This window comes from Asparagus officinalis, chromosome 10, assembly GCF_001876935.1.
Source record: "Asparagus officinalis chromosome 10, Aspof.V1, whole genome shotgun sequence".
Classification (NCBI taxonomy): domain Eukaryota; kingdom Viridiplantae; phylum Streptophyta; class Magnoliopsida; order Asparagales; family Asparagaceae; genus Asparagus; species Asparagus officinalis.
The window spans coordinates 67562854-67629207 of NC_033803.1; the positions used below are offsets into that span (position 1 = coordinate 67562854).

The window sequence follows — 66354 nt, forward strand, 5'->3', positions numbered from 1 at the left end:
AGCTCACCTCTGCGTCCCAGATTCAAAACGTAGAGCTCGTGGCCGCGTTCTAAACTCCCAAAAGCAAAACGCAGAACCCGTAGCTGTGTTCCAGAATGAGACGCAAAGCTCAAGAGCTGCGTTCCAACTTTAAAATGCAAGGATCAGCCTTACAGTCCAGATTAAAAATGCAGCGTGACCTGTGCGTTCTCAGCCACCAATGCAGGTCCCAACTCTGCGTTTCAATCCCAGAACGTAGTGTTCGTGCCTAGAACGTAGATTTTGCGTTTGACTCGTTCAAATACGAGTTAAACGATTCTAAAACCATTCTCCCATGATTTTAGTGGGGGATTACACCCCTTAAACCACTTGAAAGGTTTCAAAACTGTTTTCCATGAAATATGATCGGTTACACCCTATTAAAGAGAGATTTAGGAGGTGGTTACACCCCTAAAACCCCTATAAATGGCGAAAAAACTCAGCTGAGTTGGGGGATCTTCGATCTGAAATTTTGGAGATCAAAAAACTGCACAAAGGAGAAGTCGGCATTCTTGGACCAAGAGCATCCTCGGCAACAGAGAGTTCTTGGAGCTTTCATCATTGGCTTATTAATCAATTTTCGGTTCAAATCAACTCTTTTTCAAGAGTTTAAACTCGCTCTGAGTTATCAACTCGTCAAGAGTTTCAAACTTGCTACGCAAGTTCTCCTCAACATCAATCAAGAGGAATCAACCACGTTCTACAAAGCGAGGTGGTCAGATCGTCAACGATAATCAAACTCGATACGAACGTCAAGGGAGGCATCTCATCGCTACCGTGAAGAAGCCAGTTTTAAACAAAGGGGAGGATCTCCGTCGATCTTCTTCTCTTTTGTAAATCGGAATTCCGATATAAGAAGATTGTAATTTCTTTTTCTAAGTTAGTTAGAGAGAAATTATATTGAGAGAATTGTAAACTATTCTTTATCTAAATCAGTTAGAGAGAATAAAATCAAATACATTTCTCATAATTATTCTTCCAATTTTTCTACCAAACAAAAGATGGCGACTCCGCTGGGGACTAGCTTTTTCACCGATGAATAAGTGGTAGCGTAATCTGACACTAAGCTCGCTGGAACGACCGTTAAAACTCTAATCATTGAGTTCGATCAAGACAAGTATGAGGAGATACTCTCCTCCAAATCCCTTAGCCCCAAGGCTATGCGTAAGATCCGCAAAATCTCTAAGGAGACTAAAGCTCCAGTTGTGGCCGACTCATCAAAGAACTATCTCTCCTAGGGATTGCACTGTTCAAACAGTCCCCTCTTTGAAGGAGAAGACTTAGCTTCGACCAAACTCATCCACCGAGTTGAAGGTTCTGCACCCGTACCAAAGCGACGGGTATTGGGTGACAAAAGGCCCATCGTGGTGACCAACTCTATCAACACCGATGACATCGTTACAAAGGCCTTAAAGCAGACCAAGAAGAACGTCGCTCGACGAAGAAGAAGATCCTGACGACGGGCACAACTCCGAGAAAGCCGATCTATTGATCAACGCGAGCTTCACATTTGTGAGCTAAAATGCAACTCTGAGCTATGCGTTTCTACTATAAAATGTGAGGCACACATTCATGAGCCCAAACAAGATCGCATGAACCAAATTAAACGCAGCTCTCAAGAGCGCGTTATCCAAACAAAACACAGCTCTCAGGAGTGCGTTATTCAAGCAGAACGCAACACTCAGGGGGGCGTTATTCAGCCAAAACGCAGCTCTCAGTAGTGCATTCCAGAACCAAAACACAACTCTCAGGAGTACGTTCCAGAATTAAAACGCAACTCTCAAAAGTGCGTTCCACAAACTGAACGCAACTCTCAAGCATGCATTTTAGAACCAAAACGTAAACTTCAAGACCGTATTTCACCGGCAAAAAGTATATTTCAAGATTGCGTTCCACTAGCAAAATACAAATCTCAGGACTGCGTTTCACCAGCAAAACCTGTCCAATCATAGGCCCCCGAATACTCTGTGTAGCGCGACTAGATTGAGGGGAGGATATAAGAAGTCCATGGATTCAAGACATCTCAACTAGATCCATGTTCACCAATAGCCAATCATGTCCAATCATAGGCAGAGGGTCCCAATTCAAACTTCACGATCAGTGAGTAATTCTTCTCGAGTCTTTGCAACAGATTTGAGAGTGTTCACTACAAGAAATTACATCTTTAACGAAGGGATTTTCCTTCGTTAAAGAGCTAAAAACCTTCGTTATTGTATGCTAACGACGGGGAAAAATCCCTTCGTCACCCGTCGTTGAAGCCCTCTTCGCTAAAGGGTCACGAAGGGATATACTACCCATCATTATAGAGTCTATAACGACGGAACATATTACCGTCGTTAATATTTACGACAGTAATTATCACCATCGTTACTATCAGTAACGGGGATATTTTACCGTCGTTACCATCAGTGACGGGATATTTTTCCGTCGTTACCATTAGTTACGGGAATATTTTCCCGTTGTTACCATTAGTTACGGGGATATTTTCCTGTCATTGAAGACTAATTAATGACGGTTGGATACCGTCATAAAAGTCCTCATAATGGGTAATTAGTAACCCATTAACGACGGTGACTTCCCTTCGTTGATGAACAAAATATGGTTTATAAAACCGTCATTGTATAGACTACAAATTTCTAATATACATTAATAATAATTTTTCCATTCATAAACAACTATCATATTATTCTCAACCTGATACTAAGATTCACAACACAAATATATTAAAAATACCCATTAATGAATAAAAGGAAAAATAAAAATTTCATTCATTAATAACATCAATAAATAAAATTCCACCATCCTCAAATATTCAATACTAATAACAAGAGTTAATATCCTATTTATTCCAAAGAAAAATACATGAAACTATCTATAACAAATTAAAATAAAAGTTTGGGGAAGACACATTCTTTCATCCTCTAATCATCGTCAAAAGAAGACTCGAGCTACCCCCTCCTAATCTTGCATGGATAGCCTAATTTTTTTTTAAAAATCACATAATTAAGAAATATCAATTAAGCAAATATTATCTTATTAAGTAAAATTCACATTTTTTTAGTGTAAGTAGTCAATCATAAAAGTATATAAGAGAAAAGGAATAGTTATAGTGAGATACAACATATGTCTAAATAACACAATAGGAAGAAAAGAAACATCATATGTCTAAAAAAAGGAATAGTTATAATGAGATACAACTTAAAATTTATCTCAATAACACAATATCATTTGAGTTCCATTCTTTAATGAAAGCATTTTAATCCTCTACTTGAGTCTTTTTCCTCTTTTTTGAAGTTAATACCGAATTTACAATAATTGGATCAATATCGTTCCTTATCAAATTGATATCATCATCTACCAATGATGTTGATGCAATAACCTGAGCATCAAATGATTCATATATAGGGTCATTCAACATATAAAAGCAAAGATGTTTACCTATATATGACTGTAACTTTTTAAATTTTGACTGTAACTTTGGGATTTACTAGAGGGTGCAGTTAAAAGGAGGTACATAATCTAACTTAAAAAGAATCAGATCATTCTGACTATTTAAAGTTGAACAATAGTCAATAGCTGATCACATATGCACCCAATACCTCTAATGATTAGGCCTATTTTATAGAAAAACAGACTTAAAAAAAAACCAGCTACAGAAAAACTCAAATCACCCTAGGATAGCTAGACATTTACTTCAGCTGAACTACTAAATATAGTGTGAAAGACTCTAGGTGCTCTAAAATAATTATTATATTTTCCTGCTATCTATCAACATATAAATATAGTGTGAAAGACTCTAGGTGCTCTAAAATAATTATTATATTTTCCTGCTATCTATCAACATACTTTTTTCTCATATCCAAAGTAGCATACTTCTTGGAATAAAAGTATGATTTAGGTGTAAAAAAAGAAGAAAATCCACCTGCATTTTTATATGACGCCAATGAAAAAAATTAGAAGATACTCTGTGTTTATCTACTAACAGTATACTTATGGCGCATGTTCTAGCAATTCCAAGAATGGACGTAATCTCAATTCATATAGTATCTTTGTGAAAACATCCATGCACAATAAAAGCTGAGTGCTCTCTATTATCAGATAATTAAAAGGAAATTTCACAACAAAATCAAACAGCAATATACATGACCGAACCAAATATAAAAAGCTACAGCACACAAGTAGGAGATATTCAGAAAATTGAAGCTTGTATTAATCTGAAAAAATAGAATGGTGCAGTAAAGCTGACATAGGCTGTATACAGAGTTTATATAGCTTTCACCTGGAGATCATACTGGAACACTGTATAAAATGAAAAATCATGAATGGAGGAGTTGTAATCAAACTGGTCAATAACATGAATACAATGTAACAAAGTTGACTGCCCTACCTGAATATTATTGCATTTGACTCTTGGAAGTGTATATTGGAAGTGTTAATAGATAGTCACTGTTTAGTGCATATGTCAACATCAAATCCTGGGCTGATAATTCTTCAAATTGAGCATCGGACAGCAGTTTCATAAATGATTGTTGAAAATCAGGGGCCATAACAGCTCTACATATGATAGCTCATTGTTAGATGTCAGTAATAACACACAAGTTTACAAACCTAAATGATAACAGAAACCTTGTATGTTCATATATAATGACTCATTGCCCAAGAGTATTAAGAAAATAAATGCAATGACGAAAAGATATCAATATTAGAATGCATTCCATTGTTTACTCTGACAATCTTTAAAAGATTAGATTGAATAAAGAAATAAAGTGGCAACCAGTGGCATAAAAGGAAGAAAATGACTGATCTTTATTCATATCTGGAGGCTGGAGATTTTAGAGGATTATGAGTTAGAGTTAAAGATGAAAATCATTCAACATGAGGTCAATTTTGTTACATAAAGTAACTCATCGTTTGAGGCAACATGTGAGTAATACAATCACATTAACCACTCTCAAATATCACTTACAAGCCACATGATCTCGAGAGAGAAGTCTTGAATAAGGATATAGTTTCAAAAGTAGGGCTCATTAAAGTACATATCATTTCAGTAAACATTAGTGCCAAACCTGGTAGGATCTCCAAGAGTGCCATTAGTGCCAAACCTGGGTTTTCTTTGGAACCCTAAATCAAAAAACAATAGAAATTTTCTCTTAACAATGATAATAGCACAAACAGCTGTATGATTGAAAAAACCTTAAGGGACCTTGAAGTCACCTGAACTAATTGTGTCTTCCCACTTCCTTGAGCACCATAAACAATCACACAACCATTACCTCCTTTGAGAATTCCCTCAAGGAGAGGTTTAATCTCTCGGGAGAAAATATCACCAGTGGTCTCTTCTTGCCCGTAGCACAAATCTAGTTTGTAGCTATCCTTCCGTCTGTAAACAACCCAGATTCCAAATCCATATAAAACGATATCCTCTAAAACACAGATTATTTTTCAAAATTATCATCACAAAACATTGTCTTAAACAAAAAGATATCATTAGAAAATAAACTAAAATCCACGAAAATCTCTACAACAATAAAAAAGAGTCAGAATAATATATGACAGATTCCTTTAGCCTATGGTTAAATAGTACTTTAGAGCAGTAATTTCGAGCAGCGAATAATGGCTTAGCAAAAATTACGGCTTCTGATTCGATTCAAGGCAAGAACCTCTCCTTCAAAATAATTAATTCGATTCTGTCTAAAAATGTTTTTTGCAAAAATCGAACTAATTATCAGATCCATGGCAACTGTTTCCCTTACCAAGGACAATCGGCTACCAAGCAGTACAAATCTCCTCAACTCGAATAAACGGAAGCCCCACCAGAAATCTCCGGTCAAATTACAAAATCCATCCAAAGTCAGGCCACAACTAAATCCAGAGCGTCGGCAACAAGCGCATCAACGAAAACCCTAGGCCCATCGAGGGGGAGAAGGCGCACAGGATTGGGGTTTTTTGAAGAGAGAGAGAGAGAGAGAACGAGGGTTAATTTGGGGGATTTTGATTTGTTTTTTTTTTTTTTAATTTTCGTGAAAATTATTGGGGGGGAATTTCCCTCTCCTCCTGTCCATCAGTCCATGTAGGCGAAATATGTGGGTTTGTAAAATTCAGTTTTAGGTTTTAGCTGGGGCTTCATGTTTGGTTATGGGATTTTTTTTTAATAGAAATAGGTTAATTTCTGTGCAATTATGATTAGGAGTCTCATCAATGAAGGTAATGGATCCCTTCATTTTTAAGGAGACCCAATAACGACGGTAGTAGGATCAAATCAACGAAGGGATTAGAAAATCGTTATCTCATATCATAATATTTCTCTATTATTTGTAATCACTCGACAAAGGGTTTAAAACCCGTCGTTATTATATGCACATTAATGACGGGCAACTGGTCCCTTCACTAATTTTGGTCGTTAAATAGCAGATTTCTTGTAGTGGTTCATATCGAGAGAAAGACTGATGCAACAAGTCATTCGTTCATTCCAATATGAACGACTGATTCCTACGGTCCTCTCGGGATGTCAATGCTGCTCATATGCAGCCAAACCATTGGTGTTCGACCAATTAACGAATATTGCTTTGCCAAACCAACGACGATGTTTGCATAGGAAGAAGAATTTAGAGGATGAATACCTTGGAGTTACTTCCAACATGATCGATAGAGTAAAGTCATCAATTCCTAGTTCTGATGAGTCAGAGACGAACCAGTCTCCAAACTTCAAAGAGATCCTGAATGAGTTTGAGGGAATCTACCAACATACCCGAACTTGAAGCGGAGTCATACCTCCTATCGATTATCAAAGATTGGCTAGAGGAACTACATACGATGGTGAGCATTCAGCTACCGCAGAATCTCAATCCTCTAGTTCTTTTATAGAACATGAGAGCTCTGCTCTTATGACGGGAAACCCCAAAGATCTGGCGAGGATAATTGATGAGTAGCAAGCCATGATCAAAGCACGACAAGAGGTCATTAATGAACTCCGGATCCTGATGACTCAATATGTCGTAGATAGGGCCAAATCTCAGAAGATAAATTCGCTGCCAAGGCAAGAATCTTCCCGAAAAGAAAGCACGTCTTCATCCCGACCTCACACAAGCAAAGGGAAGAAAAAAGTGGTTGATGGTGCTGCTTCTGACCAAGAAGCCTATAACCTAGAATCTTCCTCTGAGGAAGGAAGAGAGACTGAGAATGAGCAGAATCTTCAGTCTGCCAAAATGGAAGAATTGGAAGCCCGCCTCAATACCATTACTAACAGAAGCGACCTCCAAGACGAGGGAGTTGATAGGTCCTATCCTGTCGAATGGGATGCAGCCACTTATCCTCCAAAGTTTGAGATCCCGACGCTACAAACTTTTAATGGAACGGGATCACCGAATCAATATATCTATCATTTCAAGTCATAAACTGGGAATATGATATCAAATGATGTCATACTGGCTCGATTGTTCATTGGCACCCTCAAGAGAGTTGCCTTTGAATGGTTCAGGAAATTGTCTGCCGGATGTATCCAAAAATAGGCGGATCTAGAGAGACTCTTCCTGTCAAGATTCTTTGAAAAGGATATAGAAGTCTTCATCTATACCCTTTTCGCCACTAAGCAGAAGAAGAGGGAGTCCGTCAAAGCCTTTGTCAAGAGGTTCTGAAGCATGACTCTTTGATGTTCGTCAAGTATGACACAGTCTATCTTAATGAAGACCTGTCGACACAACTTTCATACCGACCTTCTAGCACAAATGAGGGTTACAGAATACTGTTCCTGGAGATGACTAATCTCTCAAGGTGAACACGCTTAAAAAATTATTACCAGGATCAAAGCCAAAGAACAAAGTAAGCAGGATCAACCTGAACAATGGGACCAAGTCCAATCTTCCCAATCAGAAGGGGAAGATACTACAACCACTGAAACCAATCCTCTTCAATAGAATGGCAGGTCTACAAAACTATCACGTTAATAGTTATCTCTGATAATCTATCAACTTGTTAATCCTCTTTAATAGGATAACAGGTCTACAAAACTATCACGTTAATATTTACCTCTGATAGTCCATCAACTTGCCAATCCTCTTCAATTGGATGGTAGGTCTATAAAACTATCACGTTAATATTTATCTCTGATAGTCCATCAATCTACCAATCTTCTTCAATAGGATGGCGGGTCCACAAAGCTATCATGTTAATAATTACCTCTGGTAGCCAAACTCTTCAGATAGCGTCCTGCCGTGTGACGTGCATGTATTCTAATCATCGTCGTTACACTCCAGTAGACTCCAATGTCTACCCCTTTCCCCTGCACTTGTTCAAGACTGGGGGTTGGTTTATTTGTAGTCTACTGGATTATGAGTAATAAAATTTCTGAGTTGTCATAGAATACCTTTGTCAACCACAAAATTCACAAAAAGTCGTCGAGTTAACATTACACTTTTGAAGATTAACATCCCCACGGAGTATGAATTTAGCTTGCATCACTCCCCATTTGTCACGTTAACAATACACCTCTGACAATCAATTTATCAATCATTATCAATAGGATGATAGGTCCTCAAAATAACTCAAATCGTAATATTCCCCAGTGAGACACTAAGTCTTCAAAATCTTGTTCAAATCACAAGTACAAATTCCTATCACATTAATACCACACCTCTGACAATCATTCATGTCACGTTAATATCACACCTCTGACAATCCACTTATCAATCATCTTCAATAGGATGATAAATCCACAAAGTTGCTCTGGTCGCGACAAACTCCTGTCATGTTAATATCACACCTCTGACAATCCACTTATCAATCCCTCTCAATAGGATAATAAGTCCACAAAGTTACTCTGATCGTAACAAATTCCTGTCATGTTAATATCACACCTCTGACAATTCACTTATCAACCCTCTTCAATAAGATTATAAGTCCCCAAAGTTGCTCCGATCGCAACAAATTCTATCACGTTAATACACCTCTAATAATCCACTTATCAAACCTCGTCAATAGGATCATAAGTCCTCAAAGTTGCCCCGATGGTAACAAATCCTGTCACGTTAACATCATACATCTGACAACCAATCCATTCATCACGTTAATATTATACCTCTGATGACATCATGTTAACATTATACCTCTGACAATCAACTTATCAACTCTCTTCAATAGAGCGATAGGTCCATAATCTTGTCACCTCTGACAATCAACTTATTGACTCTCTTCAATAGAGCGATAGGTCCACAAACCCGTCAAGTTAACATCATACCTCTGACGACCAAATCAACTTATCGACTCTCTTCAATAGAGCGATAGGCTCATAAAATGTTGTTAGGTTAACATCACACCTCTAACAGTCAAACCCCCCAATGAACTTGTTAATCTTTTTTTAATAAGAATAGTAATTTTTCATTATAAAATCCCCAGTGGATTAAATATTTTCTAGAATTATCCAAGTGATAATGAAGAAAATCTCTGAATTTTACTCTAAGTAAAAATTCATACCAAGTTAATACTACACATCTGGCACTTCCAACTTTATTTCAGTGTTTCAAGTGAAAACATAACACAAGAAGAAACAGCAATAAAGCTTACGTATTCAATATCATAGCAGGGTGTTATTAATAATAGCAGAATTCATGTCTTACACGCATGAGGGACTTTATCTCGATCCCTAATTAGAGATAAGTCTACGCCTAATACGCGTTGCCGGTTAGTCTTTTCCCGTGAAAAGGAAAAAAACATACATATTCAATTTCGTAGCAGGTTGTTATTAACAACACCAGAATCTATGCCTTACACACATGAGAGACTTTATCTCGATCCCTAAATAGAGATAAGTCTGCATCTAACACATGCTGCCGGGCAGCACATTCCTGTGAAAATGGCAAGGCCCACGTATTCAACATCATGGTAGGTTATTATTAATAACACTAAAATCTATGCTTTACACGTATGAGGGACTTTATCTCGATCCCTAATTAGAGATAAGTCTACGCCTAACACGCGTTGCCGGTTAGTCTTTTCCCGTGAAAATGACAAAGTCTATGTATTCAAAATCATAGCATCAAGTCTAAGAGGGTTCATTCTCTTAGCACAATGTTACATGTGAAATGTATTCAAATAATTCACATGCTAGCCCGACTCAAACGGTAGTCGGTAAAGGTTTATCAAATCCGTTGATGGCTGAGGGTTTGCCAAAAATCCTATACATGTTTGCAGGCCCATCAGCTTAATGGATGTGAGCCGAGACTTGAAATGGATGAGCTAAAGACAAGTCTCAAAGATTTAGTCAAAAATGCATGAAAGTTGCATCCGCATCTCAAGTCAAAACGCTAATGTCAGACCCGCATTGCAAAAACCACAACGCCAAGGTCACACCCGAGTTCCAAATTTAAAACGTAAGGGTGAGACCTACGTCTCAAGTTCAAAATGTAAGGGTCCACCCCCGTATTCTAGAAACAAGATTATGACGCATACCTTCATACGGGTCCTGCGTGGCGAATCCCTTCAACCAAGATGCCTTCGAAGCGGGTGCAGAGAACAACTCCTTTATGACAAGGAATCAACAGCTCCATGATCAGAGTTGAGATCCAAAATAGTCTGAAAATTCGTCCCAGTCAACCGTGAACTTTCGAAAACTTTGAAGGGGGTTATGTAGATTGTCTAAAAATTACTGCAGATAGCTGATCCCCATCAAACAACGATGATAAAAGTTATAATTTGACGGCTTCCAGAAGGTTACAATTTAAAAACTTTCACGTAGATTGATGAATGTTATAATATGATGACCTTCATAATAGCTGATGAAAGCTCTAATCAACAGCCTTCACAATCAACATCGGGAGTTACAATCTGACGACTCTCATATTTTCAAAAAGCCAAGATGAAGATTACAAGATAATGGTCTTTACAACGCTCTAGCAAAAGAGAAGCAAACTCGATACGAACGTTGAGGGAGGCATCTCATCGCTACCGTGAAGAACTCAGTTTTAAACAAAGGGGAGGATCTCCGTCGATCTTCTTCTCTTTTGTAAATCGAGATTCTGATATAAAAAGATTGTAATTTCTTTTTCTAAAATAGTTAGAGAGAAATTATATTGAGAGAATTGTAAACCATTCTTTATCTAAATCAGTTAGAGATAATAAAATCAAATACATTTCTCACGATTATTCTTCCAATTTTGCCACCAAACAAGTGGTCGATGAAATACTCCCTCCAGCTTTTCTCGCAAAACAGAGGACAAACTTAGCAGAAGACTTAAAGGGGATTCAAGTGTTAAAGAGAGCAGAAAAAGGATATTTATCAGCTCCCCTCCATGCTGAGATTCTACTGATAAAATGGGGAGGAAGCAAGAGCACTACAGTGGATGACGTAAAAGATAACATTAACAACCTTCTGATTGAGTAATTGCAAGTGGAGACAAGTGTAGGCGTCAAAAAATGCTCATAGATATCCAAACACTACTCAAGGATGAGAAAAGAGCAGTGTGGACACAATGATAAATACACAAACAAGCGAGCCAGGGTGACATGCCTTAAGCGTTGCAGTTCAGAGTGTCGCGCCTTAGGCGCTGCAGTTCAGAGTGTCACGCCTTAGGCGCGGCAGCTCATGGTACCACGGCTATTATGAGGGGTGCTGCGGTAATTATAAGGCAGTTATACGATGATTTTTTGAAGCCCACGTGGCAGCATATCAGAAATAGAACGTGTGCTGACGTGTACAAGCAGTTAAACCATAAAAAAGGTGGTTAAAGGTCGTGGGAGAACGGTTTCAAGCATGATGAAACATGCTGGTAACTGCCTCTTTGGCCGCGGCAGTCCACACTGCCGCGCCAATAGCCGTGACAGTGTCGACTGCATCGGCCAAAGAACAGGCACCCGGTCAGTTATTTCGCCCCTGTTTTAACTGTTGTACACTCATACCCCTATAAATACCTCCCTAGACACGAAATAAAGGGGGGCTGATTAGGGAGCATTTTGGAGCAGAAGAGGCTTGAGCTTTTGTTGATTTTGAGGAAGAGAGAGAGAATTTTCACTCTTTGACAAGCATCATTTGGTGATTCCTAGAGATCTAAGCTCAGACTTGATCTTTGGAAGAGTGAATATCTTACATCGATAAGATACTCGCTTTCAAATCCCTACTTCGATAAACGAAGAAAGGATCCTTAAACACCCTCATGATCTGTGAATCGGTGGTCCACGAGCCAAAGCACTCACGGCATAGGCAAAGATCCCACGCAAGCAGCGATCCAAACAACGATCTTGCGTTTATTTCTAAAAAGTTGTAATTTTCCTTTTGTTGTGTAAAAGAAGTCTTATAAAAAGGCTATTTCTTTTGAATTTGTTGTAATCGACTGAAGATATAATAAATTCCACAGCAAAACCAACTTTCCCTGAAAACAAACTGGCGACCACAGTAGGAGCCAACGGTCTCGCTACCGAGACCATCGTGTCGCAGCCGATCAAGATTCCAGTTGAATTCACGGTCGAATACGAGTTCGACCAAACCAAGTTTGAGGAATATCTCTCATCATCCTCTTCAAGATCTTCATTGTCTCGCGGGTACAAGAGGATCTCACCATTGAAGAAGACTTACATGCCAAAGAAGGCACAAAGTGAAGACTATAGCCCAATCGTTGTTGAGGCCTTACCTCACAACATTATCCTGGCAACCCCCAAAGTCGGAAGCTCTGCTCATAATGATTCCACCCTAATTAAGGAGTCGTTCGATCGAAGTCCACCGACACTGACGAAAAGGGCTCGTCAGAGACAACGTCAGCGCCGCGCTCGTCAAATAGCTAAGGCCTTGGAACAAACCGACGGGGTTCATTATCACGCGGACCTAGAGTCGAGGAGGCATTGAGTGGTTTAGTTGTCTCAACAACCAATTACTCATATCTCTGCTAAACTAACGACGGATGAATGGACTTTAGTCAAGAGGGCTCGCTCAACCCTCAAAGAACGTATACAAAAGCGTCGCGCAAACGCTGCTTATGCTCGTGCTCTCTTACAACAAAAACGAGAAAGAAACAAGAAAACGGTGGCCAAAGAACCACCAAAATTTTACAAAATTTGGATCCTGAAGTCTGAACTTAAGTAAAATCAGCATTCGGAGCCCGTTAAGACTCAATACCCGTAAGGGGGTGGTTCTAAACGTGCGACTCCCGACATAACCTTGGATCGCTCAAAGACAGTAATAAATTGTCCTGAGAATGCCAACAAGGTTTTACACCCCCAGAAGAAGACGCATTCACTAAAAGACATCGTCATACCCGGGAGGTCATGCCAACAGACGATACGATTTTTTGACAATCATACCGATGAATCGTATTATCAAGTTGGGGGTGTGAATAAATTTCGAAAGAGAATTATTCGAGAAATAAGCTCTCATTGTTCCTGTGCACGACTCATTAGAGCAGTATAAACCATCCCACGAAGAGCCTCGGTATTCCACAGTCTTTTCACCAAAATGTCGAAGCCTAAGCCGAGACATTTTCGCAAGAGAAGATCAGCTGTCCAAGATGACGAATTACCTAAAATCACCATCAACATGGCTGATAAAGGGAAGTCTAAGCAGCATTCAGGTGACTCAAATCCTGACTTTTCCCCGAGAGGAAAAGTCAATTCAAGAATTGCCACAGGGATGTTCTGACTCCAGTTAGGAGCCATCAGACATAGGGACTACAAGAGAATGCATGAAGGGATGTCATCAGAGGATGAGCTCTCAGACACATGTTCTGCGATCGCTTCGGATAATACAGTATCTAGCACAGGACAAACCAGAGAAGTACTCACAATCACCTATGATCAGTTTGCTCAAATACTTCAAGAAGCTCTAGCCAAACAACGTGAAGAAATTAGAGCTGAAATGAAGACAGAGATAGAATTGGCTATCCAACAAATGAAAGAATTGCTAGCTCAACGGTCTCAACGTCCTGAATCCAGCCACACTCAAAATATTGCAGATGACAGTGATCCGGAAGTGGAGGAAGTCATCTTTGCTGATGCACCTCCCAATCGCAATAACGCTGGGGGTGGTTTAACGCATCCTCCCAATAACGATATTGGGGGTGGTTCCATGACACCTCTTACAGGGGGTGGTCTAACTCATTCTCCTCAACGTCCTTCGAATGAAGTCATAGACGAAGACGAGAAAATGAAAGAGCTTGAAAACAAAATCAATGCTTTGATGACAGCTCAGGAAGCAAAGAAGACGGGTTTTCCGTGTCCCTATCCAAGATAATAGGATTCAATATCGTACCCGTCAAAATTCAATCTGATTAACTTCACACCGTTTGATGGGAAGAGCTCGCCTATTCAGCACTTGATTTATTTCAAGTCTCATTTGGGCATGATCTCTGGAAATGAGGCTTTAATGGTCCGGTCATTCGTTGGCACCCTTCGTGGGCCCGCCTTCGATTGGTACCGACGTCTCAAGCCAGGAAGCATTAATTGCTGGGATGACATGGAAAGTTTGTTCCTCAACAATTTCTTCGATGATGACACTGAAGTGTCAATCAGATCCCTTTTAGATGAGAAGCAACAAGACGGAGAGTCAGTCGACAATTTTGTCAAGCGCTTCCGTAACAAGGCAATGAATTGCAGAGATCCTGTTACAGAGGAGTTCATCCTGCAAACATGCCATAATAATCTCTCTCTCGATGTCCTGGAAGCCATGGGGGTTGTACCGTCCAAAACTTGGAAAGATTTGAAAATGCGCGGTGAACAAGCTGAACATTTTCTTAAAAGAAAGAAAGCTGAGAGAAGCCGACCGACGACATCTGCAATCACTGGGAACGCGACTCCCGATCCGAGATTTCAAAAGGAGTATTCTTTCGAAGATGATGAAGCTCCATCCATCTTGAAATACCTCCTCGCCAATGACAAAATCGAGCTACCACCTATTAAAGATTAGGAGGGAGCTAAGAGAGTTATGGATCCAAACTACTGTGCGTACCACAGAAGGGTTCTTCATCCCACCGAGATTTGCTTCGGACTCAAAAATAAAATCCAAGCCTTAATTGACTCTAGCGTCATAACGGCGAAACAAGCCAAGTAAAGACGCCATACTCCATTGGATACACGAGTATAAACTGTTCTCCTTTACTCCATTGGATACACGAGTATAAACTGTTCTCTTTAACTCCATTGGATACACGAGTATAAACTGTTCTTCTTAACTCCATTGGGTGCACGAGTATAAACTGTTTCCCCTCACTCCAAAGAGTATACGAGTATAAACTGCTCATCGATACTCCAATAGGTACATGAGTCTAAATTGTTTCCTTTCTTTCACGGGAAGTTCCTAGAGAATTTTTACACGTAATATTCTTAAGGATAACCCGGTCATGTAGCTGAATATAATGTTAGACCTAGTTTCGTAAAGAAAGCTGGGGGTGGATGGTTCATGTAACGGGAAGTTCTCGGAAGAATGCTATATGTAATTTTCTTAGGGATAACCCGATCATTACAAACAAAGTGATAAACACTACATCCCCACGGTGATTTCCGAATACTTTTTTTTGCTGAGATGAGATTCGATCACTTCGTTGGATCAATCTTCCCTCACAAAACCCCACTTGGTCAAACCTTTAAACAGTTAGGCCCAAAGCCAAAATCCTCTCTCGATTCATTCCATGAACGAGAGAACCACATATTGAACGATCAAACATTTAAACAGTTAGGATCGTCTCGAATTCCCATTTGGTCAAACCTTTAAACAGTTAGGACCAAAGCCAAAATCGAACGATCAAACATTCCTACAGTTAGGGTCGTCTGAAAACTTCCATCTGGTCAAACCTTTAAACAGTTAGGACCAAAATCAAAATCCCCTCTCGATTCCTCCCATGAACGAGAGGTCCACAAATTGAACGATCAAACCTTTAAACAGTTAGGATCGTCTCAAATTCCCATCTTGGTCAAACCTTTAAACAGTTAGGACCAAAGCCAAAATCCCCTCTCGATTCCTCCCATGAACGAGAGGTCCACAAATTGAACGATCAAACCTTTAAACAGTTAGGATCATCTCAAGTCCCCATTTGGTCAAACCTTTAAACAGTTAGGACCAAAGCCAAAATCCTCTCTCGATTCGTTCTATGAACGAGAGGTCCACAAATTGAACGATCAAACCTTTAAACAGTTAGGATCGTCTCAAATTCCTATTTGGTCAAACCTTTAAACAGTTAGGACCAAAGCCAAAATCCCCTCTCGATTCCTTCCATGAACGAGAGGTCCACAAGTTGAACGATCAAACCTTTAAACAGTTAGGATCGTACCAAACTCCCACTTGGTCAAACCTTACTACAGTTAGGACCACAACCAAAATCTCCTTTCGATTCATTTTGCGAACGAAAGGTCCAACTTTGAATTGAATAATCAAACCTTATGACAGTTAGGACAAACCTTTAAACAGTTAGGATCGACTCAAAACCAAAATCCCCTCTCGATTCCTTCAATGAACGAGAGGTCCATAAATCGAGTGATCAAACCTTCCTACAGTTAAGATCACCTCGAAACTCCCACTTGGTCAAACCTTACTACAGTTAGGACCACAGCCAAAATCTCCTTTCGATTCATTTTGCGAACGAAAGGTCCAACTTTGAATTGAATAATCAAACCTTATGGCAGTTAAGATTATTCAAACCAATCCAGATTCTCTAAGTGGAGATCTCACTTCGAGTTTCCTTTATATCAGGAGATAGAATATAAAATTATTCCTCTCCGATTTTGGGTTTATCTCTACCAACAAACAAGAGACCAGGAGATAGAATATAAAATTCTTCCTCTCTGATTTCGGGTTTATCTCTACCAACAAACAAGAGACCAGGAGATAGAATATAAAATTCTTCCTCTCCATCATTGGGTTCGTCTCTACCAACAAAAAAAGAGACCATGTTACTCCAATAGGTACACGAGTCTAAACTGTTTCCCTATCCTCAACAGAAAGTTTCTGGAGAATATTACTCAGAATATTCTTAAGAATAACCTGATTACCTCCCAACGGGTATATGAGGTTCTTAAGAATAACCTGATTACCTCCCAACGGGTATATGAGGTTAAACTATTTCCCGAATACTCCGATGAGTATATGAGTATAAACTGCATCTCCTTGAACCTCCCAACGGGTATATGAGGTTAAACTATTTCCCGAACACTCCAATAGAGTATATGAGTATAAACTATTTCTCTATTCTTCGACAGCAGTTCAAATTCAAGACTTCGACAACGGACACGCGATAAACGCAGCATCAGAGGAATTTTAGCTATTCTACAAAGTACTGAATAGACTAAAAGATGAAGAAGTCAAGAATTGAACCCATTCACAGACCATTCTACGCAATTTCTTTAACAAAGCACTGGAGAAAATTGCAAGGAAAGCTTATCATATCCAAAGTGTCCCAGACTCCTCTCTAAAAAAGTGATGAGTCTGAGATACTTTGGAGGGGGTATCTGTAGGCATCAAAAAATGCTCATAGATATCCAAACACTACTCAATGATGAGAAAAGAGCAGTGTGGACACAATGATAAATACACCAACAAGCGAGCCAGGGTGACATGCCTTAAGCGCTGCAGTTCAGAGTGTCGCGCCTTAGGCGCTGCAGTTCAGAGGCTTGTAACTATGTTAAGGATCTCAAAGTTCCTTTCTTTCACCATGACATAGTGAAGCGAACACTGATTTTAGCTATGGAAAGACAATCAACTGAGGGACTAATCTTGGATTTGCTTAAGGCGGCTTATGAAGAAGGGATAATCAATGCCAGTCAAATATCTAAAGGATTCAACCGTCTCATTGATATGAATGATGACTTGTGCCTTCACATTCCAAGTGCGAGAAGTCTCTTGCAGTCTTTGATATTTGACTGGAACTAACACGTGGTGGGTTAGAACTAACATACGGTTAGGACCAACACAAGAGCCTAAAGACCATGAATTAGAACTAGAACTAACACGCGGTGAGCTAGAACTAACACACGGTGGGTTAGGACTAACACAAGAACTCAAGAGCCATGAATTAGAACTAGAACTAACACATTGTGAGTTAGAACTAACACGCAGTGGGTTAGGACTAACATAAGAGCCCAAGGGCCATGAATTAGAACTAAAACTAACTTAGTTCTAACTCACCGCATTCCTAAAAGCTGCCAAAGGCACTTCAAACATCAACGGAAAATACGTATCAGATCAAACCAGCAGACACGCTGGAGTTAGAACGTGATGGATAACCCAAGCAATCTTCATAAAAGAAGCAAGAAAACACCAGATTTGTTTATAGAAATAAAAGATAACTAAAAAAGACCACCATCGTCATCATCACCCCCGAGACTGCTATTCAACCAATCGGCAACTTGTTCTCCTCCAAGAAGCTATAAGTCGACACCTCCAAATTAAACGGAGCGGGCCATGTCCTAATCCTTCCAAAAGTATCATAATGTGATCCATGGCACGGACAAAACCAACCCCCAAAATCTCCAGCATTTGGTAAGGGAATACAACCCAAGTGTGTACAAACACCCACAACAACAAGCTGCTCTGGGTTCTTTACCCTAGCCGAATCCTACTATGGATCACGGAGCGAGCCCACATCAACACTATTTGTCGACTTAATATCACCTTCGGTTCTCCTCCGAATGAACACTGGCTTCTCCCTCCACTTGACTGTTGTAGGCGTTGAAAATTACCTATAGGTCTCCACGAACAGCTCGAGGCTAAGAGAAGACGATGAACGTCACTATCCAAGTCACAGGAGCTTGATTGATGTCAACAAACACATGAAGTGGGTTGACGAACTACGTAAACCAACGGAATTTCGGAATAACAAAGACACGAACTGGTCGGGAACCTCGTATTGTTCACAAATAGCAAAATACCCTTCGTGTCTCATTTGTTCAACTTATGATATAATCATTGGAGCTTATATAACTCCTCGTCGGATTTCCAACGCACTTTGAATCGCTCAAATCCGGGTTCGGGTGAAGAAGTTACGGCGGAAACGGACGAATGTGCAAAAAACAACGTCTCAGCCCAAACGAGACACCCCAAGGTGTCTCGGCCCAAGTTGAGACACCCAAGGGTGTCTCCAACCTGATTTCGTCCCGTGCCTATAAATACAAGCCTCAGAGCCTTATTTTTTTAGATCTGGAATTTTAGAGATTAGGCGAAGCCCTGCCGGACTGAAGATTGAAGGTGCACGAATTTCAGAGAGGAGGAGGAGAGATCAGATCGAGTTCGTCGACATAAAGAAGAGGAGCTCGTCAGATCTGCAGTTTCCCGGATCTGTTCCTTAAGATTATCCCGTTGCGATAATCTTAAGAAGAGCAATTATCTCGCCGTTGCCGAGATAAGCACTACAATTTCTTGATTCCTTCACGAATCAACGAAGCTCTGCCCAATTTTTCAGCAATCAGATCTGATCGATGGTGGTCCACGGATAAACCGCGGCACAGGCAAAGATCCCATGCAAGCAGAAGACCGATAAACGATCTCTGCGTTTGTTTGATAAAGTTGTAAATTTTTCATTGTGTAAGAAGATCTTATAAAAAGATCAACTTTTTATTTTATTCGAGTTTATTGTAATGACTAAAGTTGTAATAGATTCGATAGCAATAAAAAAATCAACTTTCACCGCAAACAAACTGGCGACCACAGTGGGAGCCAACAGCTTCGAGGCCGAGGCTGTCATGCTGCAGCCGACGATCAAGATCTTCGTGGCTGAAGAGGTCGAGTACGAATTCGACCAGCAGAAATTTGAAGAGTACATCTCCTCCTCCTCCTTTAGATCTGCTCCTCCTCATAAGCGCAGGAAGATCTCCTCCCCCCAGAAGACCCGCCGGTCTCCAGATCTGAAGACCCAAGAAGTCGATCTCCCCGTAGTCGATACTACAGTCATACCTTGCAGCAGTCCGCCGGCATCCAATGAGATCAGATCTGCAGATCTGAACTCCTTCGCAATCCAAGAGTTGACTGCTGAAGGCGCACTAACTCTATCAAAGAGAGCACGTCAAAGGCAATACCAACGCCTCGCGCGCCAATTCGCCAAGGCCTTAGGTCAAGTGGACGGACTCTGTTACCAAGCGGATCTGGAGTTCAGAAAGCGCCAAGTGGCTAATCTATCGCCACGACCAGCATTGGGATCCTCCTCCCGACCTCCGATTAACGAATGGGTTCGTGTCAAACGAACCCGCTCTACTCTCGAGGAGTGAATCCAGAAGCGCTGTGCCTTACTTGCGCATGCCCGGATCCTTGTGCGAAAAGCACATGAAATGCAAAAGGAAGAGACAGTTAAGAAATCACCAAGATCTAAGCAGGTTTGGGTGCCGAAGACTAAGTCAGTGCCCTTACCCGTTAAAAGACATCAGTCGTGTCTCTCGGTCGATTCCAGATCTAAAGCTGGTTCCCAGCTTTCGTCAAGTTCAGATCTCGCTCCTTTTAATCCCGCACCTCCGGTGAAGCTCCGCGACAATATAGACATATCCAGAGGCAGGAAAGTGATAGCGGAATGCCTGGGTCTTTTGCACGAGTATCAAGGCAAAACTCCAATCAAAGAACGCTTGGGCATGATGAATGAACCCCGAGCAACTCATCGAGTTGGGGGTCGCACTCGCCCTTCCAACGAATCAGAGCCTTCCTATAATGGGAAAGCTCCTATAACTGACCACCTCGGACTGCGAGTCATTGTCCAAGAGCCCGTTGAGGTCTCACGCTCACGAAAGCGTGACTCAAAACGTGCGACTCTTGAGAGCACCGACAAGACGACGAATCCTCAGAAGGAAACATGTTCGTCAGACGACGATGTTATACCTGAGGAGTCGTGCCAGCACACGATACGTTGCTCCGGCAATCATGCCGATGAGTTGTACTATCGGTCTGGGGGTACGAACAAATCTCGAAAGAAAAGTACCTGAGAAACGGACTCTCATTGTCCGTGTACTAAAATTATCAGGACAGTATTATCAACGTGTAGCTACCCCAAGACCGCTCCACAGAGAGTCTCGGTATTTGAAAGGATCTCCCCCAGAACACCCAAGACCAAGCTAATGCGTTTCTGTAGAAAAATTCCAACTGCGCAAGATGACGAACTTCCAGAAGTCACAGTTAATATGGTTGATAAGGGGAAGTCAACGCGAAACTTCAATCCTCATCATCTTTCGGACATATCCCAACGTATAACTCGGTTACGGTCGAGAACCGTTAGACAAAGGGACTATCAGAGGATGAATCAAGGATTATCCTCGGATGACGAAGTGTCAGATGCTAACTCTACAGTCGCTTCTGACAAAACGGTATCCAGCCTAGGTCAATCCCGCGAAGTGTTGATGATTAGCACAGAAGAGGTCACTAAAATGGTTGAGGATGCCTTGGCCAAACAAAAAGAGAACTTCAAGTTTGAAATGGAAATGGCCATGATGCGAATGAGGGAAGAGCATGATCAACAAATTCGGGCTCTGTCCAATCAATTCGGTGAATCCAGCCATCGCAACAATGCTAATCAAACAGATAGCGATTCAGATACGGATGAACACCTTAAGGCTGATGACTCTCCCATTGACCAGAACGCTGGGGGTGGTCCCACTAAGGATAACAATACTGGGGGTGGTCCCACCAAAGATGACAATGCTGGGGGTGGCCCCGTTATTCCTCTCAGGAATCGTCCAAGATCTGATACAGACAAGGACGATAAAATAAAGGACCTCAAGAGCAAGATCAACGTGTTGATGTCTGTTCAGGGGATAAAAAGGATCGGAATTTCGTGTCCTTACCCAAGAGAATGGGAATCGATCCCGTATCCGACGAAGTTCAACCTGATCAACTTCACGCCGTTCGACGGGAGGAGTTCCCCCACTCAGTATCTAATCTACTTCAAGTCCCATTTGGGCACGATTTCTGGCAATAAGCCCTTGATGGTGCGGTCATTCGTTGGCACCCTTCGCGGGCCTGCCTTCGATTAGTACCGCCGTCTCAAGCCCGGAAGCATTAACAGCTGGGAGGACCTGGAGAGCATGTTCCTCGCTCATTTCTTTGATAATGACGCCGAAGTGTCGATCAGGACACTCTTCGATGAGAAACAAAAGGACGGAGAGTCGGTGGATACCTTCATCAAACGCTTCCACAATCAGGCAATGAACTGCAAGGATCCCGTCACGGAGGAATTCGTCTTGCAAACCTGTCATAACAACTTGTCCATTAACATCTTGAACGTTATGGGAGTAGAGTCGCTCAATACCTGGAAAGAGTTGAATGTGCGGAGAGCAGGCCGAACGCTTCCTCAGAAGGAAGAAGGTCGAAGGAAGGCAACTGATGGCTACCCCTCTGAACCCGAGTCTCATTTCCCATGATGAAGGGAAGGCACCTACACCAGTTGTTGATGTTAATCAGACATCGCAACAGCAACCTCGAAGACAGCAAAAGACTTCGGATTCGAGACTCCAAAAAGAGTACTCGTTCAAGGACGAAGACGTTCCAGCCATCTTCGAGACCCTTCTTGAAAACAACAAGATTAAGTTGCCACCCATCACGAATCAGGAGGAAGCTGACAATACTACGGATCCAAAGTACTGCGCGTACCACAGGAGGGTCCTTCATCCTACCAAGACTTGCTTTACTTTAAAGAATAGCATTCAGACCTTGGTTGAAGCCGGCGTCATAACGCTGGGATAAGCCAAACGAGAACGGCAACACTCCGACAAGTATACGAGTATAAACTGCTTCTTAACACTCCGACAAGTATACGAGTATAAACTGCTTCTTAACACTCAGACAAGTATACGAGTATAAACTGCTTCTTAACACTCCGACAAGTATACGAGTATAAACTGCTTCTTAACACTCCGATAAGTATACGAGTATAAACTGCTTCTTCACACTCCGACAAGTATATGAGTATAAACTACTTCTTAATACTCCAACAAGTATACGAGTATAAACTGCTTCTTAACACTCCGACAAGTATACGAGTATAAACTGCTTCTTAATACTCCAATAGGTATATGAGTCTAAACTATTCCCACTCTTGACGGGAAGTTCCTGGAGAATTTTTACATGTAATATTCTTAAGGATAACCCGATCATGCAACTGAATACAATGGTAAACCCAGCTTCACAAAGGAAGCTGGGGGTGGATAATTTATGTAACAGGAAGTTTCCAGAAGAATGTTAAATGTAATATTCTTAGGGATAACCTGATCATTATGAATAAAGTGATAAACACTAAACTCTTACTGTGATTTCCGAACACTCTTTTGCTGAGACGAGATTCGATCACTTCATTGGATCAATCTTCCCTCACAAAACTCCCATTGGTGTTCGACGACTCATAGTCTTCCACTATAAAATCCCTCACTGATCAAATTTATTGACAGTGGGTCCACTAAAATTCTTTCTGGTTTAATCCATTCAAACTTCTGTTATGTTCGTGCACTTAACACTTTCATGGTTAGAGTCCGGATATAATGCTTGGAATTTTAATCTGTCCATCCTTAACAAATTCCTTATCACTTAACACCAGGAACCTCATTTGAGTGATTTCTACAAGTCAACACCCCCACTATAATTTGTACTCCCACTCCTATTTGGTCAAACCTTCTTACAGTTAGGACCACAACCAAAATCTCCTCTCAATTCCTCCAATGAACGAGAGATCCATAAATCGAGCGATCAAACCTTCCTACAGTTAGGATCGTCTCAAACATCCCACTCGGTCAAACCTTCCTATAGTTAGGGCCAAAACCAAAATCTCCTCTCGATTCCTCCAATGAACAAGATATCCACTTTCAAATCGAGTGATCAAACCTTCCTGCAGTTAGGGTCATCTCAAACTCCCGCTTGGTCAAACCTTTCTACAGTTAGGACCAAAACCACAATTCACTCTCGATAAACGAGAAATTTATCTTTAGTTCGGTAATCAAACCTTCCGACAGTTAGGGTTATCCGAATCTTTTCGATTCTCGAAGTGGAGATCTCACTCCTAGTTTCACCTTTCCGGATTCTGGGGGTGGAGATCTCATCTCAAGTCTCCTTTCCAACTGGAGATAGAATATAAAATTCTCCCTCTTCAGTGTTAGGAGATAGAATATAAAATTCTTCCTCTCTCATTTCGGGTTCGTCTTTGCCCCAAGAGAAGACACCACTTTTTCAACTCCCAAAATCCGTGCCTCACAGGTACGGGGAATTTTATCCCGAATCCTAAGTAGGGATAAGTCAACGCCTAACACGCGTTATCGATTTAGTCTTTCACCGATTGAAAAAGACACCAGAATCCAGTCTGGGGTATTTTATCCTGAAGCCTAAGTAAGGATAAATTAGCGTTTAACCTGCGTTGCTGGGTGGTTCGTTCCCGTAAAAACGACCGAGTCTACGTATTCAGCATCGTAGCAACAAAAATCTATGTCTTTCGTGTATGGGGAATTTTATCCCGAATCCTAAGCAGGGATAGGTCAACGCCTAACACGCATTGCCGGTTAGTCTTTGACCGTAAAAAGGACAAAAGACCACATATTTAACATTGTGGCAGGTTGTTATTAATAACACCAAAATCCATCCCGAAGCCTAAGCAGGGATAAGCCAACGCCTAATACGTGTTGCCGGTTTAGTCTTTTACCGATTGAAGAAGATACCAGAATCCGAGTCTGGGGATTTTTATCCTGAATCCTAAGTAAGGATAAGTCAGCGCCTAACACGCGTTGCCGGGTAGCCTGTTCCCGTAACAATGGCGAAGTCTACATATTCGAAGTCATAGCATCAAGTCTGAGAGGGTTAACTTTCTTAGCATGACGTTACATGCGGAACGGACTTAAACAATCCGCATGCTAGCCCGATTCAAACGGTAATCGGTAAAGGCACGTCAAATCTGTTGAGGGCTGGGGATTTGCCAAAAATCCTAAGTCTACGTCTAACACACGTTGCCGGGTAGTCTATTCCCGTGAGAAAGACGAAGTCTACATATTTAATGTCATAGCACTAAAAGCGTTAACTCTTTTATCACAACGTTATGTGCAGAACGGATCTAAACAATCTGCATGCTAGCCCGACTCAAACGGTAGTCGGTAAAGGCTCATCAAACCCGTTGATGGCTGAGAATTTGCCAAAAATTCTATAAATGCGAGTCATTGACGCACCAGCTCTATTAGTTGGTCTCGTGACTTGAGCATCCAACAACTTCAGGATAAGATCTATACATGCAGATGAATCAGCTTTAACAGTTGGTCCTGTAGCCCGATATTTGGGACCGCCATGCTCCAATACCTTAAGAGCTTAAACTGTGTAGACTCCAGCAAACGTACAAGTATAAACTGTGTTAACGCTGGTCAACGCGTAACCCTAGGTCAACACCGGTCAACGCGTAACCCTAGGTCAACGCCAGTCAACGCGTTGTAATGAAAAAGTCAACGTTGGGCAATCCGAAACCCTAGGTCAACGTCGGTCAACGAGTAAACCTAGGTCAACGCAGTCAACGCGTTGCGATGAAAAGTCAACGCCGAGCGATCTAAAACCCTAGGTCAACGCTGGTCAACGCGCAACCCTAGGTCAACGCCAATCAATGCGTTGCGACAAAAAGTCAACATACAGTGATCTGAAACCCTAAGTCAGCACAATGTGACGGAGATAGTCAGTTCTAAGTTAACTCAACGACACGAGCCAAACTCAACTCATCAGTTTTAGATTCGAGACTTCGACGACGGCAAGACGATAAACGTAGCGCCGGAAGGACTTCAGCTATTCGTCAAAACATCGAATAGACTGAAAATCGAAGGAGTCAAGAATTAAAGCTAACTACAGGTCCATTACGCTGACCGAAGGCTGGACCAATCATATCCAAAGTATTTCAGTCTTTTCTATAAAAGAAACGAGACTGGAACGCTTTGGAGGGGGTATCTGTAGGCGTTAAAAATTGCCTATAGGTCTCCACGAACAGCTTGAGGCTAAGAGAAGACGATGAACGTCACTATCCAAGTCACAGGAGCTTGATTTATGTCGACAAACACATGAAGTGGGTTGACGAACTACGTAAACCAACGGAATTTCAGAATAACAAAGACACTAACTGATCGGGAACCTCGTATTGTTCACAAACGGCGAAATACCCTTCTTGTCTCATTTGTTAAACTGATGATATAATCATTGGAGCTTATATAACTCCTCGTCGGCTTTCCAACGCACTTTGAATCGCTCAAATCCGGGTTCGGGTGAAGAAGTTACGGCGGAAACGGACGAATGTGCAAAAAACAGCGTCTCAGCCCAAACGAGACATCCCAAGGTGTCTCGGCCAAGGCCGAGACACCCAAGGGTGTCTCGGCCCAAGTTGAGACACCCAAGGGTGTCTCCAACCTGATTTCGTCTCGTGCCTATAAATACAAGCCTCAGAGCCTCATTTTTTCAGATCTGTAATTTTGGAGATTAGGCGAAGCCCTGCCGGACTGAAGACTGAAGGTGCACGAATTTCAGAGAGGAGGAGGAGAGATCAGATCGAGTTCGTCAGCATAAAGAAGAGGAGCTCGTCAGATCTGCAGTTTCCCGGATCTGTTCCTTAAGATTATCCTGTTGGCATTCTTGTTTTGATGATGTTTAACAAACAATTTACCACTAATGTTGTTTGTCTAGTATTTGTGTTTTCGTATTTATTGTAGACAAACAACGTAGTTGGAGGTTGGATGGATTGAGCCTACACGATCATATCAAGAGGAGGTTGGCGGAACTGTGGAGTGAAGCAACATGCAATTCATAGTTAAAGATCAAGTTCAAGCTTCATCCGCATGTGTACCAAGTTGAGCTACAATGAAGATAAAGATCAAGCTTGGGTAATCTAGTTTAGATTTTATATTATGTGTGTTTTTGTATATATATAGTTATATATATACATATATGTTTTGGTTTGATAGTTTTCAAGTTTTACTATGAAACAAATGAATAGAATTGGAAAATACTATTTTGTTTCATGTTTATATACCTATATATGATTTCCCCTTTAACAAGCTTATATTTAATGAAATCATATTTAGTGTTTTGTATATATTGCATAGAATATGCAATTTTGTGAAAATATGGTTTTCTTAGTTTTTGGACTTAACAATAATCATATCCATATTTTATTAAGTCTATATAATCATTGTGCAAAGTTTCAAAACATGGTTTAGCTAAAATATCAAATTTCACATGTTTACATTTTCGTGTTTTGAACTATTTTGCAAAATGATGATTTTTCACAAATGGGAAATGCAATTTGGAAAATTCTTTTTGTAACATGTTCACTTACATGTTTATATACTTTTCCCAAAGTTTCATAATTTTTGGACTTCATTTATTATTTTTTTAACATGTTTTCAAAAGTCTTAAAAATAGCTTTATAAACCAGTTTTTGAGTGTATCAGATTTCGGTCGACCGCACCGTGGTGACGCTCGTTTGTTTTTCGTCAGACATGGTAGAGAGTTGGTTCGGTGTGAGGTCTACCGGTCGACGAAAAAGCTCCATCGGGTAGACGGTGAGGATAAGTGTCTTGCGTTTGATTTCTGTTTTGGGAACTGGATACACCGTCGAACCGAAATTTCATCGGTCGAGACATTTTTATGGTATGACGAGAATTTTTGGTCGACGACAATACTAGCGTTCGCTTTTTACCGGCTCTTTCTTGAGTGTTTGTGGGGTTTTTTTTATTTCGTTTTCGGGGTTTTTGGCTGAGTTGTGAGAGGGTATAAATACCCCATTGTCTTCAACTCTCAAGCTAACCATGAGAGTTTTAAAACAAGTTTAAGAAAGTTTTAATCAAGGGTTTAAGTTTGTTTAAAGTGTGTTTATAAGCTTTTAAGCATTTGAGTGTTTCGATTTTGTGAATCAAATTCCACAAGAGCTTGAGGAGATTATCTATTGAAGTTTGAGCTTCCAACTATCATCCCTCCATCTCTTGTTATCAAATTGAGAAGTTTTCTAAACTCAAACTCTAGCTTTACATTTATATACTTGTTTGATTATCATTGTTCTTAAGCTAGATTTTATATTTGAGTTTAGTTTGATTTTGATTTTACTCATTGTTACACACACCCACATTGAGCTTTTAGTATTTACATACATAGTATAGTTGGGTGGTGAGAGATTGTAACTTTGAGTTGTGCTTTAATTGTGTTCTCATCCATATTAGAGAACAAATTATATTTGTTACATTGTGAGATTGTTAGGTTTTCGGTGAGCTAGAAACCGAGTGTGTTGTGAGGTTTTCGGTGAGCTAGAAACCGAGTGTGGGGTGAAAGTTTTCGGTGAACTAGAAAACCGATTGTGAGGAGTGACGTTGTTCGGTGAGCGTTGAAAACCGACACTGTGTGGTTGTAAACGTTATTCGGGTGAGCGTAGAAAACCCGGTCGTGATAGTGGATTTCTCCCCGGGAGTGGGGAGCGGAGACGTAGGACGGAAGGTCCGAACTCCGTGATCATATTGCTTGTTTGAGTGTGCTTTGGCGTTCATTCATATTTATGTTCATATCTTATATCGCCATTGTCATTAGCTCATTATCTATATCATCCACTATCTTGTTTAGATTATTTACCCTTGTGTTGTTTATATATCCTTGCATATATTTTATCATATAGGATATATCTCATTGTTTACATTGCTTATCCTAGCTCATATATCTTGTGATATTTCATACTTGCTAGGATAACTTGTTAATTAGTTTTTAATTGACATTTAATCGGATTAGATTAGCATAAGACCCTAATCACCCCCCCTCTAGGGTCTAACATATCCCGTTGCGATAATCTTAAGAAGAGTAATTATCTCGCCGTTGCCGAGATAAGCGCTACGATTTCTTGATTCCTTCGCAAATCAACAAAGCTCTGCCCAATTTTTCAGCAATCCGATCTGATCGACGGTGGTCCACGGATAAACTCCGGCACATGCAAAGATCCCACGCAAGCAGAAGACCGATAAACGATCTCTGCGTTTGTTTGATAAAGTTATAAATTTTTTATTTTCATTGTGTAAGGAGATCTTATAAAAAGATCAACTTTTTATTTTATTCGGGTTTATTGTAACGACTAAAGTTGTAATAGATTCGATAGCAATGAAGAAATCAACTTTCACCGCAAACAACTGTCACAGTTGAACCTGGTTCGATACTAGAGAGATCGACTTCAAGAGAGGCTAGAACGAGAACATCTTTGCTTGCTGACATGCTGAGGACTAGCTTGAGGACAATGAGAAGGAGGAGTGAAGCGTAGACAAGGAGGCGACGAACTCCGGCGTAGTCGAGGGCGAGGCGGGGAGCGGCGGCGAGCTACGGTGACGAGGTCGGGCGGAGGAGAGGAGGGGAGGCGGCGGCAAACGGTCGGGTAGAGGAGAGGAGGGGAGGCGGCGGCAAACTCGAGGGCTGAACTCGCGGGGCGCAGATTTGAAGCCCGACATCATGGTGAAGGGTGTAGTCACAGGCAGGAGCGGGGTTTGAGAGCTTGAGAGAGGAGAAAGGAGATGAGAGAGAGAGAGAGAGAGGAGAGATGAGATGAGAAAGCGTTGGGTTTGAGGGATTGAGGAGATGAGATAAGGATATTTTGAGGATTTTAACTTAGGTGACATGTAATAAGTACTAAAAAAGGGTTGCAGCATAAAATATCACATTTTAAGGGGCTGAATCACATGGAGAAAAGTTAAAGGGGCTACAGCACATAAAGTTTGTACTTTTGGAGCCGACACAATTTTCTCTAGAATCAAACCCAAAAAAAACGCACGAGGCCGTCAAATAAATAAAAGCAAATCAGTCAAAATATGGAGCTGTTTGCACCGCCCACTCTCATTACGTCTCCTTTTTCTAAAGAAACCTCATAATCTTCCACTAAACGACAATAAACAAATATACTTTCAGTATTCCCTGGTCTCTAATGCGCACGTTTGACATAATTAAACTATCATATAATTTGTAGCAGAACGTGGCTCTTTCTAGAAGTTAAATGGTTGTTAAATAGAGCCTAAGCATCCAACCAATCAAAAAATAGTTAATTACTAGATAGTGATCCTAACTTTCTGTTCATTTTCGCTAATTAAGGGCACTTCTTTCTATGGATTAACCTGACTTTGGTCTAAACCGTAATCCCAACCGAAGCACCACTATTAACAACTTTCTTAGGATCTCCACGATTTATAAACTAATCAAGACTTCAGAACTTAAGAACTGTTCGAAAACTCTCGCTACAATAAAAATTGTATGTGTCCACACTTATTTTATGATACATATAAAAGTATCATTTTATTTGTAAAATATTAAACAATAGTGACACAAATAAAAAATGTATCGCATCATGACACATATTTGTGTCATTGGATATACAGTTAAATATTATTGAAAAATGCTAATAACTCAATATGGATTGTGGAGAGATCTATTGATGGGCTTAAATAATAACTCTTAGATTTTAATTGTAATGATGATTACACATTTATGATAACTTATAAGCTAAAAACTTTATAGTTAAGTGTGTTCTTATGAGAGTAATCCTAGGATGAGTGACAAATGATGATATTCTTTATGTTTTTATGGTCTAGACACAACTATGTTACCAATCTTGACACATGTATGTGTCATGAGTTTTGTGACACATGTATGGGTCACCACTCTCGACATATATATGTGTCGTAAGCTTTACGATACATTCTCACATGTATAGAAGGACGCTCTCCACGCATGCTGTAACCACACTTTTGATATGTGTCACACTCTATTTATGTGATACAAAAATATGTCGCGTAGAGACAAAAAATATATCACAATTTATAACTTTTGTTGTAGTGTCATTAAAATCAAACCGAGTTTGAACATAATTTCTTGATTGGCAAATTTTAGACCAGAAATGGTCCAGTTTACTTCAATTTATTTTTGGATCTTTAAACTAGTATAGTTGGGAACCAATGGGGAGTTAGTCCACAACTAAACTACTTCTTGGCAAAATTAATTCAAGGATCAAATTTAGCCCATTTTTAGTGAGGTGTCAAACACGCCCTGGCCCTTTAGTCTATCTGACTTCAATATGCCATCAAATTTAACCGTTCTACCCTTCGAAACACATTTTTCGAGAAGTAACATGTAATAGCTGAATGGATATTAAAAAAGAATAGTAACCAAACTAAACTAAAATTTCAACCTATCAAATATTGGTCTATATTTTTACCCACCGCGGGTGATCCAAATGGTTGGAAGATTCCAATACGCCTCTCTCGCTGTTAGGTCCGATTCCAGACCGAGTTATCAAAGAAAATATTTGCCTAAATTTTTTTTAGGTCCGCCTTATTAAACGATCAACACAAGATAGGACCATACTCAAGTAGAAAATCCCACAAATTAACATCCTAATCATACTCCTACATCGATCCTATTTAAAAGAATATGTGATCAAATTAGAGGGAGCTAGAATTGGAACAAAGACTACAGTTATCCTCCTCTCCAGCTGGAGCTGAGGAGATGACATCGCTGTCGAAGTTGAGGTCTCTGGCTCCATTTCTGTCGAAGACGTACGATTTGGTCGAGGAATCGAGGGATTCTAACGACGTCGTATCGTGGAACGAGGAGGGATCGGGGTTCGTTGTTTGGTCGCCGGAGGAGTTTTCTCGGTTCGTGTTGCCTCGGTATTTCAAGCACTGCAACTTCTCTAGCTTCATTCGGCAGCTTAATACTTACGTATGTGGCTCTCAATATATATTTTGATGTTATTTCATGTAGATCGAATCTCTAAGTTTCAAGCATCCTGTTTGTTTCTAGTGTTTATCTTTCGAATTCATCAGCAAGGTTGGAGTCATGATTCATGAGTATATCATCTAGTTTTCTGGGAATTTTACTTTTTTTTTTGTCAAATTCATATTAATTAGACATTTGGAGAGACTATATTAATTCTTTGACGATAAATATATATAGCGGTTGTTTGCAGGCTAAATGGCACTCAAATACCATATACATTTCCTCAGCACTTTATAGCCTTAGTTGTTGTTTTTTTTTTTTATTACATGCCTTAACTTGTTTAAAATTGGCGCGTTATATCCTCTATCATGCAAACATGAAAATTTTCACCCGAAAATTCACTATAATGTTCACATGTTAATTTTAGAGTTTTTTTTAATCATTAGGATTTGTTAAATTTATTTATAACGCTTCCAAAATTCTAATTTTAATATATCTCAATTCTGTTTTAAAATTATAATTTGGATATATAGTGACGATAAATTCAACGGATTTAACCGTTAGAAATCTATTAAATTAGCATATGAACGTTATATGAAAACTTTTGGATGAAAATTTCCACGTTTGGATGGCGTAGGGTACCGCATCTTTTAAACTACTCATGGTGGGTGAGGTGGGTCCCCCCCTGTGTGGGTGTGTCGGTGGTGTGGTTGTTTGGGGTAGGACTGTTGCTCGTAAATGACCCTATAAATATAATTATTTACACCATGATTACATTTTGGATAACTTTTTATTTGTTAAGCAGAAGTTGCATGCTTCTTATATATAATAATGACCGGCTATATCAGGGATTCAAGAAGGCATCTCCCGATCGCTGGGAATTCCGACACGAGAAGTTTCAGAAAGGGAAAAGATGCTTGCTGTCAGATATTACCAGGAGAAGATGCAAACCCAGTGTTTTCCCCAGTTTTCTCAGAGCCAGGGAGAAGAAAAGCTCAGCAGCTGAGATTAATGAAAATGAGATGCTGGAGCAAAACAAGATGTTACAGAAGGAGAATGAAGAGTTACGGTCACAGATCGCATATTACGGAGAACTCGAGACAAGTTTGCAGAAACTGTTGTCACAATACGTTTGCTCTAGATGATGATGCTGATGAAAACGAAATGTTTTTATATTATTGAAAAAGGGGGGAAGATTTTTCCTCAAAGTTTAACACAACAATGGCATTCAAATTTTAAAGAGAAACATAATTTTTCAGGTTAATTTCACATGACACCCCCTGAACGTTGGGGCTTTTGTCCCCATGAATTTTGTTTGTCTCACATAACCGTATGACCTTCGAGATATCTCACAAAACGCCCCTTGAATTTTAACCTTCTCTCACTCAATCAACCCCGTTGCATATAATTTGCGAATAACTAAAATGTTTTTCAAAGAAAAATTTAAAACTTTGTCATTTGTCATTTACAAGCAACGTACCACTTCCCCTAAATTTTGGTTCTTTCTTCTCTATAGAAAACTTTGGGTCATTGCAAACTACACGTAGGGGGTTCCGATAAGAAAAGCTCAAAGTTCAGAAGGGCTTATGTGAGAGACCCAAAAATCAAGGGGGTTATGTGACATAATAAAGTTTTAGAAAGGTAAAGCGACGCCCTCCAAAGTACAGACGGCTTACGTGAAGCCAACCCTAATTTTTCTCTGGTCTGTGCAATGAAAACCACTAGTTTCCTGTTGCAGACAGCCCCATGTTTTTTTTGAAGATATAAAATTTCTCGCTGCAGTACTAATTTCAGAGCAAAAATTCAAAATTCTATAACTTTAAAAAGCTCTGTCGGAGGAAAAAGATGAGGCTGCATGTGAACGGAAGGAAAAACTACTGCAGAGGTCAAACTTTAGGGAGTGTTCAGCGAGCACCAAAAAACTGGGTCAAAATTAATCCTAACAATCAGTTCAGAATTGAATCAAGGGATAGTTTTATGGTATACATTAATCCTAACAACTGTGATAGTCATTTCTATTTACTAAAAAAAAAAGAGACAAATGGTATAATACTTAAATTGACGTAGAAACAAATAGTGAAACTTTCCCCGCCTTTTGATATGAATAAAAGATGCCAATTCGTTGTAATATATCTACAAACCTTTTTCTTAACAAATAGTGAAACACTTCCCCCTGCCTTTTGATATATCAACAAATCTTTTTCTTAACAACAAAAAATAAAAATAGAGAACATATTATGAAGTTATAAATCCAAATTTCAAAGAATCCCAAGAACTAAATCTGTTATTTTAACTTCACAACAATATTAACTCCTAATAGTAATATAAAGCACCAAAAAAAACTCCCAACAAGTGTAGATATTATCAACATATCAACATATAAACACTAGCATTACTTGTCAAAGCTTCACCAAATCAGTAATCTCCATAAAAAAAAATTATCAAAGAAGATTTAGACTTTAAGGAGAAACTTCTCGCATTACTTTCCTGCCAAGTATTTCAGACCATTGCGATCTGCACCCACAGTCCACCCAAACTTGACTGACCCAGAAACTTGTCCCCAATGCTAATACAGAAATCCAGATGGTTATCAATCTTCAAATTATATTTAGATGTTTCAAAGTTGGAGAAAGAAAATCTAAAATGGAATTTTAAAAAAAAGAGAGACAAAGAGGTGACACCCGCAAATTTATGAATAGCCGTCACAAAAAAGAATGTGAATGGCTTTATATAACGTTTAAATTGGCAAGAGATCTGTCCTTTCAAAGCTCAGCAAATCACTCCCTCTTCTTAATTCAAGTCCTTTCGAATCCCAGCAACTCCCTGGCTCTTAAATCAAGCATCTTCATATCCTCTATGTCTTTAACTCCCAAACCCCATTCCAAATATAAAAACTACTTAACCTTAGCTCCCCATCACCAATCTCCTCCTCCTCTTCCACTGATGCCATGGGTCGAGCACAACCCGAGCCCATATCAAAGAAGTAGGCTCTGTCTCAATGCCCACACTCATCACCGCAAAGAGTACCCAGAATTGCTTCCGCAGCCTCGAATTTGATGAGTGCAAAGGCTACTTCCAGGCCAAGGAGCGTCGCTCTGACGCGCGTGTGACTTTTCACCAATCACGCATTTCAATACAAGCATCAGAATGAGCTATTTAATCTCATGGTTTGATTTTTGTTTTATTTTGTTTTGTTAGATGCGATGTTAGTCGAGCGGTATTAGTAATAAACACTAATTTTGTTGGTAGTTCTTGTACAAAAGAATATATTATATGTTTCTTGTCCACTTTGAAAAAGTGTTGTCTAATGAAGCATTTTGCTTATTGCATTTCACCACAAGGAAAATAAAGAAAAGAAGAGGGAAAAAAACTACTCTTTTAATTAAATTATACCCTTCTATTACACAAAAATTCTTGATTATAAGTTTAAACCTTAAACATTTTTGTACAGCTCATCAATCCGTTTTATATATGGATTAGAACTATGACAAAATTTATTTTAATCTGTTTCTTAATGTGTATAAGATCCTTTTCATATGGACCGAAACCATATTCACTTCTTATCTGCTTTTAAAGGCGTATAGGATCCTTTTTATATGGAGCAAACTCAGCAAAGCCTCTAAGAATACACTATAAGGAATAGTATTCCTACCAAAACAAAGTCCTACACGGGTAAATCTAGATCGTACATGCTTTAGGATAATTACAAAAATGTCATTCACATGAGTCCTAGGATTTGTAGTTTACTATTAGGGTGTTTTTCTATCAATACCCCTAATATTCTATTTCTCCAACATCCCCACTATAACTTTTTCCACCTAACCCTAAAAATTTTAAGCGTATCATATAAACCCCCAATATTTTTTAAATTATTCCACTTGACTCCTAAGATTCCTAAAGTGTTTCAAATAATCCTAAAAAGGTTTTTAGGGAAACATTAGAAGGTTAAAGGGTTATTTAAGACACTTTGGAGTTTGGGGTCTTAAGTGGAAAAAGTTAAAGTATAGGGATTATGTGGTCATGTCATGCATTTTTATCGGGCCTTCCCTACAATATCTAAACTAAGAAATCCGGTTAGGCAATACCCATGCTCGTAGGAAGTCGGATCTACCCAATTTCATCAGTATTATTATAATTTTTGAATTTCCATGTGAATCAAGATTAAAGAAAGGAAGTTTCGAATCATTGATTTAGGACCATTGTTGACTCCTACTCAACAAAATATGGAGATGACAATTTGGAGTTTTAGGGGTTAAGTGGAAAAACAAAATAGTGAGGGTATTATGCGAAGCACCTAAAATTGTTAGGGGATTTTCTGAAATTTACCCTACTTTTTGTCTATTCTTAGATGTGTAACAATTAAGATTGCTCTTATCTTGTAATGTGCATTCCACTACCCAAATTTGCTTAATTCTACCAATTACTTGGTTCTTTGGGAAAAAAATCATTGAAATTTTATTTTTAGTTTCTATATGTTTCTATTTTTAATGTTTTCTCTATTTTCTACTTTCATGATATTACTTATTCATTTTAACTACTTGAATATTTTCTATTCATTCTGATTGAAATTAGAAAATAAATTCTTTATTTTCTTCAAATTTCAGCAAATAAAATTAGATCCGACCAACCTAACATAATGAGGTTGCTAACAAATACATAATATCAACATGTGGATGTTAATAATCGTTACAATGAATACTTAATATTAGTTCTAATAAAAAACATTCTTACCTCTTTCTAATGCTTTGCTTTACCCTTTCTATCTATTCCATCAGGCTGGTTAATTTATCACTTTTCTATCCACAAAAAGATTTCGGAATATTCGACAATTATATCCACGTGCAAAACACGTGCACTATACTAATATTAAGTATTCATTTTTATCGTCCAATTGATCCATAAATGTAATTTCATTAATCAAACACTGTGAATTTTTATCATCTATCTATATGTTTGCTACATGGTTTAAATTCAATAAATTTGTATCAAATCAATCCCTACAAAAAATAACAAATAAAAATAAATATAAATTTTTTACCACGTGCATTGCACGTGTAATCCAACTAGTATATATATATATATATGGGTATCCTTGTCATTGGAGGGGATTTCCTCATTGACGCCTATGTGGCACAATCTCCACAATCCTCATAAAGTAGGAGAGAGTGTGTGAGTTGGTAGGGATTTGTGCCTACTTTATGAGGATGGTGGGGATTGTGTCACATAGGCGACAAAGAGGGAAATTTCCTCCTATGACAAGGATACTCATTAATCACACACACACTCACACACACACACACACACACACACACACACATATATATATATACAGAATGAGACACATCACTACCAAGCACAAAATTTGTGCTTGGTACCAAGTATACCCATTTTTCTCATATATATATATATATATATATATATATATATATGAGAAAAATGGAGAAACTTAGTGCGAAGTTTCTAAATGGGTTTGGTAGTGATGTGGACTAATCTGGTCCACAAATATATACATCGGTTTATCCTTTTTCTTCGGATGTATATGTTGCCATCATGTAAAAATGTCCCTGCAATTGCAAGTGTGTGTATGATACCTAACAAATGCCATCCCGTGTACTAAAAACTCTGAACACTTCTTTAGCATATTACTTCATAGAATCTTCAGCAATTAAAAGATTGAAAATGGAAATAAACCTTCTACTATATCACAAGATTTATCAGAATAGTGATGGTACCTTTCTTATGCGTAGGAACAAGTATGTGAAGTAATACATTCACATAATTATCCCAACTCCTTCAGTCATTCTCCTAAAAAGGCAAATAGTGCAAAATAATAGGAATATTTCGCGACAAAATAATGTATAAATGTCAATATAATCAAAATATAGATTACTGTGGTTTTGCAGTCGTGCAAGACCAGATCAAGGAACAAAGGACGCAGTAAATTCTCAATAAATAGTAAACTAAAATTATGACCCTTTGTTTGCACAAAATTGAAGTACAGTCACTCACCTGTTAGAACAGATCATGTTACATTTACCATAGAGCCTACAACAGTATTAAAGTTCTCTTCTGCAGAAGAAAAGGCTTCTTTAGTTGGTTGAAGATTCATTTTTAACTGAGCGATTTCCGAATACTTTTTTGTTTTTTACCAAAATCACTGATGACCTCCTCGGCTCCTCCTTTTGTAGCGACAAAGATTTCATTCTAATTCCAATATAATCTTATCATGCGCAGCAATAATATTTACAAGTTGCTCTTTTTCATTAAGTTTCCTTCAAAAGTATCTTCACAATCGGTAATCCGCAGTTTTTAAATACTGGCAACTAAATTGGCAAAGGTCAGCACCAAACCAATAGCCATTCCTTCCGATACTTAACCTCATACTAGATGCCTATAACCAAAGCAATACCCAGGGAGTGAACCAGATTACATACTTCTTACAACTTATATTATGAGAGAAATATTCATTTTATGTACGTGAAATCTTACATTTTGATTAAATATACCTAATACTCCTTCATCTGTAGACATAGGTTAAAGAACTGTTCAAAACATGCTAAATCATGAAGGCCAATACTTGAACCACACCAGGTATAAAAAATACACATCAATTATTGCTGAACATGCATAATATTCAATACACTCAGATGCTTACCAATGATATTCATATGTAAGTACATAAACATATAGTGGATATTTGAATTGACATAGAACAAATAGGGAAAAGCCTTTTTTTCCCCTTTTCCTCTGTTATTGAATAATAGAGAAATCCAGAATCCTGATAGAATATGAGCAAAGATGCAGAGTCTAAGCAGACACCTCAACAATAACAAGCAAAAAGGAACTTGAAATTTTAATATCAATGGTGCATTTGAGTTTTAATGAAGACAAATCATTTCTCAAACAAATAGACTTTATCAATACACGACGATCAATCTACTGTCAGGAAACAGTATAATAAAAAAGAATTACTCCATATAGCAAAAATCTCTATTTTAACAAAAAAGAAAAAGAAAATAGAGAACATATCATGAAGTTATAAGTTCAAGTTTCAGAAAATCTCAAAAGCAAGAAAAAAATGTTCCAAGAAATAAAGATCATATTATCAACATATCCACATATCAACACTAGCATTACCTGTCAAAGCTTCACCAAGTTGGTAACTTCCATCCAACATTAAGAGGTTTTAAACTTTCGGATAAACCTCACACATTACTTTCCCACTAAATATTCCTAACGTATGGAAGTCTGGTTATCAATCTTGAAATTATAATTCAAGATCTTCCAATTTGGAGAACCTCTTACTGTGGATAAAATTTAATCAACAAATTCATTTACCACTCCCATCTTAATATGCACCAGATGGTGCATGTTTAACCCTCTATTAAAACTCCAAATAATTATTTCTTTAGTGTATTATTTCTTACTAACCTTCAGCAATTAAAAGATTGAAGATGGTCATAAATATTTTACTATATGTCATAAGATTATCAGAATAGTGATGGTACCTTTCTTATGCATAACAAGAGGTATGTGAAACATTCACATAATTATCCCAACTCCTTCAGTCATTTTCCTAAAAGGAAAATACTGAAAATAATAGGAATATTTCATGACTAATGCATAAATATCAACATGATCAGAATTCAATCACTATGGTAATGCAGGCATGGAAGACCAGATCAAGGAACAAATAATGCAGTATTTCTCAGAAAACTGTGCCCTAAAAATTAATGACTTGATGATAACATATACTATATTTCCACAAAATTGAAGTGAAGTCACCTGTTTGAATAAGATCATGTTACATTTACCATGGATCGCGCAACAGCATTAAAGTTCTCTTCTGCAGAAGAAAAGGCTTCTTCAGTTGCTTGCAGATTCATTTTTAACTGAACAATCTCAGAATCCTTTTTGTTCCTCCCTGAAATCATTGACGACCTTCTCTCTTTGTAGCGATAGAGATTTTCTTCCAAGTCCAATATGATTTTATCATGTGCAGCAATAAATTCTTCAAGTTGATCTTTCTCATCCTCTGCCTCTAGTATTTTCTCTTTCAAAGACACTTTTTTGCCCTGAGAATGACTAACATTACTTCGTATCTGTAGTAACTTCTCAAGGCAAGATCGTGCAAACTGAATATTGAATCCATGTGACTCCAAGGAAATAAGGACCTTCAATTTTTCTTCAAAAATATCTTCAGAATCGGTAATCCGCAGCTTCTGAATACTAGAAACTAAATTGGCAAAGGTCACCATCAAACCAATAGCCATTCCCTCGCGATACTCTACCTCATACTGCTTCAAAGGATGAAAATGTGGCTGTTGTGGAGTTGTGTGAAATACTTCCATTGACTCGACAGTTTCCCACATTGCAGACTCCTTCACAAAAGGCAATGCCACTGAGCTATGCGGTGACATACTACATATGGGATAAACATCAAGTCTCCCCTCTGCCTCAGTTATAGCTTTTTCTGAGGGCAATCCACTTGAAGTTAGATGATCATGAAAATGAATATCTTCCCTCAGATGTGCAGGATCATTTGAAGTCTTCTCCATCTCAATAACAATCTTCTCCATCAAAGACTCACTAGAAGTGAAGTCACCGTGATCAGGAACATGCTCTTCTCTAGAAAGTGATGAAGCATTAGGGCTGTGGTCAGCGGGTGTTCTAACATCCATCTCACCAGACACCTTTTCAGACAATGATGTTTGATCGCAAGCATTTGATGTTTGATCGCAAGCATTTGATGTTTGATCGCAAGCATTATACTCCTTGAGAAGTGATAGTCCATCGGGTGTATGATCAGCCAGCGATCTCTCCATCTCCACTGCTTCCTTTGATCCATTCGGAATAAGATCATCATGATTGTGAACATCATCTTCATCAAAAGGAAAAGCTTGCCTTGGTTCTTCAGCATCACATTCAGCAATTCTACTGTTGAAAGATTTCAATTTTGACAAATCCTGGGTAGTTGAGTCCTTGAGCAAATTGGCAACTACATTGGAAGAATCTAGTTGGTGTGACTCAGGAGAGTGTTCCATGATGTCTTCTTGCATGTTGTACAAACAAATATTTGTATCATTAGCAGATTTTTTCCCTGCACAGAAATAAGGGCATCAGAACAATTACTTGTATTCTCGAAGATTAACAAGCTCTGTATAATGCAGACATACCCTCCCTATTGGCACTCAGCGGGCAATTCTTGGATAGTTCAACAAACTCCCTCCTATCTTCACGTCCCACTATCTCTTCCCCTTCTTCTGGTTGTGTGGATCCCATTCCTAAACTTTTCAGAAATAGGTTTCATCTATAAGAATTGGCGGTCATGTTTAAAGTAACAATAACGCATAATGTGACACTCACTTCACAATAATATAAAACAAAAAACAAGTAATACATAACATAGGTTACATGTCTTATTATTTATTTAAATAATTACCAAATATAAATATTCATAACGATTTTAATAAATATAATCATCACAATTTTCAAATATAACAATTATCAAATATACAATGTCAATTTTTCGACCACAATAAGTTATAGATGCTTAACAACCAATTGGAAAGTAGCAGTTCAAGTTTTAAACAAAACATTTTTAAAAAGCTACTCTTACGCAGTTAGGCCTCTACAATAAATTGTATCAGAACAATGTAACGTATACTGAAATGCATGTTATATTGAAATAGCATACACTACATTGAAAGTATATATTACATTGAAAGTACATACTTTAATATAATAATGTAGAGCTATGTCGTAACTTGACTATTTCAAAAGCTTATGCAACGTTTAAGGTTTGTTAGGTCGCATAACGCAAAATAACAATTAACAAGTTACATAACAAGTTTTTATCAACCAAGCTGTGCACTAGATCTGAAATTACAACACTATTTGTATATGGGATCTTTTTCTTTGGAGGTCAGCTCTCTTATAGCACTTACCTTTCTTGCTAGTAATCTTTTTCTTTGGAGGTCTGCCTACCCTACGTTTCTTCATCTTGTCTTGCTGCTCCACATCCTAAGAGAAAGGAAGAAAGAAGAAGAAACGATTTATGTCATGGTAACCATATAAACTCACTTGGTTCTAAACAAGGGGGCAAAAAAAGAAGAATATACATTTAATCATCAAAAAATGGTGATAAGTGGTAATGACTTACAATAACATCAGGAGTTTTTCTTTTGCAATCTGCAGACTGTAACACAAGCTCGTCTCTCTTCATCTTCGTATTTCTCTCCATCTTTGTATTCTTTGTCTTAACATGCCTGGCTTTATGGCTTCCCCAGCCTGCAATTAGAGAACAGCCAAAATTAGCTTCCCATGACTTATGCTTTGACGCATAACCGAAGCAATTAGATGAGCCTTCAACATTGTTTGCTGATTCATCACCACTCATTTTGGATATGTCTTGCTCATGAATCAGTTCCATCGATTTTTTTCCAATTTTCCAGTGAGATGGTATCTCAGTATCTCCTGGAGTAGGCCCAGCAGAGGATCTTTTTCCTACCACTCTTTTGGTTTTAGTACAACAATTCTTCAATATGCTATCAACCGATCGCATCCGTTCTTCCGATGATTTTCCTTTCTTTGGGTTATTGCAAGGCTGAGAAGACTTAATTCTTTCTTTAAAGCTGGACCCCTTGATCTTTTTATCCTTCAAATGCATGGCAGCAATTCTCTCGGTAGTTTTATACCTATTAATGCGGGAAAGCATCGCAATAGAAAGAGTAGAATGTTTCCGGGTGCGAGATCTTTCTATGCATCTATGAGCAACTGACTTGGTTTCATCTATCACCTTCAGGTGCTCTTCTGGCATTATTCCTTCCTTCACCTTCTTGCAAGTTTGAGATGTCTCAATACCACCTTCAACTGTAGGCTCCTTAGACTTCTTTGCCTTCAGGTGTTCCTCTGGTCCTTTCCTCAACTTCTTGAAAGTTTGAGATGTCTCGATTCCACCTTCAGCTGTGGGCTCTCCAGGCTTCTTGGCCTTCAAATCCAAAACAGCAGATCTCCCAGCAACTTCGCCACCATTATCACTAAAAGTTGGCATTGAAATTGGTAAATTGGATAGTTCGACAAAACGGGATTTCTGTCTTCGACTATATGTTCTTGTTTCATGGAGATTATATGTTCTTGTTTCCCCTGAAGATGGTCGTTTGCTACTCTTCTCCTGCAATATAGAACCAACAAGGAAACCAAGGACCGGTTATGAGTAAAATAAAGATTACCTAAGATAAGATGCACACAATCTACATATAATCTACATACTATGCCTGTGAGTGTGCACTTGAACATTTTGATTGTAAGAAAATAAAGTGTCCAGTCTATGAGTTTGAAACAGCACAATTGATGAGCATTGATTATATCCATTTTAATAATCACATTTTGATGAACGCATGTAATAGTAGTAGTAGTAATTCTAACGAACCAGAAAAAGAATGCACGGCTGCAGTAACTTCTTCAGACTTATACATGAAATCAGAAACAACTCCTATCTCATCTTACAAAGATCCCCTAAATACTCAAGATGCAAAAAACAGAAGGGGAAGAAAAAGAGCTAGTCCAATTTATGTGATACCCGAGAAATGCGAACCCAGCGACCGTTTGTCCAATCAAAGTGAGGCCTTATTGCAGTCCAGTCAAGCTCAATCTCCTCCTCCCAGTGCTTGGGTTTAAAAACGTATCTCGACCCACACAGAAGCTTTGAGACCACTCCAGCTACCCATCCACCCTTACGAAATGCTTCGACTTCTTCCAAGATATCGACAAAATTATCAAACACTGTTTGAGGGGGAGGGGAGGGCCTTATATACTGCAGATCAACAATCTCCTTTAGGGGCATTCCATTACTGCCACTACTATCTATTCTTAGATTCTCGTATTCCACCAAGAAAAAGCCTGCCCCTATCACTTTCAAGACAGTCCCAACATACCAAGACGCTCCATAGTTCTCTTTGTCCCTGCTTACTTCTATCCGACTTCCCACATCAAACATAACATTCTTTTCTTCTACCTACAGGAAAAATTTAAGAAAAAGAAATATTTTTAAGCCAAGCACATGGAAGTAGTCAGATCAAAGTCTGATGATGATTTCTCAATGAGAATGACTTAGTTCAAGCAAAAAAGGCACAAGGAAGTTTACAAGCTCTACGCTGAGAGAGAAAGAATATATCAATAAGAAAGTCGACAACTTGATATGTTAAATTTTTAATTTGATGAAAAGGCAGAAGGTAACATTATTCCCCAACATGAAATACTTTAAAGTTTAGTTTCTTCAACCACTTTGTTGCCACGTTTTTGAGATATTGGTCCCCAAATTTCACGTATTTTGAAATAAGTCCCCCAAATCTTGATATATGAAATAGGTCCCCTGAAAATCATTAGTTATCTCAAATGAGTGTGTTACTGTTTTCCATTGGGAATTAACTCAGGTATGATTAATACCGATTTAGTTTCTTAACCCACATTAGTTAAGAACATGTTATAGAGGGAATTAGTTGTTTGGGTTTTATGGTTTAAAACCACTCCCTCCCTCCCTCTCTTCATTATTCTCTCCTCTACTCTAATAAGTTATATTTGTCACTCTCTCTTTAGTGCTCATGGAGCATCGGTTTAGTGTAGAAGAGAGTGGATTTGGAGGTGAAGTTCTGGTGCTCGATGATGGTGTTGGAGACAAAATGGAAGCCCTAATACAGAATGAGTTGATCATCTTTATGGATTATTTATTTGAAGGTTGGAGGAGTTGAAGAAGAGGACATTATAATTGTCCCCCATAAGATTAGCATCAATGTTAGCAGCTGCATTGATTAACGAAGATACTACATTTGTGGTGTGATTGGAGAGGAGTAATGTGTGTGCGTGGGTTTTTTATTTTTTATTTTTTTGGGTGGGTGGTGGGTGGTGGTGGTGGGGGGGGCAAGACGGCGGGGAAGGACCGAAAATACAGATAATGCATAACGGAATAAGATAACGCCATTGGTTAATGAAGACACATATTTTCCATGATATCAAAGATTGAGGGGACTTATTTCAAATACATAAGATTTGGGAGACCACTTAAAAAATCTTTGTTAATTCATGTTAAAAGTCCCTTCCTACTAGACCGAAAATATGAAGTTGTGGTGAAGGTTGATGTTTGCAATTTTACACTTAACCCCCCCCCGCCCCGCGGGAGAAGTTCAGCACCTTTTATGGCCTAAAATCTGGACTCATGTTGATGCTACAGTCTCTTCTGTTTCTAAATCTACTTTCTGTTTCTGAATCTACTATAATGTTTTTGAATCTACTTTAAATACCTAGCCACTGAGATTTGAACCGGGGTTGCTCTATTACCATGTTAAAAGGTCCCTTGCGCTAGACCAAACCTCCAAAGTTGTGGTGGGATTTAAGAGCTATATTTTATACTCTGGTGAATTCAATATGATCAAATCATAATACCATGTTAAAAGGTCCTTCCACTAGACCAAAACTTCGAAGCTGTGTTGAAGGTTGATGGTTATAATTGTATACTCTTTAAGTATTCCGTATGTAAAATCATAAAACCCATCCCTAAAAACATACAAACGGGTACTCTCTTGTAAACTAACCTAAGCAACAAAACATATCCAAATTTAGTTCCTTCTACCGTTTGCGCGAATCGATATCTTTCTCGCAAATTTGCAACACACACAACATCCAAATTAGAAACAACACCAATATATCTCGATATTCAAAATCAGCGACTAAAATCGACAAAGTTCACTTACTTCCTGATCTTTGACGGCAACCCAATTCCCCTTAACCCACTCCCGCAGCTCCCTCAACTCCTTCCCCTTAAACTCAAACTCCTCCCTCGAGCTCGGGAAGGAAACCCTAAACACCCCTCGCTTCCCCTTCACCACTTCGCTCACAACCCCCCTCCACCACCCATCGTTGTGAAACGCCTCGACGAGCTGGTGGCCTCGAACCCCGCCGCGCCGGCCGAGGCGGCGGGGCGAGGCCGGACGAAGTGCAGTAAACGGTGTCCACGAGGGGGTTTCCCGCGACATCGTCGGAGCGAGGGCGTCGTAGGAGACGGTGTACGGCGGTATTTGGGGAGGGGTTTGATGACCTCGGCCTCGAACCAGGCGCCTCTGAATCCGTCCTCGTTGGATCGGACCTCGACTTTGGATCCCGCGGGAAAAGATGAGGAGACCATTTAGGGTTTTCTATTTTTGGGGAGCGAGGGATTTCGGGAGGGAAAGCTCAAAAATGGGGATTTTTTGGTTGGGGAGGAGAGGGGGTGTGGTCACCGCCGGGAGTGTGAATAACGTAAATTGAGTTGGAGGCTGTCTGAACGGTGCAGGGAGCGGTGTCCGGATCCCGGGAGGTCACGTGAGTGGTGAGTGGGATGGTGGTATGTGAATTGGGTAGGTTGCAAGTAAACCCAAACCCGGATAAATCGCACTTAGAAGCCCTGTAGCTTTACGAATCTTACCTCTATTTTCAAATCAGTCGAATAAATTCCTCCAAAGCATTTAACTATTACAGATAAATATCTCAAATTTTTAAAATATTATATTTTGGTGCACTCTTGTTTACCAAATGTTGCACATAAATACCTGCAGTTCGAAATGGTCTCATTTAAATGCCCTAAAGTTTCTAAAAGTTACACTTTAGTACCCTATGTTATGTGGTATTCTTGAGTAAGTAAATGAACTATGTTCTTTTTAACTTTGGCCATCTATCTGCAATGTTTAAATATTATGGGGTATTTATTTTTACTCGGTTTCAAAGTAGAGGTCACTTAAATGTAAGGTTGGTGAAACTATAGGACAATTAAGTGTAATTTAGCTAATAAAAAGAATCAATGATAGTAAATATGAGAAAGAATATCTTATCGCGGTAATATCATATCGTGTTTTTGATCCTTATTAGCATCCATTTTTGTACGGCAACTCTTAAAACAGGATGATGGCCATTCAAAATATCTGAATTTCTTTTCTCAAGGTTTTGACTAAATTTCAAACAACCTGAAATGCACAAGAAAATCATATATTACCAATAGCGAGATGGCATTCGAAAGGTTAAAGGTAGGGGTGGAAATGAACCAAATAATTAACAAATAGTTCGATAATTGTTCGAAAAAGTATTCGGTCATATTCGATTCGGTAGTTCATTTACCACTAAACAAATATTTTTTAGTATTCGAGTTTACTAACGAATAGAATTTAACCAGATGTATATTCGATTCGTTTGTCTATTAAATATTCGTTTAAAATTTGATCACATCATATTACTTGTATAGTTGTATTATTGCACATATGATGTCATATTTTTAACCTACATATCATTTCTACTTGAGCTTTATATCCTGATTTTAAGACTTAAATAATCTTAAATCTGTTTTCTAATTAAAATTTTGATTTAAATATATATACATCATATATTATGAAGGAATAAATTTTATTTATGAATTTAAATACTATTTGAAAATCAAATTCTTTAGCGGAATAAATATACTTTGATATTCGATAAGTATTCGTGAATATTCATGAATATTTATCAAATACCAAGTATTCGAGTTCGAATTCGAAAAACTAGATATATGAATTTTAGAGTCCACATTCGAATTCGATAATTTTAAACAAATACGAATACGAACATCTTAGTATTCGATTCGATTCGATCGTTTACCACCCCTAGTTAAAGGTCAACAAATACTGCTCAAATGTATCAGACAAAATGCTTTAGATCTCTAGAATAATCTCATAAAATGTGTTCAACTACCATATAACCACAAGTTTAGTTACAACAAGCGTCACCATTTTTTTTAAAACTATTTTAATTTCCCGAGGATGTAAATTGCCAGATATAAAAATGAAAAATGGCAGGACTCGGTCACACTTACTTCCGTGAGATTCTGCTCACATCAAAGGCCATAAAAAGCCTCGTTTGTATTTCTTTAAAGCCGACAAAGGCGGCCACGATTTTAACCGTGACAGCCGGTCTGCGCATTGAGCAAGCATCGTGCATCATGTAACCATTTCTCTAACCTTTTAATATCTACATCTGACATTTTGCCCTCGAACTAACACTTAATTTTTCTATTTCATGAACCGGTGTTAGTTGAACTTGAAAGCTTTGACCTAGACTTCACATGAAAAATTTAATCATAAAAACCCATCATATGAACTCCGAAGTCTCCCCTTTCAGCCATAGACCTTTTCCTACATGAACTCTTTCAACTCTATCAGCTATATAAATGGCAACGCAATGGTACTTCATTATATCAACCACTAACAAAACCATGCCTTCATCTAGCAGAGTTCAGCTCCAACGTCCAAGGCCTCCATCAGTTGATATAGCCAGGAATTCTCATCAAATAAACAAGAAGCAAGACACTAGTCGCGAGCCTCCGGTGATTGTGCATGTTCGTTCACCAAGAATTATCCACGCTAAGCCTCAAGATTTCATGAGTTTGGTGCAAAGATTGACAGGTAATAATTCGTCATCCGGTTCACGTGGAGAAGTAATTGGAGATGGTGGTAATAGAGATCCTTTGCTTCTTACTCTTGGGCAAAATTCTACTACGATGCCTGTTTCTCCTAGCTTCTTCGTGTTCTCTCCTCGAACTAGTTCATGCCTGCAAGATTCCAATCTGTTGGTTCAGGAAAATATGTAGTTGTAGTTGGTTTGTAGAGAGAAAAGAGGAGGGAGAAAAATACGTGCATTGTGAAAGAGATGCTGCAACTTACGGTGAATCTGTAATCATAGCAACTTTCTTCGTACTTGTATCTATTTCATACCACCACAGAGGAACATCATTGTGATGGAATATTATTCACCATTTGCCCTTTTCTTTTGTCTTGTTAAACATGAAATGTGAATGAGCATCACACTGAATATGCGTGCGAAAGCGAGCGAAGAAGTAGCGAAAGGAAACAAATGAAGAAGACTAAAGAATGATAACAATCTTGTGGTTGATAACTTGTTCCAGTTTTCTTTAGGTGCATAAATGTTGATGAATGAGCAACAAATATATGTGCATTTATGTATGTGCACTGTTTTTACATCTTGGACAAATTTTATGTGCATTTATGTCCCCTCCCCTTGTACACATACAAATATGTTGTAATGCTGGCATGTTATATTGTGTTATGATTTTTTAAGGAACCCATTGTTTTGTTGAGTCCATGTCATGTTCGTATTCCGTGCCCATATTCATGCTTCCCGCTGAAGTTTCGACAGAAATCATAAGTAGGTCTCTTGGCTACCAACAATTTCCTACCCGATCGAAAAATATTATGCTAATACTGTCACAAGAAATTGATGAGGTTTCAGGAAATGAATCGAAATTGTCCCTACACATTAAACATCCGATTTCAGGGATTCAGAGCATAACTGACAGGTTTCCATGGATTTTATTTAACTACTCGGAAAATGAATGAATTATACAAACAATTATGCAATTTGATTGACTGGTCATCAATTAACATAGTGATACAGTTAGAAAGCATGTAAGTTTCAGGGCTCCACAGCTAGGGTGACAAGATGCGTAAATTTGTAGGGGAAAATAACATGACTCAAGCTTAAAGTGGAAAATAACCAATATGTTTTAGACATACAATTGAAAATAAGGGCACCTCAATAGCTTCAACGATTAGATAACTAGCGCCTCAGGTACAGGTAGCCCTTATTATGCACCATAAGTTAGCAGCTAGGAGATGCAAAATGAGATCATTAGCAAACTGGATGGAATTTAAGTGTACAGGACTTCTTCTCTTAAGGAGCAAGACGCTAAAAATTGCAAAATGGTGGCTAAAAGAAACACCCATAATAACATTGTGTGGGATCAAATTGAGCATCTCCCAGAAAATGGAGTACCAACTCAAGTACCCCGCTAAAATATTTCAGGGAAGAATAGTTCAAAATGTCAAAGGCCAGTAGTTGGGAAGTCGAATGATGGTTACGGTATCCAATACAATTAATTAAGACATCAAAAGTCCAAGCCAAAGGGGTAAAGGGAAGCAAGATAATCAGTATCAAAGGAAATATAGTCGTGATGAAAGATGTACAATTCGGTGAGACGAAAATATTATTGCTAAAGTTTTTGCAAGGGGTTCTATTAGCAAGAATATCAAAAATATTACTGCATATAACAGGTATGAAGAAACACTAAAGCATAAGCTAGATTCAACAACACTAGGGGCATGTTTGGCAATTGGCAACTCCACAAAACTTGTTTTTAAGTGGTACAACATTGATCCAAAACCTTGTTTTCAGTTTGGCAAAAATTAGGCCCAAATTGAACTAGTTCTTTCTAGTTCAAAATCTTGACCCTAAACTAGTTCTTTTGTAAACCAGCCCCTACGTGGTTCAACTTTGGCCTAGTTAAAAATCAACTTGTCTAAAGCCTAGTTCAATTTTGAAGTTCTCAGACACACCCTAAGAAGGAAATAACACCCAGACTGACATAAAAATGCTTGGAGAATTGTTGGACAAAATAATTAATCAGAAGAAAATTCCATAACAAATTATCATAATCAACCCTTCAGGTGCAAAAGTCGCCCAACATAACAGACAAATAAAATGAAATAAAATACTGACTCATAACATCGTAGAATAGATAAATAACTTATTTAGTTACCTTTGTCCTGCCAAATAGTGCAGAAGAGGGGAGAAATCAGCCCTGGTTACTGGAAGACAGAACTGCCTGCAACTTTGAAGTTTAAAAACATTGAACATCAAGCATCTGTTAGCATACTGGAACCATGTCATCCTGTTTAATGCCAACAGATCCACGCCTGAAGCGACTTTCGAAGTCTCGAAAACAAGAGAAAACATATGAAACCCTCATCAAATCGAAGCTTGTTGGTGCAGAGGAGCAGATTCAGCCCTCCTTCAATATAGTCTATGCTGCTTCTGGGACACCTTAGCTCACGCTTCAGGAATTAAAAGATCTTGACACTGTACATATCATTTTCTTTTCTTGATATGCATCATTCTCAATAAGAATTGCACCAATCACTCATTTTACTTCTTTACTATGTTAATTATTCTGATTTCCTCCCAATTTTATTGCTTTCTAGTTTTTCTTCCCTTAAAAAAAATCCTTTGGCTTCTTTTGCTACTAAAGCTCTCTGCAGCTTGGCAAAAAGCCTAAACCCTGTCTTGTCATTTCATTCTCACATTCCCTCACACAATATGAGGCCTATGTCCAAGCTGGGTAGAGGACTATCTATGAATTATTCAAATTGAATGAAATTTTCAGTAAGGCTCTCCAGCACTTACACAAAATAGAATTGAATCCAAGTTGGCATCTTTTCAAAAACCCAAGGAGAAAGATGCAACCAGTAAAATATTCAACAGTAAAGCCAGAAATCACATGACAACATAGCATCAGTAAAAGATTTATAAAGACATTTCCGCAATTAACAAGGTCTAGATTTAAAAGAGAAAATAGACCATCAAAAGGTATTTCTGCGCATGCATATTGATCGACTACATAGAGTATCCCATCTATTGCTAACTATTGTTCCTCCTTGATGGGTAGAATTTTGGCCCAATCGGAGTTTGTGGGCCTTAACTAGAGTCTAGGAACCTAATTCACCCAAAGACTTGAGCTATTAGTTATCCGCTCCAAGCCTCCAACTCGAATGTAAGTCTACCGTTCTTTTTTAACCTTCCAATATGGGACTACACTTAAATATGAAATTATCCACATAAATATAAAATAGCCAATCTAATTGCTACTTCATTAATGAAAACTCAGATACGATACAGAAAAATCAGTGCATCATAGCCAATGGAAATTCTAGATAACCAAAGCTGCAGCAGACATAATAGGTACATGAATTTCAAATACGAACAGAAGTTAGCAACATGCTGAAATTTCCTATCTACAATAGAAAATAAATAATAAAAGAATAAGCATACCAATATGGATAGTTTAAGTTTTCTTCATCATTTGCCAGTAAAAAAAACAAGTCTTTGACGATCTTTTAGTCCAAATATCAATTCATAACAGGTTCACAAGATAGGTTCTTGCATAAAGCTTTTCTGGGGAACTAAAACCATGTCATATACAATTTGACTTAAGTTTTCGACAAAGCATGGAAGTTTTTAGATTTCGAGGACAACTAACAAGTATCAGATATCATACATGTGTACAACATTGACATTTACACAATCTTGAAACTACTGTAAGCATATTCTCTCCACATAGCTAATCATAAAGATGTGTTCAGCAACTTAAGAAAATTTACATAGCATTTATAACATTATCGACCTGCAGTCTTCACAGAAACCTGTGGAAACTTATGATTTGCATCCACTTCTATTCATCAGCTCGATAGAAATGCAACAGCTTCAACGGCACCACCTTTTCCTGTGGTCAAAGTAATATGAGTTAAAATAAATAATATAACAATATCATGAAGTTATTCAATAAGCCAGTCAAGGTACTACGTCACCTGAATATAAATCTTATCAGAGTCTGAAGAAAAATGAAGGCCCGTTGAGCATTTCTTGAGGTCTTCAGGTTTTTTCATCCATGCCTTATTTGCCTCGATGACTTTCAGTTTATGAAGGAACACCTAAAAGAATAGTTTGTCATTAACCCGTGAGTATAAATAGATAGTAGAAAAGTCTCTTGATAGGTAAATAACTTTAGAAGAAAAAACTTGTGCCCACCAACCTCTGAAAGAGGACATCTTGGTTTTTCCAGTTCATCTCCCTCGATATGTATGCCTGTGCCTTGACATTCTGGGCAAAATTTAGCAATACTATTCTTTTGCGCCTGTTTACTCTTTCTTCCTCTTGTCGTGGCCTTCCCATTTGTTGACTGACCACTCCACATTGCAGATTCACAAAGGAGGATCCAGTGGATAAGGCAAGAGGTATGAAATAAATGAAAAGCCTACACATTGAAAAGAGAGGTCAACAAAAAACATCTTCTTCAGTTAAAACAGCATTGAGTAAAACATGCAAACACTAACCCCATTTGTATTTCTACTGCTGCAAGCTAATTTACCAGTCTTGCAATTAAGCAACGTGGAAACATCTTTCCCGAGGAGCATCAGTTGGCCGCAAATATCACAAGTTCTTTCTGCAGTGAGACTCTTTTGCTTCCTTAATTCTTTCCTGGTAAACTTGTTGGATATCAGTCTTGAAGCATGAAGTTGACCCGAAGCATCTCCACTACAACCGCTCAACCGGTCAGCCTTACTATCTGAGGAATCCTCGGGATCTGAAAAGGATTTCCTTTTCTTCTTTCTGCGGTGACCAAGTTCGTCAATCTCAAAGAAAGAACCAGGAGAAAATGAATCGTGTGCCTCATCAATAGCCACCTTCCTACCTAAATCATATGTATATGAGAAACTCATTATAGCAAAATCACATTTGGGAGATGATAGCAAGCCTTGGCAGTCAGTCGAAGAATCTTGTCCCAACCAAGCACACCAAATTCTGGTCATATCTCGGTGACCATCAGCTGTTTCACAAACCTTAGCTCCAATATGACCATAGCCAAGAAACTTTGCCTTTATATTCCTAATTGCCGCCTTAAATAAGACACCGGGGATAAATCGACAACTATTCTTTCCATTACGTTTGGAAGCTTTATCATGACCCCTAACACAAGTAGTATCCTTTTTACAACCATTTGCAACTTCGCCGCCACTACTAGATTTACCAGTAAAGTTTGAAGTTGCTTCATGGCCATTGATATCATTATCAGTTGAAGTACTAAAGAAGAGAACGCCATCACTAAAAGGCCAAGGGTTGGGACCAAACAGAGTAACCTCGGCAGCAGCATATCTTCGGGAGTGGAGATTACCGTTGAGATGATCATTCAACACGGAATCATTGAAACACTGAGTCTGACAAAGAGTGCAGAAGAAGATGCTGCGTTTCCCAACTTGTCTTAGTTCGACATATACATGACCCTGAAGCCGAATCTCCCTCAGGGTTGCTCTTGCTGAAATTTCCCTCAGATTAAGCGGCCTCGTGTTATTAACTACTGCTAATTCCTTTCCTCCCATGGACACCAATAAAGCCCTGATCTTTAAATGGTAAAGCCTTCAGTTTAATCTAATTTGTCGACGGAAACCTACAGGACACTCAAATTTGAAGTCTTTTTTCACAAAGTCAACAAAAGAAACCAAGAGAAACTACTGAATTTACCAAGATCTTAAGCAATTACCCAAACTTCTCTGCCATTTCTCAACGCGAAATCCAAGAAACTGCTTGTAAGCACACCTGGTGAAATTCGTCGTCTTTTCTCACAAATTCAACAAGAAACCTAAAGAAACCGCCGAATTATCGATATCTGGAGCAATCAAGTCGGAGGTCGTGAGATTTTAAGAAATTACTCTTTTATCGAAACCCTAGAAACCGGAGGGAACGTCGGAAACCCTAATTTCGTATTGTTTGAGGTTGTTGCGGTATGAAGGCCGTAGGAACTGCTCGGACGCGTCGTTTTTTGGCGGAGACGACATCTTGAGCGAAGGAGATTGAGACGTGATGGCATAGATCTTCGATCTCCATGGCCATTTCTCAGTGGATCTCAGAGATTTCTAGAGAGAGAAAGAGGAGGGAGAGAGAGAGAGAGATTGAAAAGGGTTTTAAAAAACTGAATTAGGGCAGAGATTTGATCTGAGAGAGAAATAGAGGGAAAAGGGGCGGGGTTTTCGGAGGGAGAAATCGAAGGGAAAATGGTTGAAATTATCTGTTGCGATGAAGCGATATAGCGGTGACTGCTTTAACGAAGCGTCTTTTGTCTTATCTGAGGAAAATATTTTAGTGATTAATAATAATTTAATAAATGGTAAAATTCCACAGAAGGATAATTTTTTTTAAATAGACTCCATTAAACAATTCATTCCCCAAAATTGACCCCGCTAAAATTTAATTATAAAAACCTACCCAGTTTCGATCAAATCAAGGCCGTTAGCATCTTTGGCGGAAATTGGATCGAGTTTAGAAAGGGTTTTAACATAAAAATTTATTTTTATTTTTATCAAAATTGTTGCTTATCACCTTTAATATTTTTTCGCCAATACCACCTTTACTTACTACTATTTTTGCAATGTCATGCATATTTGAGTTTTTAGCTTAAAAAACACGTGAACCGATCATTTTACCCTCCTAACTAAGGGCACGTGCTTTGTACGTGTGCTCTAATTAATTACAAAGTTAATAGTTTTTTCAATATTAGTCATCTAACTCTTTCATCTTTTGAAATTAATCCCTCAAATCTCTCTCTCTCTCTCTCTCTCTCTCTCTCTCTCTCTCTCTCTCTCTCTCTCTCTCTCCCTCTCTCTCTCTCTCTCAAAAACAACCATGAATCTCCTAACCCCAATCCCCACATCCTAGCCCAATCCCCAAACCCAAATTTCCAATCCCCAAGTCATAACATCATCTTCTCTCAATCCTCCATCCTCCCTCCAATCCAAGAAACAAACCCTCCAATCCTCCCCCAAACCCTAACGCCCACCTCCCCTCAATCCTCTCTTCCTCCCCTCTTCAATCCAAGAAAAAACACTCGAAACTCTAGCCAATGAGCAAAAGATTAATTGGCCTCCTTATAACCCTCTTCGGTGAGTATGGCGGCAGTAGATTGAAGAAGACATCGATTTGGGGGACTAATTTCAAAATATGATGATTTTGGTTTCTATTATCAAAACATGAAAAACTTGGGGGATTACTATTGAAAAAATTCTTTGTTTTTTATAATTAATTGGACACACATGCTTTGCATGTTCTCAGGGTGAGGATATTTTTGTCAGTTCACGTGTTTTTTATGTTGAAAACTCAAATATGTGTGATAGATGTTAGCAAGTACAAGTGGTATTAATCCAAAAAAATATTAAAAATAGTAAGTATCAATTTTGATAAAAGTAAATATGGTACTAATGAAAACCTCGTTCAAAAAATGAAGTTTACTCATAAGACGAGGTTGGCAACTCCGTCTAGTTAGGGAAGAGCTAATTAAGTTCTTAAATATAAGTGGGGTTTCGGAAACCCATACATAAAACATAGGCCAAAGGGTTACATGGTTCATCATATTGGGGGCCACCAACCTCTTCTATTTTGAATATAGTTCAAAATAAAAAGGCTCGGCGATCCTGACTATTTTGATCTATGTTCAATATAAATGAGTTCACCAAACTTATCTGTTGTAATGATCTTCTAATTATACAGGATTGCCGACCCTGACTAATTAAAAATTAAACATTGATTTTTCAAATCAAATCAGTTTCAGTCAGTGCTGCTGACATGGCTGAAACTGAGTCGAATTTTATGAATAAAACCTAAGTAGTTTGATTTTTCAGAATAAATTATAAAATGAGTCTATTTCAAAAAAAAATCCTTGGCTAAACCACTATGAATTTTATATTTGACAATATATTTCATTAAAGTTCATTAAATTATAAAAATGGTTGATTGTACATTGATACATTTAACGTTATATATATATATATATACATATATACAACATATAACATTCCAAGGTTGTGCTACTTTTAAATTTATTGCCTTCTGTTAGTCATATTCAGAATTTTGTATAAAATACAATATCACATGATAATACTGAGATTTATTTTACGTAAACCTTGGTACCGTTTGACAAAGGGTTAAGTGAGGGGTTAAGGAGACTTAACCCTTTCTTAACCTGTCATAATTTGTCAAGCATAAAAAATATAGAAAGGTTAAGCTGATCACAAGGATTAAGAGTTACCCTTCAAAATGAGTTAACCTCTACAGGGATTAAAATGAGTTAACCCCTCAAAATGAGGGGTTTACTAATACTCTTATTTAGAAGGATTAAGAGTTACCCTTCTAATTATAAAAAAAAATAGTTAAAATCATTGTTATTTCCAAACACTAAAACTGATCACAATGACTAAACTAAAACTTATTTAACGGGTTAATAATTTAGTCATTCAGATTATCGAATAGGCTAAATACATTAATCATTATCTTTAACTCCTCTTCCTTAACCCTTTGCCAAACGGGGCCAAAATAAATCTCCTCGATTCCCTTTCTTCCCTCTGTGATTTAACCTTAAGCCAATTAAAAATAAAATAACAAATTCATTTCTTCACTTTGTCAAACACATTTAACATCAGACTGACGTTAACTATAGCAAAATAAATACCTGTAAAGTACAACCAAAACAAAATTATGAACAATCATGCTATCCAAGGTATTAGTGTGAGTGGTAAAAATTTTGAGGCACCTTTTGAGAAAATTTAAACTTCAAGAAATCAAAGTTTAAAAGTCGGTGAAACTATAAGACATTAAAGGCTATCATAAATTTCTCGAAGAAAACTCTTAACAACATTAACGTACGTTGCATGAATATCCCTCAACAAGGTTATGGTTTGTGCAATGCTCATAAGTAAGATTTGCTTTGGAATTATTATTCCTACAATTATCTCGCATATAAACTTGGAAAATGCTAGAGGCACACCCCTAACCACACCTCCAACTACACTCCTTTCTCGCTACAGTGCACTGGGGTCTACATGAGAATTTTAAATAAATTCTCATGTGGGCCCCAGTGCACTGTAACAAGAGAGGAGTGTGGTTGGGGTGTGATTATAGTGCCTCCCTATAAACATTTAGATTCAAGTACTTGATCGTACAAAGGTTTATCCGCATCTTGTACAAAGATACATGGTGAGATTTCTCAAAGTTACATGGCGAAGATTCACAAGAGAGAATTTTTTTTTTGGATTCTTGTGGTTGAGTATATTTTGGTTATCTGTTGCTATCAAAATACACATGGTGAGATTTCTCAATAGAAATAAGATTCGGATATCCATGTGTGAAGATTCTATGCATAGAGCTTCTTGGGTAACAAACCTCTCATTTGTTTATTATATTTTCTCATATTATGATTAGTTGTTCTATCTTAAGAATATATTTGTCTGAACACTACTTTTTAACTTCAATGCCTTCAATTACATCACCGTTGACCGTTTAGAGTTTCGTATAAAACGCAAACACATGAGAATATTCAGATTTTTATACGTAAACGGAAAATGAATCATGTTGAATTCCTTTCTTCCTTCTTTTGCTATTTATAACCTTAAGGTAATTAATGGAAATAAAAAATAAATTCATTTTTTCAAGCACGTATAATATTAGTTTTATATTAAACTATAGCAAAATAAATCCCTGTAAATTGCAACCAAAACATATTTATGAACAATAATGTAATATTTCAGTGTAAATGATAAAAGTTTAAACTTTAAGAAATCAAAGTTTAAAAGTCGGTGAAACAATTAATCCACGCAAACTATCGTAAATTTCTCATAGAAAACTCTATCAATATTAACAATATATGTTAAAAGTTCATAGAAAAAACAACATATGTTAAAATTACCAAAACAAGAGAATTGCGTGGATATCCCTCAACATGGTTGTGGTTTGAGCAAATGCACATAAGTAATTAAGACTGTAATATTGGAATCATTCCTACAATTATATTATCATGCGTATAAACTTTTAGATGCAAGTACTTCATAGTACGTACAAGGGTTTATCCACGACTTGTACAAAGACTTACAAGTAGTCGTGAGAAGATTCAAGAGAGAAGTTTTTTTCTTTTCTTTTTTGGATTATTGTGGTTGAGAGTTTGGTTATCTATTGCTATCAAAATACACATATGGCGAGATTTCTCAATGGAAATAAGATTCGGATATCCATGCATGTGTGAAGATTCCATGCATGCATGCATAGAGCTTCTTGATTAATTAGGCTCTCATTTGTTTATTATATTTTCTCAGATTATGATATGTTGTTCTGTCTTCAGAATATTTGGTAACCTCATGGTATAAAAAATGTTTAGTAGCGCAATTGGTTGGTACAGCAAAGTTGCTGAATTTTTCAGCAAGTCTAAGATCTTAAAGAAAGACTGTCATTTTATGGCTAGCGGTTGTGTTTATCTCCTAGGTGTACCCTTTGGAAATGAAAAGAATCTTGGCTAAATTTCAGAAAACACCCCTTAACTTTGAATGGTTGTCATATAACCAACCCCTGAAAACTTTCAAAATACTAGAAACCCCACCCTTATATTTAGGGTTTATCAAAAAAAACTCCCTTCCACTTTCAGCAATTTTTGAAAATCCTCTAAAAGCGTGAATAACAATTTTTACTGGCAAAAAATATTTGTAATTTTACCCACTCTTGTAACAATCGCACTTAATTTTATGAAAAAATTCTTCAAGTTGAAGGGGGTTTTATGATAACCCTTAAATTTAAGGGGGGTTTTTTGATACTTTGAAAACTCTTATTCTACCCTCATATTTTGTTGGTATAAATGGAATATTGGAGGATTTATGTGAAAAAATATTCCTTGGAAGAATACCATTTATATGGTTAGATTCCATAGATGGAAAATATGTAATTAATTATAATATGTGAGTATTAGTCCCACATTTACTAATTATAAATGTGTTTTAAGTGGTTTAAATTAACATATGTATTATATATAGTATAGCAAAGATATTAAATGCACACTTGTGTTGGCATGCTAGAGTGCTATCGTAGGTAGGACATAATTTCTTTAAGGTTAGTTCTCTGTAAGTTTACTACTCTTTGTAGGACATAATTTCTTCAAGGCTAGTCCTTTGTAAATCTACTACTCTTTGTCTTTCTTGCTATGTGTTTTGTTATCCTTGGTGAATATTTAACTATAGATCTATTATTTTATGCACTTTTTCCTACACCTTTAACCTCCTAGAAATTTTTGGACAAAAAAACTCTTAAATGGAGGAGGGATGAGAGGTTGATGTGCCCCTTTATTCTTCAATCTCTTTTTTCCTCAACTAAGAGATTGGTAGATCAATTAGTGAAAAATTGAGTTAATCAGTTCAATTAAAAAAATTTAGAAGAAAGACGAGATTAAAACAGAGCCCCCGCCATTACTATTTGTTCCAAGAACTTTCACACTTGTTTCATTGTATTACAATAAATTGCTAGCTGAAGGACCCGTGGTTTCATGCTATATTCTAAAGTTGATGAAGTAGACTAGTGCCATCCTATTTTTAGGAGGCAGTAACTGGTACGAGAGAGTCATCCGTAAGATGATGATCTTTTTCCCATCCTGAAATATAAACTCAAACCAATTGTTTCCAAAGTAGGTAATTGCACCTATTCAATTTTTGGTCAGTGATCCTGCTAGAGAGCACCTCCGTGTGGGTCTTTATCTCATCAACAGAATTACTGGAGGACACTATCAATACAACAAATAAGATACTTCAAATAGTAATCTCCCAAAAATAAACTATCAACCTCACTCAACAACAAATTAACTTCTAATAATCAAATCATCAACAACTTATCAAGTTATAATTAGTTCAATATGTAAAATTATCCTATAAAGAACGACTTATTATTTATCTCAAAGAGATTGTTAACGGCTGATCGTAACATAGAGCTAAATATTTAGTTGAAGATCTATAAAGATCTAGTTTGAAAGCTAAATGATTAGCTAAAGATCTATAAAGATCTAGTTGATGAGCTAAATGATTAGCTGAAGATCTAAGAAGATTTAGTTGATAAGCTAAATGATTAGCTAAATATCTATGAATATCTAATTGATTAGCTAAATGATTAGCTTAACTTTTTTTCACGATGGATGAATAGTACCTATGGATGAATAGTGCTTGATGAATAGTATCTGGGCGGATGAACAGTGACATGTAGGGTTTGGTTATGGAGGATGATGACTATGGTTTAAGAGGGGCAGAAGGTGGCGGTTAGGATTTAGAAATTTAGAGAGAGAAAAGAGGGTGACTCTGATACCATGTAATTTGAAAAACCCTAGTGAGTTTATTACTCTCTCTAGGATGTTATTTATAGTGTTCAAGGAAATAAAAAGGTTTGTCCCTAACCGATGTGGGACTAAACAATAGTAAACACTACTCTCAACACTCCCCCTCAAGCTGAGCATACATATTGTACATGTCTAGCTTGTCACAAATAAAATTCACTCATGTTCTCCCAAGAGGTTTAGTGAGAATATCTACAAATAATCTGATGGTAGTTGCTTGGCTTTATCGATTCTCTTCTCTATATTCTCACAAATCAAGTGACAATGAATCTCTATGTGTTTTGTTCTCTCATGAAACACCAGGTTCTCAGCTATGTAAATGGTGGCATTGTTATCTCCATACAAGTTCATGGGACACTCCAGAGGATAACCAATATCTGTTAGTATATCTCTAACCTAAATCAGCTCGCAAGTCAAATACAACATGGCTCGATACTCAGTCTCAGCTATAGATCAAGAGATTACACTCTGTTTCTTACTCTTACATGATATTAGATTTCCTCCAAGAAACACACAATACCTAGTAGTTGATCGTCCGTCCTTAGGAGACCGTTGCCAATCTGCATCTGAGAATCCTACAACTCTCGTGTGACCGCTACCTGAATAAGGTACTCCTTTTTCTGGGGTTTGAAAGTACCCTAATGTCACTAGGAAAGAACCCTAGAGGGGGGTGAATAGGGTTTATGCTAATCTAATCCGATTTATGCCAAATTAAAACTTATTAACAAATATATCCTAGCAAGAATGATATATTACAAATATATGCGCAAGGATATACAAGTAACACAAAGGTAAATAATCTAAACTAGATAGTGGGTAATATAAACAACAAGCAATATACAAAGGCGATATAAGATATGAACATAAAAATAAGTGTGCTAATGCAATCACAAATAAAGGATATGTTCACGGAGTTCGGTCCCCACGACCTACGTCTCCGCTCCTCACCTCGAGGAGATCTCCACTATCACACCGGGTTTTTTACGCTTACCAGAACAACGTTTACACCTCATAATGTCGGTTTTTAACGCTCACCGATCAACGTTCACAATCACTCACAATGTAACTACACTAACTACCACCTCAAGTGTTGGTCCCTAGCCCGTGTCTCCCTCAAGTATTAGGAATTATAACCTCTCTCTAGGCATTACCACCTACCCTACTCCTCTTGGGACGACCCAGTCTCTCATCACACACTCCTCTTCGTGTACTAGTGTATTACAAGGTGAACCTCACAATTTAGGCACTCAACAAATGATTGTTCTCTAAACAAGGTGAGAACTCAATTAAGCACAACTCAAAGTTACAATCTATTACAACCCCAATTATACTATGTATAAAATACTATAAGCTCAAGTGGGTGTGTGTAACAATAAGATTTAATAAAACAAAATCAAACTAAACTCAATGTGTGTAACAATAAGATTTAATAAAACAAAATCAAACTAAACTCAATATAGATTCTAGCTTATGGAAATAAAAATCAAACATAAATATAGATTCTAGCTTATGGAAATAAAAATCAAACATATAAAATAGCTAGATTGAGTTTAGAAAACTTTTCTAGATGACAAGAGAGAGAAGGAGAAGAGTTGAATGCTCAAACATCAATAGATGATCTCCCCAAGCTCTTGTGAAAGTTTCTTCACAAACAAACTCTTAAACAAACTTAAATAAAACTTAAACACCCTTAAACTTGTTTTAAACAATTCTCTTAAGTTGATAAAACTGAGGATATGTGGGGGTATTTATAGGAACCCCAAAGCCAAGAGAAAACAAGGCAAAAAGACCAAAAACCCAAATCTATAAAAGGCTAAAAAACTAGCTGTTACAGCATCAGTCGACTGACGGCTTTCATCAGTCGACTAACGGCTTTCATCAGTCGACTGATGAGCTGACCGTTAGAGGCATTTTCCAGCTCATCAGTTGACTGACGGACCTTATCAGTCAACTGATGACCTCATCAGTCGACTGGTCAGTCGACCAAAACAAAACAGAAACTTTTTGTTATTCCAGGTGTTTTCTTCAGTCGACTGAATATATTCATCAGTCGACTGATAACACTGTATCAGCCTGATTTGAATAGTAAAACTGATTTTTGAAGTGCCTTATAAAATTGTAAATAAATTCCAAAAAATATAAAACTTTGGAAAATCATTGTAAACATGTAAATGAACATGTTACAAAAAGAATTTTTGGAATTGCACTTCTCAATAGTGAAAACTCATCATTTTTCAAATATGTCCAAAAACATGAAAACTAAACATACATGTTTTTATCATTTGACATAAACACAATATTAAAACTTTTGTAAAATAATTTTATAGACTTAATGAATTGATATAAACTGATATTAAAGTCTATAAACTAATAAAACAAGAACACAATATTTTTCCAAATACAATAGAATATGAAACATATAAAAGTATATATGAATATATATATTATTTCATATCTATCTAGCTAAACCAAAACATATATGTATATATATAACTATATATATACAAAAATCAAAATGTGTATGCGTGTATATAATTGAGCTTAAAGCACTAACACACATAATATAAAACCTAAACTAAATTACCCAAGCTTGATGAAGGTCTTCAATAAGCTCGACTTGGTAAACTTGCGGATGAAGCTTGAACTTAGATCTTCAACTTGAATTACTTTAACCACTATTCTACCAACCTCCATTTGATGTGATCGTAAATGCTCGATTCCATATATCCTCCAACATCGTTGTTTGTCTAGAATACCTAATAAGAAACACAAACACTAGACAAAAAATATTAGGAATTGTTTGTAATCGTCAAAACAAGATTAGAAGATGTAGGCTCATAACATGAGACCTAACAGGGTTTTCTTGAGATTCCTAAGAAACCTCTTCACAACTTCTATATGAAGTTTTCTAGGTGCCGAGAGAAACTGACTGACTACACTAACAGAAAATGCAATATCCGGTCTCGTGACTGTTAGGTAGTTTAGTTTACCTACATGACACCTGTATTCTTTAGTATCCTCTAGTAACTCCCCCTGAGTCGACAATAGTTTGATTTATCGTCCATAGGTGAGTCAATGCACTTGCACTCTGACATCCCAGTATTTAGCAACATATCAAGTATAAATTTTCTCTGAGATAAGGGAATCCCCTTCTTTAATCTAGCTACCTCGATACCCTTAAAATATATTAAGGATCCAAGGTCCTTAGTTTGAAATTGTTATTGTAGATACTTCTTCAAATGACTAATGCCCTGCGCATCGGCGTCAGTGATCACAATGCCATCAACATATGTAACAAAAAATATCCGCTTTTCACCATGAAATCTCCAGAAAACTTAGTGGTCTTTCTGAGCTCGATGAAAACCAAAGATCTGGACAACTATGGCAAAATGTCCGAACCAAGCCCTCAGAGATTGCTTCAAACCATAGAGAGATTTCTTTAACTTGCAAACATTGCCACACTCCCCTTGAGCAACAAAACTTGGTGGTCGTTCCATATAAATGTCCTCATCAAGAATGTCATTAGGGAATGCATTTTTAACGTTCAACTAATTGTTGGCCCTCTTTTTTTGATGATGATTTACAAACAATTTACTACTAATATTGTTTGTCTAGTGTTTGTACATTCTTATGTATTGTAGACAAACAACGTAGTTGGAGGATGGATGAATTGCGCCATAACGATCATATCAAATGGAGGTTGGCGGAATTGTGGAGTGAAGCATCGTACAATTCAAGTTCAAGATCCAAGTTTAGCTTCATCCGCAACGTGTACCAAGTTGAGCTCAATGAAGATCAAGATCAAGCTTGGGTAATTTAGTATAGGTTTATATTATGTGTGTTAAGTACTCTAAGCTCAATTATCTATACACACACATTTTATTAGTTTCCTTGTATATATATGTAATCACATATATATACAACACAAGTTTTGGTTTTCATGTTTATAAATATGAAATTACATGTTTCATATTTATTATTGTGATTTGGTTTATCTACATAAACAAATATATTTTCATATACATACTCATAGGTTTCATTTTCTATTGTATTTGTGAAAATATTGTATACTTAGTTTATACTCATAGGTTTCATTTTCTATTGTATTTGTGAAAATATTGTATACTTAGTTTGTAGACTTCAATATTAGTTTATACATGTTTTACTAAGTCTAAAAATATTTCACAAAGTTTCAAAAGTTGGTTTATGTCAAAACATCAAAATTCAAGTATCTCATATTTTTATGTTTTGAACTATTTTGTAAAATGATGATATTTTTCATTTGGGAAGTCCTTTTTCGAAACTAGTCATTGTAGCATGTTTATTATCATGTCTACAATCATTCCCCAAAGTTTTACATTTTTTAGAATTTATTTGATATTTTTAAACAGCGTTTTAAAATTAGAAAAACAGTTTTCAGTTTTCTGTCATATCCGTTTTCGGTCGACCGCACCGGTCGACCGAACCTGAGGTCAAATGTTCACTGGGCAATAAAGAACCTGTCGGTCGACCGGTCCGGTCGACCGATGAAAATTTCCGGTCGACCGACGAATTTTTCGGTCGACCGACGAGTGATTTTTCTGCTTCCAACGGCTAGTTTTTTGACCGTTGCCTTGGTTCTGTTTTGTCTTTTTGCTTGGGTTTTTGGCTGAGTTGTGAGAGGGTATAAATACCCCTTTGCTGTTTTCTTTAAATATGATCCAAGAGAGTTTTAAAACAAGTTTAAGAAAGTTTTTAATCAAGGGTTTAAGTTTTGTTTAAAAGAGTTTAAGAGTTTGTTTGAGTTTAGTTTGTGAAGCAAATTTCACAAGAGCAAAGAGGAGATCATCCTTTGGTGTTTGGGCATTCAACTCATCTCTCTCTCACTCTTGATCTATAGAGAAGTTTTCCTTAAACTCAATTCTAGCTATTTATTGTTTTGATCTTAATTTCCATAAGCTAGATTTATATATTGAGTTTAATTGTTTTATTGATACTCTTTGTTCACACACAACCTATTGAGCTTATTGTATTTACATACATAGTATAATTTGGGGTTGTGGGTTTGTGACCAAGAGTTGTGCTTAATTGAGTTCTCACCTTGTTTAGAGAACAAATCATTTGATTTATATTGTGCTTATTGTGAGGATTCACTTGTAATACACTTGTACACCGAGAGAAGTGTGTGGTGAGAGACGGGGTCGAATCCAAGAGGAGTGGCGTCGGTTGACGTGCCTAGGGAGAGGTTGTAACCGAGCACTTGAGGAGGAGGACACGGGCTAGGACCAACACTTAGTGTGTGAGGTGTGATTACATAGTGATTGTATTGTGAGGTGTGTAAACGTTGTTCGGGTGAACGTAGAAAACCCGTTTGGGATAGTGAAGATCTCCTCGAGGTGAGGAGCGGAGACGTAGGTCGTGGGGACCGAACTCCATAATCATATTGTTTTGTTTGTGATTGCATTGGCGCACTTACTTTTATGTTTATATCTTATATCGCCTTTGTATATTGCTTGTTGATTATATTCTAGTTTAGATTGTTTACCCTTGAGTTTATATATCCTTGCATATATATTTCATCATATAGGATATATCTCATTGTTTACATTGCTTATCCTAGCTTACAAATATTGTTGTATTTCATATTTGCTAGGATAACTTATTGATTAGTTTTAATTGGCATTTAATCGGATTAGATTAGCATAAGATCCTAATCACCCCCCCTCTAGGGTCTAACACTAATGTAGTGGCTGATGATAGCGAGTAGCGAGCGAAATAAGAATTCGGATAGATGTCATTTTAGCTACAGGAGAGAATGTATCATTATTATTAAGGCCATAGATTTATGAATACCCCTTCGCAACTAATCGAGCTTGGAGGTGAGCTAGAGAGCCATCTGGATTTACTTTGATAGTGTAAACCTATTTACAGCCAACTGCTT

General features: G+C 37.9%; 3 protein-coding genes and 1 pseudogene across 6 annotated transcripts; 1 reads left to right on the forward strand and 3 right to left on the reverse strand.

The window, feature by feature from the left end:
• Window positions 18315-29370, reverse strand: LOC109826851 (annotated as a pseudogene).
• Window positions 31339-32829, forward strand: LOC109826099 (heat stress transcription factor B-2a-like). The gene is made up of 2 exons (XM_020393065.1): window positions 31339-31630; window positions 32476-32829. Exons 1-2 carry the CDS (start codon window positions 31415-31417, stop codon window positions 32770-32772), a joined length of 513 nt encoding a protein of 170 aa, XP_020248654.1. The 5' UTR covers window positions 31339-31414; the 3' UTR covers window positions 32773-32829.
• LOC109825193 lies at window positions 39315-45785 on the reverse strand. Of its 3 annotated transcripts, XM_020391972.1 has the most exons (7): window positions 45376-45785; window positions 43209-43643; window positions 42020-42800; window positions 41790-41917; window positions 41575-41650; window positions 40804-40911; window positions 39315-40727 (listed from the first exon to the last, which is right to left on the reverse strand). In XM_020391972.1, exons 1-7 carry the CDS (start codon window positions 45655-45657, stop codon window positions 39427-39429), a joined length of 3111 nt encoding a protein of 1036 aa, XP_020247561.1. In that variant the 5' UTR covers window positions 45658-45785; the 3' UTR covers window positions 39315-39426. The 3 variants fall into 3 exon arrangements, with proteins under 3 accessions (XP_020247561.1, XP_020247560.1, XP_020247562.1); XM_020391971.1 differs by having other exon boundaries at window positions 41790-42800; XM_020391973.1 differs by lacking the exon at window positions 43209-43643 and having other exon boundaries at window positions 41790-42800.
• Window positions 51565-54320, reverse strand: LOC109825194. Of its 2 annotated transcripts, XM_020391975.1 has the most exons (6): window positions 53962-54320; window positions 53793-53891; window positions 52588-53699; window positions 52287-52508; window positions 52063-52185; window positions 51565-51977 (listed from the first exon to the last, which is right to left on the reverse strand). In XM_020391975.1, exons 3-6 carry the CDS (start codon window positions 53629-53631, stop codon window positions 51927-51929), a joined length of 1440 nt encoding a protein of 479 aa, XP_020247564.1. In that variant the 5' UTR covers window positions 53632-53699; window positions 53793-53891; window positions 53962-54320; the 3' UTR covers window positions 51565-51926. The 2 variants fall into 2 exon arrangements, with proteins under 2 accessions (XP_020247564.1, XP_020247563.1); XM_020391974.1 differs by having other exon boundaries at window positions 53774-54320.

Bases quoted from the DNA above. Each gene is read 5' to 3' on its own strand.
- LOC109826099 (XM_020393065.1), top strand. From the start codon at position 31,415: ATGACATCGCTGTCGAAGTTGAGGTCTCTGGCTCCATTTCTGTCGAAG. The intron at 31,631-32,475 runs GTATGTGGCTCT...CGGCTATATCAG, and splicing joins TTCGGCAGCTTAATACTTAC to GGATTCAAGAAGGCATCTCC.
- LOC109825193 (XM_020391971.1), bottom strand. From the start codon at position 45,657: ATGTCGCGGGAAACCCCCTCGTGGACACCGTTTACTGCACTTCGTCCG. The intron at 43,644-45,375 runs GTAAGTGAACTT...TTTTTCCTGTAG, and splicing joins TTGCCGTCAAAGATCAGGAA to GTAGAAGAAAAGAATGTTAT. The intron at 40,728-40,803 runs GTATGTCTGCAT...ATTTCTGTGCAG, and splicing joins GCTGAGTGCCAATAGGGAGG to GGAAAAAATCTGCTAATGAT.
- LOC109825194 (XM_020391975.1), bottom strand. From the start codon at position 53,631: ATGGGAGGAAAGGAATTAGCAGTAGTTAATAACACGAGGCCGCTTAAT. The intron at 52,509-52,587 runs GTTAGTGTTTGC...TTCAATGTGTAG, and splicing joins GCAGTAGAAATACAAATGGG to GCTTTTCATTTATTTCATAC. The intron at 52,186-52,286 runs GTTGGTGGGCAC...CTATTCTTTTAG, and splicing joins CAAGATGTCCTCTTTCAGAG to GTGTTCCTTCATAAACTGAA.